The 68,933-nt window shown below is 26.5% G+C and overlaps 6 protein-coding genes across 11 annotated transcripts in view; 1 reads left to right on the top strand and 5 right to left on the bottom strand.

Annotated features, from left to right (window-relative positions):
• LOC126897699 (E3 ubiquitin-protein ligase RNF220-like) overlaps nt 1-6,222 on the bottom strand; it is a 65,986-nt gene extending 59,764 nt beyond the window's left edge. Inside the window, exons 1-2 of one of the 2 annotated variants that reach the window (XM_050671492.1) lie at nt 5,886-6,222; nt 3,557-3,664 (exon numbers count right to left, since the gene is read on the bottom strand). In XM_050671492.1, the coding sequence (XP_050527449.1) occupies nt 3,557-3,664 (108 nt within the window). In that variant the 5' untranslated portion in view covers nt 5,886-6,222. The remainder of the gene's footprint in view (nt 1-3,556; nt 3,665-5,885) is intronic. The other variant, XM_050671491.1, reaches the window with a different exon arrangement.
• A 5,563-nt stretch (nt 6,223-11,785) lies between these two features.
• LOC126897700 (E3 ubiquitin-protein ligase TRIM31-like) lies at nt 11,786-16,006 on the bottom strand. Of its 2 annotated transcripts, none has more exons than XM_050671495.1 (4): nt 15,555-16,006; nt 15,083-15,171; nt 13,850-14,117; nt 11,786-12,091 (listed from the first exon to the last, which is right to left on the bottom strand). In XM_050671495.1, the coding sequence occupies exons 1-3, from the start codon at nt 15,649-15,651 to the stop codon at nt 13,878-13,880; spliced, it is 426 nt and encodes a 141-aa protein (XP_050527452.1). In that variant the 5' UTR covers nt 15,652-16,006; the 3' UTR covers nt 11,786-12,091; nt 13,850-13,877. The 2 variants fall into 2 exon arrangements, with proteins under 2 accessions (XP_050527452.1, XP_050527450.1); XM_050671493.1 differs by having other exon boundaries at nt 13,898-14,117; nt 15,555-15,945.
• A 3,239-nt stretch (nt 16,007-19,245) lies between these two features.
• LOC126898477 (cilia- and flagella-associated protein 61-like) lies at nt 19,246-28,525 on the bottom strand. The gene is made up of 11 exons (XM_050672525.1): nt 28,456-28,525; nt 27,895-28,115; nt 26,224-26,418; nt 23,218-23,370; nt 23,040-23,146; nt 21,705-21,841; nt 21,443-21,644; nt 20,914-21,338; nt 19,940-20,140; nt 19,799-19,861; nt 19,246-19,725 (listed from the first exon to the last, which is right to left on the bottom strand). The coding sequence occupies exons 1-11, from the start codon at nt 28,522-28,524 to the stop codon at nt 19,501-19,503; spliced, it is 1,998 nt and encodes a 665-aa protein (XP_050528482.1). The 5' UTR covers nt 28,525; the 3' UTR covers nt 19,246-19,500.
• A 6,270-nt stretch (nt 28,526-34,795) lies between these two features.
• LOC126898117 (cilia- and flagella-associated protein 61-like) lies at nt 34,796-41,071 on the bottom strand. The gene is made up of 5 exons (XM_050672066.1): nt 41,030-41,071; nt 40,851-40,963; nt 40,433-40,593; nt 38,731-38,857; nt 34,796-34,961 (listed from the first exon to the last, which is right to left on the bottom strand). Exons 1-5 carry the CDS (start codon nt 41,069-41,071, stop codon nt 34,796-34,798), a joined length of 609 nt encoding a protein of 202 aa, XP_050528023.1.
• Nucleotides 41,072-42,662: 1,591 nt separating this feature from the next.
• Nucleotides 42,663-46,164, top strand: LOC126897369 (uncharacterized). The gene is made up of 7 exons (XM_050670907.1): nt 42,663-42,779; nt 43,199-43,951; nt 44,387-44,462; nt 44,535-44,634; nt 45,075-45,188; nt 45,253-45,411; nt 46,012-46,164. Exons 2-7 carry the CDS (start codon nt 43,207-43,209, stop codon nt 46,078-46,080), a joined length of 1,263 nt encoding a protein of 420 aa, XP_050526864.1. The 5' UTR covers nt 42,663-42,779; nt 43,199-43,206; the 3' UTR covers nt 46,081-46,164.
• An 11,853-nt stretch (nt 46,165-58,017) lies between these two features.
• The window catches only part of LOC126897368 (RANBP2-like and GRIP domain-containing protein 5/6), a 29,320-nt gene continuing 18,404 nt past the window's right edge, over nt 58,018-68,933 (bottom strand). The window contains exons 15-23 of one of the 4 annotated variants that reach the window (XM_050670904.1): nt 68,880-68,933; nt 65,978-68,798; nt 63,254-63,408; nt 63,144-63,197; nt 62,922-63,053; nt 62,540-62,846; nt 62,289-62,462; nt 62,094-62,221; nt 58,019-58,572 (exon numbers count right to left, since the gene is read on the bottom strand). The exon at nt 68,880-68,933 is cut by the window's right edge and continues 92 nt beyond it. In XM_050670904.1, the coding sequence (XP_050526861.1) occupies nt 58,345-58,572; nt 62,094-62,221; nt 62,289-62,462; nt 62,540-62,846; nt 62,922-63,053; nt 63,144-63,197; nt 63,254-63,408; nt 65,978-68,798; nt 68,880-68,933 (4,053 nt within the window). In that variant the 3' untranslated portion in view covers nt 58,019-58,344. Of the gene's footprint in view, nt 58,573-62,093; nt 62,222-62,288; nt 62,463-62,539; nt 63,054-63,130; nt 63,198-63,253; nt 63,409-65,977; nt 68,799-68,879 lie in introns of those variants that run through there. The other 3 variants (XM_050670905.1, XM_050670902.1, XM_050670906.1) reach the window with 3 other exon arrangements.

Raw genomic sequence — 68,933 nt, 5'->3', positions numbered from 1 at the left:
AAGTGGTTAAAAAAAAAAAAAAAAAAAAAAACACATCGTAGTAAAACCAATACCTTCTCAGCTTCGAATCGAAGCTAAAATAGGTAACCATTTAATCATCGAAAATGACCTTTAAAATCTACCCTTCGGAATAATTGTTTCTTACAACAAACTTGATATTTACAATGGTTTTAAAAAATAAAAACTTTGAAATTCCTCAATTTTAAAATAGCTCAATATCATTGAGGGTTAAATTTTTTTCAGTATTTTAAACTACTAAATCCTAATTTATGTTTTAAATTTCAAAAGCATATCTTAGAATAAAACAAAGATATGGGGTTAAAAAACCGGGCAAATTATTTTGTGTATAGATACACTAGCAAATCTAATATTTTAGCATTGGCCTGACACACTACCGTGCTCTCTGAATAATAACGATGGTTGCCTTGGATTATATCTTTCAATATTTAATCATAAGGAATTTTACTCGTGTTTTTAAGACTCTACTAGACTGTTGCGCATTGTATTATGCTTTATAAATAAGAGAAAATAAACTACTTATAAAAATGACGCATAAAGATATGGAAGAGAAGTATTTCGCGTAATACCGGGAAGTCATAAGTCATAAAATCCTTAAAATTAGCCACGAAACAAATTATAGTTGAATTTTATGGATAACACATTAAAATTAATTAATATTTGCGAAGTCCAAGACAATTATTTTTTCAATAACACTTTAATAACTTGTTCTCCTCTCATGTTTGATTTGCTTCATTATTGCAGAAGCAAATAATTACAACGTCTACCTTATTTATTATTATTGCCTAGTCTATTTTGATAATTACAATCGATGATTTATAAAAATTGACTAGCTGAATTTTGACGTTTGTATTATTTTTTTTATGCAGCATTTAATTTTGGCTGTACAACACATTTTACAGTATATCTGTCATCTACTAGATAATGATTTCAATGAAATTTTCTAAGAAAGAAAAATATTTAACAGTTTTTAAGTATTTATAATATTTAAACAATAAGTTATCCAATAGAAGATGTAATATTATACTAGTGTTGCACTTACAAGTGGACAAGATTGATTGCCTCAAAAACTTTATGGTACAGTGTAAAACTGCAGAAGCGTACGTAAATGGCAAGATGTAATGATAACAAGTGCAGTTTTCGAGAAAAGATTTACGCCGGATTGTTGAACGCGATAAAAAATGTGACACGACAAATGGCCACACGTACGTGTGGTAACCGAATACTATTTATATGGAAATAAAGCCTAAACGCTTCCATACATGTAAAAACACATGCTGCTAGTGAAATAACTAAGGATATCGAGAATCGTCTCGATTTAAACTGCAAGCGTATAATTTTCTTTCGGCAAAGTCAACTTAATTGAACTCGCATCTACGGAAACCTTGTCATCTACTTCTATACTAATTCTATAATATCATATAAATATATATTATATATGTATTTTGAATATAAGTCGCATAGCAAGGCGCGTTGTGAATAACGACAATGATTTATATAATGTATTAAAATAACAAAAATAGAATGATTTATCTTTAAAACACAAAGCCCAATAAATAACTATATTTATTTTTCTTAAGCAAATCCTGACGTCCTAAATTATAAATTTACTGATGTTTGATTCAATTTTTTGAGTTGTTGAATCTTAATTGTTTAAATGATGAGTTTTGATGTCTTCTAGACGAAAATACTAATATGTTTTTTTTGCAATAATTGGTGAAACAAAAATATGTTTGTAATATTAATATGAGCAATAAAAAAGGCAGTAATTAAAAAATTTGGCTTTGAAATTATGAGCTGTTTGAACTTAGGTTTTACTTTTTTTATAATAACTTTCGCCAAAATATCAAGTATTTGACTTAAATCGGAATTAAACTATTTAAAAAATTAATAAACAGTTAGGAGATGATCAGAAAGTAAATTATATTTTTGATGTCCTGAAAATTAAAAAAAAAAAGTGAGTTAATGTTATTAGTTGCACATAGCTATATGATGTACCACTCTGTCTCTTACCACAAGTGTGATTAAATCGTCCAATTGCAGTAGAACGTACGTTAACAATATAAATTATAACAAAGTAGTTAATAAAGTTAGATTTAAGTTAAACAAAAAAATTACATACAATAGGGTGTATGTAATGTTTTTTTAACTAACTTTCGATTTATGAATTATCACACAATTAATAAAATTCTAGGGTTTTTCAATATTAGGTGTACTTATTTTTTTATTACTACCGTATGAGTAATCCCGCATGAGCTAGTTACATTTTTATCACTGAATAATTCTTTATATTTTTCCGTATCGTAATAAATTATTATTTTTTATTTACCTAATCAAATTTTTTAATCATTTTATTACTCATAATTACTATTAAAAAGACATAATATTTCTAGTATTAATAAACACACTTTATAAAAATTGGAATAAAAAACTTATCATGAAATTATAAGTGAGATTTTATACTTAATTTCGTTTGATACACATGTTGCATTAGCAGTAAGTACCCACTAGAGTACTAAAATAATATGTATCATTCGTACTTGCTCTTTGATAACAAGCGACACCTAAGTAGGAAATCAAACTAGGTCGTGCTTGCTATTCGAAGAAAATACAAAACAATCTAATATCTCTATAAAGTTTTATTCCTCGTTGAGTTTTTTAAATCAAAATAATATTAATTACTTCAAATAAAATGTATACTTATAAAACGTCTAAGAAAACTTGCACGATAGCTTTATATTACCGAATAATTGTTTAGTCATTCTTCAAAAGAGAAAAGTTTTGGATGTTTCAAATTAGATTTATTGGTTTTATAATGTTAAATGAAACCTATTTGTAAAACAATTTTTAAAAATAATTAGTAATCTAAACTTCTTTATCCATATAAAAACGGAGATTTTAATTTAATATTAATTATTCGTAAAATTATATGTATAAAAGATCAATACAATTTTGTTACTTTATCAAACACAAAACTTAATGTTTGAGTTTATTATTGATGATTTGAGAAAGAAAAGTTACAATCAAGTATAATGTCTCATATTAATTTAATTTAGAAATCTATTTCAAAAATTGTTTTCTTGTACATAAATTTCAATGATGTTTAATGATGTTGCATTAATACGTACGATGCTATCCCAGCAATTTATGCTACAGAGATTTTCGCAGTATATTTATATTGAAATATTTATAGCAAGCAGTAAAAACAATAAAATCTCAAACCATTATTCTACTCAACATAATTGTTATCTTTATTATACAACTACAGTATTATTATTACACCTTACAACGTGTCTAAAAGACTTCACAGCAAACTGTTTCTCGCCAACATATCCCAATTTACCCTTTCTCAGAACATCTAATACACATACACGCCATTACAATAATCATACAATTTGAAAGCACAAAACAATACAAACGACACGAAAATACACGATGTTGATACTATTTTGTTTGCTATACGACAAAAACAAAATATATTGACACGGTGGTTGACTGTGGTTATTGAAATAGTATACCATAATGTTACATAATATACCTGGCTGAACGGTCTATGCAATCTGATGTCAGGCAAGTTAGCAGGCGACGGGAAGTTGACCAGGGACGGCGATGGACTCGGACTCTGCGAGTACGGCGAGTGTTCCATCTAAAAACCATATAAACACAAACGTTATAAATGCAAGTGTTAAAAAAAAATATATTTTTATTTTTATTAACTCAACTAAGAGAAAAAATCGACAGATAAATTCATTAGTTTGTTTTAATAACTTAATAAAAATATAATTTCAACCATTGTCAAACAGAAGCGACTTTTTGTATTTAAACAAAAGTAATTCGTGAACAACTTGTAATATTCCTTGTGAATTCTTTTTATCAAAAACTAAAATTAAATACAACACCTGCTATAACATAGTTTCAAGTCCATACAGTGCAAAACGTTTAAGTGATGTTCATTGCTTTAGCATCGACAAATAATGTCAAAAACTACATGGCTCGATATGTTTTCCAAATTAATAATAAGTAGCACTAACAATTAAATTTTGCACAACATATCAATCGTTGTTGACAATTATTCGTGAAAAACAGTATTTCTGTATTTACCATCATTCTAACTAATGATATCAGATTTATCAATGTTTAAGTGGTTATCTCATTGCGAAAAAAACGCGTGTATTATAATCGCACACTGAGGATCGATTCATTTGAGCGAAACCGGCACGGTAGTTTAACACGCGGTTATGATTTCATTTGCTTGCTTGCAAATTACATATGCAAATTTTTTTCTCTTTGCGAGTTCAAAAATATTGTAATTACATTGCAATATGATACGGAAAAAGCTACAATATATGATGTTTGTTTTAGCGATTTGCTGATATCAATATTGATTATGTTTAAAGATGTCTCTAATTCAACTTAATTTTCATTAAAAAATACAAATTTACTAGTAAGATCAATGAATGAAAGATGTACAGTGAAATCTCATTTTAACGAATACGTTTTAGGGCAAAATTTTTTCCGTTAAAAGGAGATTTCCATTAAATAAACGTTAATTTTCATCTATAAAAAAAATCGAGCACCATAGACTTTTTTCGTTTTAAAGAATTAATAAGTCTAATAAGAGTCCTTTGAAAAGAAAATTCACTGAATATCCTTCCCAATACACTAATTACGCCACTGAAAAACTATTTGTTACCACAGCTGAAAAAAATATTAAACATTTTTCCAAATAGAAAAAAAAATTATAGAACTTACTTACGTTCACTTAAATATTATGGGAATATACATGAAATCTGTGTATTGTAAAGTAGTTAAAAAAAGTTAAAGAAATTTAGAAAAAATATTAGAATATTTATTTTTAATTATTAATCTTTAAGTGACGCCTATCCTAGTTTTTCATATGTCAACCTATAAAAAAAAACTAAAAAAAAGTATTTAAAAATTAATCCGTACAAATTCTAGTATTTCTGCAAGTGTATATACTTATAATAAACATAATTAGGTTTTAAAACTTTATCTTAGAGAAGAGAATTAAATATTATTAAGTGTATAAATTATCATCTAAAATACTTCTGTCTAACAATGCTCTAAATCTAAATAAGTCAATAAATACTTTGTACTTAACAAACTTATGTACACAATATTTATTGATTATTCATGTTTAATCAATTATTGGAGTGGTATTGATATCATTTTTTATCTACACACGTTATAACAAAAGGTTTTAAATGTAAATGTACAAGTACTTACGTGTACATAAAATGTAACAACTAAAACTGTCAACAAATGTACATAATAAAGGTGCATCGATTACAATAAAATTTGTTGTATTAAAAATATTATTTATAACTGTAAAGCTGAATTTGTTGTTTGTTTATAAGTTAGTAAGTGATGATAAGAATAGTAAATAAAAATATTTCACATAACAGTTGGCCCCTCAGCATTCCTAAATTAACAGATCTTAGATTATTTGGATACAAATCAGCTTTCAATTTAAATTTGAAAAGTAAATATAATGTATTTTATGTTTTGAAATAACACTAAGAAAGTTTAATTAATAATAATATAATCATTTTTAAATAATTAAACAGGCGGCATTTTATATTATTATAATATTACAACAAATTTATTATAATTACTTAATTAGATGTTATTTAATACCGAATACAGTTTTATTTACACAAAATCGACGTAAAAATCTATAAACTATTCACTTTATTGATAAAATATACTGAATTACGCCTAAGACAAAACATATTTTTTTCTACGACATATTGTTACAGCAATGAGTAATTTTAATAATAATCACATGTGTAATTTTAACTTAGTTAACCAGCATCTAAATAATTTGACCGATTAAATTTAATTACCTTAGTTATCTAAATTTATTCAACAATTTGTATTTTCATCAAATATTTTTCCAGCTTTTTTATTTAATCGATTCGCCAAAATGAAAATTTAACTTGAAGAGATCAAAAACACTGATTTTATTTTCTTATTTTATTTAAAATAGCAATAACAATAACTATAAAATTTGATACATCACACAGTTGGGAGGAAAATAACGATGATATCGATATCACGTGGCCACGTGCGAACGACCCGGGACGTTAAAAGAGTCGCAACCGGGACGTATGGTAACGGAAAGTATACTAAACCTACCAAGAGTAGTCCGACGCAAGACCTAGTCTGCATGTCGCGGGACGATATGACGACAGGCGTTGTACGGCGACGCGGCCTTCGGTTATCGGCGGTTTGCGGAAAAACGCTACGGGGCCGACCATTTCGTCGCCGGACCAGTCCCACCGCTACCAGATCTACCACCGCCCACCGAGAGTTAACGCGCCGACGCCTATCTCTTTCTTACTCCGTGACACTTCGCTAAAAGAATGTCATACCAGTCGGTCTTAAGTCTCAAATACATTTGGTGTATAAACCACAGACGTTTTGAAATAAGCATTAAAATGAACTGTTCAAAATATATAAATTATTTAAATGTTAGAACATGAGTCTCGACGCTTTGAATGGACACTTCAATTTAAAATTACCCAATTATGTTGTAAAAAAATTTCAAAACCAAAAAATAAATTCTAGCTTTATAGTGTTAACGAGAGGTAAAATTCAATTACTAAAATCTGCTTACTTTTCTACCACCGTCCTAAGGCGTAAAAATTGTAAAAATGAGTTTTATATACCAAAATATTTAAAATTTAAAGGTGCATTTTTTAATAAAAAATAGCTTAAATGGAATATATTTTATTAAATTAAATGAATTTTGATGAAATATTTTTAAGCAAAGACTTTTTTTTATGTATCTATTGTTTAAATAATAATGTATACATATAAGCTCTTATTAAATTAGTTAAATTTAGTTGGCTAATTACAAAAGCTTAACTTAGAATCGGTGCCAAATAAACTCCTATTCAGGAAGTGTACATCATATGTATTAACTAACTGTATTAGCTAAGCAACCACTTTTTTAATAATTATTTTTCGTTATTTTAAAGCAAAGAGCAAGGAAAATAACTCATCAAAATAATTTTTGTGCCACCAATTAATGATGTCATTATTATTATATTTTTTTCAGCACCTTCAATTGTTATAATCTCGGAAACAGGAAGATATATGCCAACGGACAGGGAATTGATGGCTACACTTTATACCTAACCCCGAGTCTCTTAAGTGGTTGATAACAATATTTTGTATGAATCTACTCCTTGAGCAGCACCAAATATGAAATACATGAAGATCAAAACATAATGATAATTTGGTCGAAAAGTTAATAAAACTTAAAAAAGAAAAGTTATACCAAAATATTTAAAATTTAAAGTTGCATTTTTCAATCAAAAATAGCTTAAATGCAATATATTTTATTATAAACGTGGTTGAACATACAAGGTAATTGATTAACTATCACTCACGAGATAAATTTAAAAATAGAAAATTTAATACTATTTTATTTTTTTGTTTGTTAATAGTATCCATCCTACATTCTATAAATCCCAGAAAAAATATTTGTTTCTTTACCTCTTATAATTTTTACGAACTTAAGTTTTTTAGATATAAAAAACATATGTTTAACCAGGATTTTCCAATGGTGTCCCATTTTTTTATTATTACCTTTTTCATAGCCCGTTTGCGTCCGTAGTAATTATAACGAGATAGCTCAGATGCAAATCAACAAATGTCATAATACAAGTAACATACGATTTCACAAAATTTTCAAATTGTCATTGAAAGATCAAATAAAAAGCCAAAATAATGGAGAATAATAATTACTAATGGGTATTAATTAAGATTTCATTAATTATAAAAAAATAATATTTTAACATCGAATTGTATTAAAAATAGTTGAAAATTATACATGAAAATCAATAAAAGTGGTAATTTTATTATAGAGAAACATTTAAATTATAATCACGTACGTTTGAGTGAATTTAAATAAAAATTATAGGAGTTGAAGATCGCTTGGGTTTATTTTTATTTTTAGGCATTAATGGACCGCAATACTTCTCCTATCATGTTATTAAAATGCTAATATATTTTAAAATCCTAGACCAGTTTTATTGTTGTTTTCCAATGGCTAATAAAATTATTCCTTATAATGTTAAATACATCTAACCTCTATTTATGATCATTAAATAACTTTTAACAAAAACTTTTTCTATTAGTACTACAACTATTATGTCTGATTATAATATGCTTTTATTATTATAGCTGATGTAATGAACAAAAAAATTATTTCTCACGTAACATAACCTAATTTACGTTTCTTTATTCAATTTGTAGTTATAAAGAAAAATAGGACAACTGTATTTTAAATAGAATATAAACTTTACATGTAATATATTTTATGTATTTAACATTAAATATTTGACTTTATAAATATAGTTTACACAATTTCCACCTCTCTGATCATGTCTTCGTTTATTTTCACTGATTTCCTCATTTCACCTACTTCGTGTTCTCCTTTGTTAAACTCGTACTCTATATACTCAATATTTTTCTTACTTATTATTAATCCATTTCCTCTAAGATTCGATCTACACATCTCTAGTCTTTGGTTAACTTGCATCCTATTTTTTCCTATTAACACTCTATCGTCAACGAACAACATGCATAATGGTACATTTCCTTGTATTTCTTTATTAATATCATCCATCACTATAGAAAATAAGTAAGGGATGAATGGTGAACTTTGTTGCATTCCTACCTTTACCCAAAACCTTCTGTTACTCCATCCGCACTTCTTTTACTCTGATATAAGTGTCATCATATATACTAGGATACAAATGTACTATCATGCATACTTAGATAAAAGTTGAGTGTAGTGGTTTCTCTCAGTGAATTTCGGAACTGAAAACAAGATGCATTTACCGCTGTAAAAACTAATTATAAAAAATTTGTTGATTTCATTAAGGATTTTAGAGTATACAATTTGAAAAATTTTGATATTTTAATATCAGCATGATTTCTTATTATTGCAATACAAGTCTAAGAGTCTTGTATCTCGAAAATTTTCTATTGGAGGTAAACGACTTCAAAGTTTCGACTTACCATAAAAGTTACATTATGTGTTACTTTTAGCATATTCTTGTTATCATGTTGTTTTTAGTATTTATATTAAATTTAAGTCAAAGATTTTATAAGTACCTTGAATATCATATGTTAAATTTAAAATTGTATATTTATCAGCTAATAGTTTTTAATTTATCTAGTTTGTGGTTAATTTTGTCAATTTTTTTGTCCTTAGATATTAGCAGGTTTTTTATGAATATTATTTTTATTGTTTAAATTGGTTTAAAAGTAAATTGTTTTTCCTAAAGTACTTTATTTACTGTAGATCCTATTCACTTAAACATTTCAAAATATCAATAGGCATTGTTTCCTGTTTAAATGACGTTTTTTTATCACATATAATGAAATTGTAGCACGGAAATAAAATATTTAATTAAATATTTTCAGAAAAAAATCCTAAGAAAAAACATTTAAAAATAATAATAAATGAACATGCATAAAACTATGCATGATAATGATAACTAAATGCAAATTTACTGAACGAATGTAACTTCTACCCTATTCAGTTGATATCTAATTAGGTTATAAATCTATTTAACTGGTAATAAACTTTTAAAATTTAAATTTAACAATCATGGAATAAAAAATACTGTGTTTACACAACTTAAAAAGTTCAAAAAATAAGATTATTTTTATAATTAATATATTACAATTAAAAATAAATATATTTATCATAAATAAAATACAATCTTTACTGTCTCTCCTAAAAAAAATAATATAATTATATGAAATATAAACAATAAATTTTATTTTTTCATAAAAATGTTTTAGATGTAAGAAATAGTGAGTAAAACCCGATCTAATAATAGTAAAATCAGGCATAAGACAGGTGACTCTATGTCACATGTTTTATTTAATCTAATATATGAAAAAGTTATAAGAGAAACTAATATCGGACCCCAGGAGGGGGTGTCACTACAAGATTCTTCCATAGCATTATTGGCATATGCAGACGATTTGGTCTTAATGGATACATCACACGAAGGCCTAAGAACACTATTCGGCCTTTGGAGGAAACATCGAAAAAGGTTGGCTTACAAATAAACAAAGGCAAAACCGAATACATAGTGGTAGGGAGAAGAGATAGTACGAAAATACTACTGAGATCAAAAAGTAATGTGAATTTGTATATAAAATCAAAATTCTTTATTTATTCTATCAAACCAATTTCATCCCCTTCAAAGTAATCCCCGCCCGACAAAATGCACTTTTAAAACGCTTTTTCCAGTCTTTGAAACAATTAAAATAGTCCATTTCCGATATTGCCTTCAAGACCTTTGATTCGGTTTTTATCTCATCAATCGTGTCAAAACGGTGTCCCCGCAGCGGCTTTTTTAATTTGTTGAATAGCCAAAAGTCGCACGGAGACAAATCAGACGAATACGGTGGTTGCGGAACGACACGAGTCGAGTTTTTGGCAAAAAAGTCACGAAGAACCAATGCAGTATGAGATGGCGCATTATCGTGATGAAGGAACCAAAATTTGTTCGCCCATTATTCCGGCCGTTTCAAACGAATAGCTTCACGCAAACGACGCATAACACTCAAATAATACACTTTGTTAACAGTTTGGCCCGGCGGTAGGAGTTCATAGTGCACCACACCACGATAATAAAAAAAAAACTGTCAACATGACCTTGATTTACGATCGACTTTGCCGTGGTCTTTTCGGTCTTGCTTCACCTTTTGCACGATATTCGTTGGATTGGTTGTTGGTTTCAGGGTCGTATGCGTAAATCCAAGTTTCGTCTCCAGTAATGAGCACTTTAAGTGGTTCTGATAGTCAGACAATAAAGTTTCACACACATCAACGCGATGCTTTTTTTTTAAAAAATTGAGCGATTTTGACACCCATTGAGACTTGATGCGTTTATGGCTCGAGAACCTGCAACAGATTCTATCAACATATAAAAAATCTTTTTAAAATTTTTTAATCAAAGCTCTAAAATTTTAAGTATTGTAAGATTGAATATTTATTATAAATTAATCATCTATACTATATGGAAAGTTCACTTATAATATATTCTTTATAAATATGAAATTTAAATTCATAATTACTTATTTTGGTAATATTACAATATTTAAGTGATAATTACAAAATGTGAGAGATAACATTTTTTTTTTATTAAATATATTACCAACTATTTTAATTGGAGTCCCTATATAATTAAAAAAAAAAAAGGTTTAATACTTATAGGTATAAGTATTAAACCTTTATTATTGGTATACATTAAGGGCTAAATTTTACACATCAATTTCAAAAATTTTAAATCATGCTATAAACAATTTTTGCAAAAAATAATTGTTCTATTATTAAACTAATGATTCAATTTTAATTTCTATACTCTTTAATTTAAATTTGATTAATACACTATTTAGATAGAATATGTATAGGTTATTTAATAGAAATTATTTTTATTAAAATTTGGTCAAAAACACAGAAAAATTGTTTATTTTATATATTTATACTGTAACAGCTTTTGTAAGATATTAGAATGTTAAAAGGATTTTTTAAATTTTACATTTGAATATAAAATGTCATTTTTACAATTTATAATGCAACTGTAACAATAATTACAAAAAATGTAATATATAATATTATTACTATTGTAATAAATTGAACAATATGACTACTATTGATTTTTAACATACTTATATTATAAGCATGTGTAGTATATTATAACTAATTAACTATAATATATATAATTATTTTATTAATAAATTCATAATTACTTTATTTGTACAAAAAAGTTATAAACATTTAGATATAAAATATAGTTATTCGACAATGTTAAATTGTAAAAAATTATAAATTTGTATGATTCTATAAATATAATAAGAATATATATATATATACAATATAAATCACTGTGGCTATGTTAATTGTAAATATTAAACAGTAAATTTTATTAAAATCTCCAAGGAGGTCTATTTGTAATAAATCTCTGAGATTGTGCTGATTGTGGTCTACGATTCACTGAAGTCAAACTTTGAGTACCTGTAAGTGAAATAATGAAACTATTTATCAATTAGAATAATTGAACAAATCATATAATATAAATGTATTTTTGTATTTATAACATAATTTTTATTATTTTGAGTTATTGACTCTACGAACAGATCAATATGAATCAATATTATGAAATTGCATTTATCAATACAAAAACCATTTATTTATTTATTTATAATAGTTTGTGATATGAACTAATAATTATAGTTCTATTAACACAATTATTAATTTATATAATACCATTATAATAATAACCTCGGTTTTTATATTTTATTTATATTACAATTTTGTTTATTAATATCCCGAAACAGTTAATGATTAGGGCAGATTTTTTTAATTTTTGGTTATTTAAGATGACAAAATTGAAATAGTAAAATATATAAAAATAAACATGTTTACATAGACACAAATTGTGGAGTTTGGAAATGCTTATACCCTCAAACATTAAAATTAACCTCTTCTTAAATAAAATAAAATTTGGATGGTTTAATAAAAATATTTTTTAGAGGGGAAATTTGTTATCTAATATACTTACATAAGTAAAAAGTATTAAACATGCATAAGTATGCAATAAGTACCAAAATATGAAAAATAAAATTACAGATTCATCATTAAATTTTTTTTTAACTGGATTTTTATATTTGTGCAAAAAATACTAGAAATTCACTACTAAAAAAATACTATCAGTCTATACTGTGTAGTTACACTCTGGCCTGGGATAACTTTACAATCTTTTATTCGCTTCACACAATGTATCTTCCACATAAAATAATCAATCAAATATATGAACTATTACTCCCACACATAAGTTATATAACGTTTATCCCTTTTTCTAAAATAATTAATAACTACAGCAAGATTATACAATACTGCGAGTTCAGGAATGTTTCTCCAACCTCATTCTTCCCATTAAAATCAGACCCTCAATGTACTCTTTCATATCCTTCCCTCTCATTGCCAACATGTCCATTCATATGTCTACGTATCATCACACCCTCATTACCAGGTATTTCTTGAATCACCTCATTCATCTCTCTCCAAAACACTTTTTGTTTATTTCATCCTACTTATGGTGTATAGGCACTTATTACATTCAACATTTTTTCCTCAAAAATTAATTTTACGACTGTAATTCTGTCACTTTTCTTAACTACTTTTACTACTTTACTTTTTTTATCATCCCTACACTATTCTTTGTAATAGCCTTGCTTAAGTATATTTTATAACAGTCACTTATTTTTTTTGCTTTCTCTCTATTTTACTGAGTTGCCTGCACACAAAAATGTTAACTTTTTTCTTCAATACTTCTACTAGTTAATGTTTCAATATGATCTCATTAGTCACTTTCTATGACTGGCAGATATATTCTTATTCCCTATCCACCGGGATAATTTTTTGACTGGAATATTTCTGATACATTTCCTTATATTGCATATTTATGATTATTGGTTTTCCTATAGCAACCCCTCATCAAAGAAAGAACAGAAGTAACACAATCTTCACACATTAATTATTGGTGGTGGGTAAAAATGAAAATTTCATGTGCTTAAATAAACACTAATTTTATTGTAAAACATTGATAAATATTATTGGATTGAAATTAGTTGTTGCCTTCATAAAAACTTGTATAATCCATAAAGAATTGATTTCCTTTGGCTATAAATTGATATTTATTTCATGTAACAGTCAAATCGCTTATATTTGGATATAATTACTCTATTAGTAAGGAAATTTACTAAGTAATACCTATAAAGTATTTGTGATGTGATACTTATCAATGACTTATAGAATAACCTGAATTAAATGATGTTGGATTATTTGTGTTTCTCTTCTCATCAGAATTTTGACTTATACTTGATTGCAAAATACTTATTAATTCTTCTAGTCGCTGAGAATAAAATGATGAGTTTAAAACAGATAATTTTCTGCAGATAGGACAATTTAAATGAGAACTAGATATACACTTTTCTATGCAAGTCTTGCAAAATAAATGACCACATTCTAATATAGATGGCTGTAAATATAATTTAAATGATAAAAATTAAAAATATTTAAATTATGATGAAATTAAAGTATATACTATACCTTTTGAACTTTAAAACACTAAAAGTTATTTTTTAACAAACAAAAAATTTCAAATAAGGTTAAATGTGAAGATTTTATATGTAGTAAGCAAAATTAAATTATGTTTTCATTATTATATTTTTAGGAAAAAAAACAAGTTATTTTTAACAGGAAAAGAACCAGACATATAAGGTTCTTACAAATATTTCTTGAAATATTGTTTGTCAAATTAAACTTTATCTTATATCTAGTTAGTATTTAATCATAATTATAATTTTAATATCTATATTAACTAATAACATTTATCTCTATTTAATCATCATTGTTTTTTATTTACTTGGTTATTTACCAGTAAATTACAATTTTCAACAACTTTGATTTTCAGCTAATAAATTAAGATTTTTGTTACCAAAATTTAAATTTTGAAAAAAGCGACTCATTTTTTTTTTGTGTATATCATTTATATATTCATAAAGTTTAAATTATATAGGTCTAATTAAATTTTTTTATTTTAATTTTTAAAAATTTAAAACTCAAAATTATATTCATAAAACAAAAAAGTATGTGTAGTTGAAAATAATGTTTTTGAATCTCCAGCACTAAACATTCATAATTAATTATTTTTATTATTGACATGGTTATTTATTTCTTTACATTTTTTTAATGTTATTCGAAATACTTAAGCTAAAATAAAAGTTTATATTAAAACACTAGAGTAAAAATAGTTATGTAACAAAAAAAAATTTCATACTTAAAGACATATATTTGTATAGATTTTGTCTAGTTTAGAAACTTTACAAAATATAAGTTAATAATTTAGAAATTTATTCAGATCTCTTGGGCTAATATATATTTATATACAATTTTAATTAAAAACAGAAAAATCTAAGTTAAAAAATTAAAACAAAATATTACCTTTTTTAATACTTCTAAGCAAATCGAACAACTTAATTCATCTTCTAAAATTTTCTTAAAAATGTTCTTTTCACTTTTTGTTATAGGAACTATAAAATAACATAGAACCATATATAATCATTTGCGTAATTAAATGAGGATAAAAGAAGAACTTTGCCAACCTTAACTTAAAATTGACTATCCTAAATTTAAAAAAAAAAAATGTTTAAAGGAAGAATAAAATTTAACCTCAACAAGGTATTTTTTTGTTATATCAGACAAATTTTTCCTTCTTTACGTACAAATTAAATGTATCAATGCATTTTGGAAATAATTCTAGTATATATTAATTCTTTTAATAGTCATAAAAAATCAGCAAAATGAATAAAAACAAAATACTATATTTGTCATTTACTTAAATAAAATTTTTTATTCATTCTACTAAGTAAAAAATGGATAATTTAAATTAAATTTATATATTGCATTGACTAACCTTTTAAAGATCTTAAATGTTCCATATGGTAAGATGAAAAATTTTGCCGTCCTATGCGTCTTCCCATTGGTAATGAAATAGTGTAACGATCAGACATTTTCTTTGAATCACAGCACAATGAGCTTATATTCAAACATACGATTTTTGGAATTGGTGAATGTGTAAATATTTTTTTCTATGTATCATCAGATTATTATATTTTTATTTGTACAATTGTTGATTGTAAAATCTTTGTAGGCTCAATACTTAATTAATAGATGGTTGGTATCAGGTTGATGATCACGTATTAACGGATTTCCCAAAATGTAAGAAATCGATTAACGTCTAATGATACTACCGGGTGCAAGGTAAATGATAACGACCAAACGTTATTAAAATTCTATTATTATGCATTATAATAATTTATTATTTTAATAAAATTTATTAAGATAATAGTATCACTATGTAGCTATTTACGTACAAAAACTTCGATAAATCCTTCCACAGAAGGAGAAATACTAGTTCTAACTGGACAAAAGGCAAAAAAAAAAATTATCATCGATAAAAGTGAAAATATTTTGAATATTCATTGATGGGTACTAGGGTGATAATAAATATAGCAACAATAATAAAGTCTAAATCCGTGTCACGGTCATAAGCTTGATTAATAAGATTTGATTATCAGTTTTGTATAGTATTCCATTTATGTTTGTAAATTACAACATATCGCGAGTATTTTAATATTCAAAAAAGAAGTTAAACTTTTATTAAATAGATGAGCTAATGTTTATTTTAGAAGAGATAATTTTAATTTTAGTCTAATAATTTGAGTTGATATACTCGCAAAATTTAGATCTTAAAGAACTGAGTAATTAACCCATAATATCACCTTAAATGAAGTGGCAAATATTTGTAATCTACTCGTTTGTTTTTATTTATACATAAACCTAAATATATACATGTAAATATATGTATATTTTAATTTGATGTAATAAAAATATGCTCCCAAACTTCACTAATTAAATTTGATGTTTTTTAAATAAAATATTAGTTTTAGCAGATCAAATGTAGAAAATTAAACTACCGTTTAAATTGAATATTAATATGAACATTTATACAAAAGTACTAGGTGGTAATCAAAATGATCTATAACAAAAAGTAGTCCAAATATAATTTGAATTAAGCGACATAAAAAACATATTTTAATATTTTTTATTCTTCAATAGTTAACATTTTGATTAATTATAATTTTGGCCAGCTAAAGCCTCCACTGTAAATTTATAAGAGTAATATTTTTAAAATTCATTTTTTAAATAAATACATAAACGGTAATTAGCTTCTAAAATCATAAGTATATCAAGAGTTTTTAACTTGATTTATAAGTTTTAATTCTATGTAGCTTGAGTATAATTTAATGTAAAAAAAATCCAGCAAAGGGGGTCGCGGCACAGTGGTGATGTAGCATAGGTGGATCAAGTATAATGATATCTGACAGTGATTAAAATCACTATCATAAAAAACGCTTCGATGCATATCATTAGATAGTATTTAATTTTAAAAAATTTGTGGATTATTCCAAAAGCTACATGATCTGCTAGTTCCTTATTAATATTCTGATTAAAATAAAGTATTTCGAATGAAAAAGGGATTATTAAAAAATATTGTGTCTCATAAAAAAATTGTGTTGATCCATACACTTTTCAATAAGTTATAGCATTATAAAGTTAAAAACCCAGCACGAGTGGGTGGCGGCATAGTGGTGACGTGGCATAGGTGGATCAAGTATAATGATATCTGACAGTGATTAAAATCACTATCATAAAAAACGCTTCGATGCAAATCTTTAGATAGAGTTTAATATTAAAAAATTGGTGGATTATTCCAAAAGCTACAAGATCTGCTATTTCCTTATTTATATTCTGATTAAGATAAAGTATGTCGAATAATAAATATTATTTCTCATAAAAATTGTTTTGATGTAAAATGTAAAAAATAAAATCGAGTATTTTCATACAAAAATAGCATTCGGTAGTCATTTTCACCATGAAGACAAAATAAAGTCCGAAATTTTTTTTTTCCATAATAAAGTATATTACATTAGCTTTAATTTAAAATATATATAAAAGTGTCAGACTTTCCGGAACTTTCAAAAGTTAAGTTGAAAAAGTAAATTTTTTGTGAAAAAGTTGACATTTTGAATCCCCCCCCTGTAGGCTGGTAAAAAGTCAGATTTATAAAAAAAAAATATATCAAATGAAAGATAATGATATCATGCATCCATATAAAAAAAAATTATATTGATTTGGTTATTTTTAAAAAAGTTATGGCAATTTTTAGTAAAAAAAATTGAAAAAATTTCGAAGATTAGCGATTTTTAAATTTGTAATTTTTTTGGAGATTTCCTTTATTTGCGGGGAACGAGGGAAATTTTTTCAATTTTTAAGGGTAATTTCTTTGACTAGATACGATTTGTGATCTTTTGACGTATCATTGAAAGAAATCGGTTCGATGAAAGCTGAGAAAAAGTGGTAACATACACAAAAAAAAAACACATCATAGTAAAACCAATACCTTCTCAGCTTCGCATCGAAGCTAAAACTGCAAAATAAATTATTCTAAGCAAAGACTTTTTTTTATGTATCTATTGTTTAAATAATAATGTAGACATATAAGCTCTTATTAAATTAGTTAAATTTAGTTGGCTAATTACAAAAGCTTAACTTAGAATCGGTGCCACATAAACTCCTATTCAGGAAGTGTACATCACCTGTATTAACTAACTGTATTAGCTAAGCAACCACTTTTTTAATAATTATTTTTCGTTATTTTAAGGCAAAGAGCAAGGAAAATAACTCATCAAAATAATTTTTGTGCCACCAATAAATGATGACATTATTATTATATTTTTTTCAGCACCTTCAATTGTTATAATCTCGGAAACAGGAAGATATATGCCAACGGACAGGGAATTGATGGCTACACTTTATACCCAACCCCGAGTCTCTTAAGTGGTTGATAACAATATTTTGTATGAATCTACTCCTTGAGCAGCACCAAATATGAAATACATGAAGATTAAAACATAATGATAATTTGGTTGAAAAGTTAGAAAATAATATGTTTTGACAAATATATATACTGTTTATTAATAAATAACAATTTTTACATCTTTTTTTTTTAAATACCGTCAGATTACATCAAATGATTTTTTTCCATTTGAATAATAATTTTATTAAAGAAAAAACAAGATTTTTTTAGATGTAGCGTAAAAGTAATTTAAACTAATATCACCGTATTAAATTTAAAAATGTTTAAGTTCCATAAAGGTAATTTTTGTTACTTTGAAAAAAAGTAATTCTCTAAGAATGATGACGTGGGTACAATATATTTTACTAAATTTCAGTTAATCAGTTGTTATTTATGAAATAACACTATCGAATAATTTCTGCCGGTTTTGAGGAGCCAGAGGTAAGACAGGACACTTGCTCTAGATATCTGGTTTATTTGGAATATTTTATAAAATATTAGTTTAAAGTTAATCTTATACTTAGCAGTACTAATGCATTTTTATTAACTTACTATTAAAGTATAAAAATCTTTTTATTAGAATATTTCTATTTTGTGGATTTTTTAGTACAAATTAATAATGATAGTTGATTAAGCAAAAAGCAAAGAGATAGGCAATTGCCACTCTTTGTTTCCTTGGGGGATATCCACAGAAATGGTTTATATACAATTAAAATTTTCAAAATAATATTTTTAATAAACATTTTTTTTTTTTTTAATTACAAAATTTTAATTATAAGTTATAATGAATTTATTCTCTTGGGCTTTGATTGGGTCAGACCAAACAAAATTTAAGCCTAGTCTGAATCTATACATGTAACCAATATCATTTAATAAATGATAGTCAACTAATATACTTTGATAGATTAGTAATATGTAATTAACATTAGTATTATAGTTATCAATTTGATAAACCAGGTTCACAGTCGTTTTCATACAGAACTTTATTCCAGAAATCGCTCATATTCTCCTTATCAACAAATTTTGAAATAGTCAAAGGGTGAGCATATTCTGGAAGTTCGTCTAAGTGATTCTCAACAAATTTTAATAAGGAATTTTCTATGATTTTCAAAAATTTATCTTTGAACTCATCCTCGAGCTCTGTATATGTTGGTAAAGTAGATACCTAAATTTATTTATGTTAATTAATATAAATCTGATATTACATTATTTTTAAAGAAAATTATAATTCAACATACAGTTTTTGAATTGTGTTTTAGTATAAGTTTATCGATATTTTCATAAAAAATGTTTGCAGTTTTCTGTAAAAATTATTATAACTGAGGATTAATACGTTTAATAGAATACGTTTAATGTACGTATAAAATCAGAAATAAAACCTTGTAGTGTTTATTGATTCTATGGTGAGCAAGGTCATTTAAAAGATCTCCAAATTTATCCAAATAAATACCTCGAGCCCACGGCTCGTCAAAATATTTAAAAAAACATGTAATAGAATTTTTTTCTAAGCGCTCCTTTGAAATATCGAATAGTGAAAGATGTTTTCCACAAAGCTTAATAATATTTAAGTAAGGAAATTCCTAAAAATTAATGGTATAAATTTAATTAATATGTGTTTATAACAAAAATTACTCATTCAAAACTAAAATTAAAAAAAAAAAAGGAAATATTTCATACATAAATATAAAAATAATTTAATACAACTATGGTAAATCGTATTACCATTAAGATAATTTAAACTACAGTCAAGATTCCGTTATTAAAATTTACGAAAACTAATTGTTTCATTTTCTTCACAAGCTCGAGGCCTCCATTTATCAAATTAAGGGTAAGAACTAAGGTCAAAATTTTACTGTTTTTTTTAAAGAAGAACCTAGCCAAAGACAACGACAAAATAATAAGTTTTATACAGGTACTTGAGGCGGCGACTTTACCTCCAAACCTATTCATAATAAGCAACAAATTTATAGTTTATTAGCTTCAAGAAATCTTAATCTGGCTCTATACTTATGTTATAATTTAACATTCTACTAATGATAACATCTGCCTGGCCTAATGGGTAGAAACGTATGTTTCGGCACACGGAATACCGAGTTTGATCCCTAGGGTGCCAATGATATTTTTCTTATGATTTTTTCATTAGTGGTGTCTCGTTTCTTGTTCAAGCCAACCATAATTCCTATCCCGTTTGTTATTGGCCTAGCCAAGAACAATCATTGAATCTCTAACATGTGAATAAGGGTCACCAACCTCTGTAGCATGTCAAGTTCGAGAAATAGAAGGATGTGAAACTGATCATTTACACAAATAATCTCAATAAAATGGCAAATTAAAATTTTTAAACTCAACTTACATTATTAGAATAGCATGAAATCACCCGAACAAAGTCGGCTTGATCCACGACCATTTCAAAATATCCCACATCTTTGTTGCCTGTTTTGATAATTTTAGTATTTATATCCATAAACTTAAATCCTGGAGTCATACAATGTAAGTAGTTATATTTGCCCGGTAGTTGACATTGCACAAATAATGGCTGAACCATGTCAGTATTGTCATAACTATCTTCAAATATACCAAAAAGATTTCCAACCTTATTTGCGACCCTTGTGCCAATTTCGATGCTACTAAAATGTATGTGACTTAAAACATCATCAAAGCGATAAGCTGGATTGAACTTTGCCACTGGCCCCGCAGCAAAAATGTATTCATCATTAGTCTCAAATGAATTGTTCACAACAAGATGACCATCAAATTTCATTGAAGATCGAATCAAAACTAAAATTATTATAATATGAATTTATAAGAAATATTTTATTAAAAAAAAGTTGCTCGAACACCGCAAAATTATAATTTAGATTTTTGTTTACGCTAATACCTACCATTTCCTGTTATGTTACTTATTTTTCTCAGTCCAAACCAAAACAATCCAGAACATTTAAAGCGTATATTTTTATTGTCTTTTTGAAACGTTATTTTAGAAATTCTAGTATTTTTATCCTTTAGTTTCCACTTTACAAAAGTGCATTGAGAGTATACTTTAATATCCAATTGTTTTAGCTTGTCATAAACGGCATCTTTTATCTAGAAATAAATAATTATGTTTAGCTAGGATATTTTTCTAGCTGTCATCAATAAACTGACATATGGACTTTCGATGAATGGAACATTTTCCACTGATTCATTTTCCACAAAATTAATTCTTGAGCCTTTAATATCTGATTCTAACAATGCATTTATGACCGACAACGATCCAATGTACTTACCAAATACTACTATATCTAAATAATACATTTTTACAAATATTTTTTAATATTGTACAATTACCATTACTTTTACTAAAATTATATTTTGTTCAATAAAACTATCAGTTTTCAATATTTTGACATATTTTTGAATATTTAAATTAATTGATTATTTTAAAAGCCAAACCTAACATGTTATAATTAATAATATAAAGATTTAGTTTTAGTTATTATCGAGGTGAACATAATACTCATGAACTCAGACCTGTTGGTCCATTGTGCGCACATCACACCGAATTGTCTTGATTCGGTTTACCCACCTAAGTTTTATCACCAAAGTGTTAATACATTATACCAATCATTGTATAAGGGTGGACCATAAAGTCACCTCTATAGATGACCAAAGAGTCCTGTCTTTCCAGTGAATTAAGTATCTCTCTGGGTTTTAGATTTTAAATATCATCTTTTTCAGGAAAAGGTTTATTCAAATAGTTTTTATCTTAGTGTGGACAAGGATTCACATTCGCCCATCAGATTTGAATTCATCTGATCATTATCGCCAGCTTTCCGGTTGATAACCATTGGCAAGGCATGCCCTAAATATTTTGCAGAGATAGGGGACAATGAACTCTAACCCTTCTTGCAGAAGTGCAGGGAAAATTTTGTCCGTGGGGTTATTTGGCCCGTGATCCTTGTGGATTCCCCTGCGGATTTAATAGTATAAAACTATACATTTTTAATCGAGTTATGGGCTTTAGGCCGACATTTTCTTCTTTTTATTAAAAATAAATGATTTTTTTTAAATCAAAATATTATTTTTTTTTAATGAATATTTCATAACCATAAAGTTATCTGGACTTAAAAAAAATTCTGTGATAATCAAATAGAATAGCGTGCCCAGGATTAAAGTTTAGGACTGATTTTAACTATTATAATTTGGACATATATTACCATGGCTCAATCACTATACAGACGTTTTAATAACTTTTTTTTATCATTTGAGAATTAAACATTTCATATGTAGCCAGTCTAATGCTGGCTCTAACACCAGGATAGGCCCGACATATCCGGCCTACCCGCTAAGAATGTCACATATTATAATTGTGTGGGATACCTAATAAAATGTAATTAAACAAAAAAAATTCTCATTAAAAATAATAATTTCGTACACCTACAAATCACTAATATAATAATGTGACAAAGTTAGTATTAAAAGGTATACCCTAGAAGTTACCTTTTCTACTACTTTTTAATCTTTCCATACACATACTCATGCGTAAAACATCTGTGTCAGAATTTAAGACAAACAAATTTTTTATTAATACTTCTGATTCTGTGTAACTAAAAATAATTCAAAATTTAATAATTTAATTAATATGATAACTAATAAAATTTCAATATAAACATATTACTCAATGTGTCGTGAATCTTGTGACAAGAAACTAGGTCTCCTTATACCCTTTTCTTCGTGTACGTAATCACACACAAATTGCTCACCGCAGAATAGAAATAAATAATCATAATATAAATGATCTGAGTTATTTACAATGATATATTTATCAGTCCTAAAAAAAATAAAATATAAGAACAATTAAATTAGCCATTTGTCTCTGAATCATATTTGTAAGCAGCTTTATTATGACGTAATCGTTCGAGGATCTATACACTTTATCAATCCTAAAATACACATCTTAAGTTCTATAATTCATTTTTAAGTTAAAAATTATTGTTTACAAGGGTAATTAAACGAAATACAGTAAATAAAGTTAGCCCATCTCGGATGTACACGGGGACCTCAGAATGTTGTTAAAAACGGAGAAGGCATAAAGAATAAAGTGTTTGATACCAGCCTGAAAACTTGTGCGGTAGCTGTTTTACCAGTCATGTATGTAACCAGGACATCACCATTTAACTCTAGGCTGGACTCGTGTATGAGGGAGGAAAATAAAGATAGATACAAAGTAAGAATAGGTACTTGAAATGTTGGAACATTAACTGGTAGAAGTAGAGAATTAGTTGTATTAGAAGTATTGAAGAGGAGAAAAGTTAACATTTGTTGTGTGCAGGAAACTAAGTGGAAAGGAGAGAAATCAAGGGAAATAGGTGAGGGGTATAAAATAATATACTCAGGGAAGAATTGTACAAAGAATGGTGTAGGGATAATAATGGATGAGGAAATGAAAAGTAAAGTAGTAAAAGTAGCTAGGAAAAGTGACAGAATTATGGTTGTAAAATTGATATTCGAAGAAAAAGTGTTGAATGTAATAAGTGCCTATGCACCACAAGTGGGATGTGATGAAATAGACAAGAAAGAGGTTTGGTGAGAGATGGATGAGGTGATGCAAGGAGTACCTGGCAATGAGGATGCGGTGATAGATGGAGATATGAATGGACATGTTGGTAATGAGAGAGGAGGATATGAAAGAGTACATTGAGGATCTGATTTTAATGGGAAGAATGAGATTGGAGAAACATTCCTGAACTCGCAGTATTGTATGATCTTGATATGGTTAATAATTATTTTAGAAAGAGGGATAGTCGTTATATAACTTATGTGTGGGAGTAATAGTTCATATATTTGATTGATTATTTTATGTGGAAGATACATTGTGTGAAGCAAATAAAAGATTGTAAAGTTATCCCAGGCCAGAGTGTAACTACACAGCATAGACTGATGGTAATGGAGTTTTGGTGTACTGGGAAAAAAATATACAAAAACTAAAGGAACACGGGAGAAAAATCGCTAACCCGTTATTGGAAATTGAATTGGGAAAATGAAAGAGTTTGTCAAGACGGTAAAAGAGAGGACAGTGTGGAATGTCGAAGGAGACATAAATGATGTGTGAAATAGATTTTCTAGCTGTGTTAGGAATATCGCAAAGAAGATTGTTGATGAGAGTAGGAGTAGAATGCCAGGAAACAAGGAAACATAATGGTGAGAATTGGACGTTCAAAAAATCATAGAAAGTAAGAAAAAGCAATTCAAAGTATGACAAAAGAGCAAAAGGAGAGAAGATTGGTACATAAACGCTTGTGTAAAGGAGCTAAGTGTGCAGTAGGTAAGGCGAAGTTCAAGAGGTATGATGAGTTGTATGATAGATTAGAAACAAAGGATGGCGAGATAGAAATCTATAGACTTGCAAAGATAAGAGAGAAAAGGTCTAAAGATTACCATTATATAAGGTGTATAATTGTTGATAATAAGGCACTCTTGAGTGATGATGATGTGAAAAAAAGGTGGAAAGAATATTTTGAAAAATTATTGAATGAGGAGTACCCAAAAGAGACATTAGAGAATATCTTGTGGAATGAAGGACTGGTGGATTTAATTAGTGAGAAAGAGGTATGGGAGGCTATGGCATCAATGAAAAAGAATAAAGCAGTAGGACCAGATGAAGTGCCAGTAGAAGTATGGAAAATATTAGGTGGTGTTGCCATAAGGTGGTTGAAGGAATTTTATAATAAAATCTTTTTAGAAGGGAAAATTCCAAATGAATGGAAGAATAGTATTGTAGTATCGATAATTAAAGGTAAAGGTGACATACAGGAGTTTGGAAATTATAGAGGCATAAAGCTTATGAGTCATAGTATGAAAATTTGGGAAAAGGTAATAGATAAGAGAATAAAAATGAGACATCAGTATCTAAAAACCAGTTTGGATTTATGCCTGGTAAGTCAACAATGGAGCCAGTATTTTGTGTGAGACAACTAATAGAAAAGTTTAGGGAAAAAAACATAAAGCTGTGTATGGTATTTATAGATTCGGAGAAAGCGTATGACAGAGTACCGAGAGAGGTTTTAAAGTGGGCATTAATGAGAAAAGGAGTCCCGAAAAGGTACATTAATATAATAGAAGACATGTATGATGGCACTTGTACCAGGGTAAAAAGCGTAGGAGGAATATCAGAAGGTTTTCGGGTAAGAGTAAGAGTGCACCAAGGTTCTGCTTTAAGCCCTTACTTATTCTCTATAGTGATGGATGAAATTACTAGAGAAATACAAGGAGAGGTGCCGTGGTGCATTTCGTTTGTTGACGCTATAGTGTCAATAGGAGAAAATTAATCAAGGGCAATTCCAATGAGGCTGAAAGGTAAATTCTGCAAGACTGTAATAAGGCCAGCCATGATGTTCGGTTCAGAGTGTTGGGCGGTTGATAATGAAGAGGTATAGGAAAACCAAAAAAGAGATGAAGATATGTTATTGAATACGATATGAGAACAGGTGATGTGAGCATAGAGGATGTTGGAGATGGTGTCAAGTGGAAGTTTAGGATAAGGGTGGCCGAACCCAAGTAGTTGCGATTAAGGCGAGGAAGAAGAAGAAGAAAGTAATTAAAGTTAGTATAATTATTTGAAAAATAAATGTTAAATAATCTTTAATTTAAAATATTTTTATAAATTTTAGTTTTACAATATTACCTATTTATTGCAGTTGCTTTACCAGTTACAACATTCACCCAATTATTTAATCCCATTGATAACATTAAATCATAACTGTAGTGCGACATGTTCGGTAAAAATAATTTTTGATTATCTCTAAGTTCATATTTGAATCGCATTCCATGATTTGACAGAAGTGTTATGTTTTCAAAAATTAAAAAATAATTCGCTGAACTTTAAAAAAATATATAAAGGTACAAATTAATATCTTCTAAAAAAAATACTGTATAAACTTCTCTGAGTAATATATATAATTTTTTTGTTTTTGTTCTTTCTCGCCTTTATTCCAACTACTTGAGATATGCCACCCTTATCCTAAACTTCCACTTGACACCATCTCACTCTTTATCTACGCGCACATCAGCCGTATTACCCTCAAATCAATAAACCACTTCTTTTTCGGTCTTTTTCTTGATTTTCATCCTTCAAAGATCATTTCCTCTCTACTCATAGTATGACCAAACAACCTAAGACTATTTTTTCTCATTTTATCAGCGATAGATACTACTCCTATGTTTTCTCTAACTTATTCATTTCTTAATCTATCTTTTTTCGTCGCGCTCCCCTCATCTATCTAAGAATTCTCATCCCTGCTACGCTCAATTTCTGCTCTAGTTTCTTGTCAATTACCCAAAACTCTGGTCCATACAGCATAGTTGGTATTAGACTATAATAACACCAAATATGTTATATGGTAAGGTATTTTATAAGGTAATTCCTATAAAAAACATAATCCACCGGAACCTAATCTTATGTATTACATCCTCGTTAATACAACCATTCTTTTGTACAAATGATCCTAAATATTTAAAACGTTTTTAAGACTCCTTTTCTCATTAATGTCCACTTTAAAACCTCCCTCAGCACTCTGTCATACACTTCTGTAAACACCATATAAAGCTTTTTCATTTTCTCTCTGTATTTTTCTATTAGTTGTCTTTCACAAAGCAATTTCCATAGTTGACATTATAGGCAAAAAAACCAAATTGGCTTTGTTTACTCATGTTTCACTTCTTATTCTCTCATCTATTATCTTTTCTTAAATCTTCATACATATATAATATACTGATAAAATTTTCGTAAGCTCTATGGTTCTATAATGTATGTCCTGTATGTCTCCTTTGCCTTTAAATATAGGTACCATGAAACTTTTACTCTACTCTCTACTCTACTCACTTCCATTAAAACTTAATTAAAAAATTCTTTCAGTTTTCTGAATATATTTAGACATTCTAACATTTTTGACACTTTTCATTAACACTTCACGAGTCCAATTGTATTTTCTTTTTTATCATTCTTACAGCCTATCATTTCTATATTTCACAAAATTTCTAATTTCCATCTTTTTTTTACTAATTTATCTCTTTTTTTATTACCTTAAATTGACATTTTTACTCACTATAATCCACTAAACTTTCTCGTTTAACAATCACCTATTTTTTTTCTAAAAAATTTTACTCCTCCTACTCTAACCGACAATCTCTTTTGTGGAATTCTTTAAACAAGCAGCAATCCTGTTCCACATATCATTTATATTTCCCTAAACATTCTACACCATTCTTTATTTCACCTTCTTTATTATTATTTTTATTATTTTGTTGGTGTTAGTAATATAACACAAATCATTTTTAAAAGTACTATATTGATTACTTGAAAATTAGATTTTCTAAAAACGATAAAGCCACATCAGAAGCACCAACCACAACAATTTTAGCGTCTACGGAGACTTTTTCAACCGTACTTAACTGAGAATTCATATGGTATAGAGAAAATATTTCGTTATCTTTTGGAACATTATTTAAACAATGAGATTGTAATCGTGGTTTTATTGGGATAAGTTCGTTAATAATTGGCGTGTATGTTATTTGATGCTGAAATACAAAAATTCAATTAATTAACCATTGAACTAATATGAAGCCATTAAACAAATAAAAAATGTAAGGGAATCTATACACTCCTAATTAAATATATAAATATGTGTCTCCCCTAATTGTAATATTTTATATTATTTAATAAGCAAGTATAATATGTTTTTTCTTATTATTTATATATTTGCTATTATTTATGTAGAGATATTGAAAAACCTACCTAGTCCAGTGCAACAAAATCATTACCGTAATCTTTGCTCTAAGGTAAGACGCGTTACTGAATGGCTAGGTACGTTCCTCAATAATGAACATACTTTATACAATAGGTTTATATTAAGATTACCATTTCCATTAAATTATTATTTGAGTAAATTTTGTAATATAAACTGTTTAAATCTGACATTTCCATCATTTGTCTTAAAAAATGTCTGGTTTTTTTTGTAAAAATTGTTTGCAAACCGATATTTAAGATCAGCGCCATATGATTTCGAGCATGATCAGGATATATATATTTTGCTACGTCATATTTAACTTTTAAATAATTCATTACATCACATATTCTAAAATAGGGATTTTCTTAAATGTATTGAATTATATTTTAAAATACACAATTAAATAATTTTATTCCTAAACTTGGTATTACATAGAATCAAATTATAAATTAAAATAGTCAAAATAATATATGAGTAATTTCATAATGCAAGAAATGTTCCTCTTTCTAATGATTTACACTCGTAAATTTTCTTAAATTTAATTAGCGTTGAAAGAATTATCAATTTAATCAATGAAAAATGTGTAAGAAATTTATTTATTAGTACAAGGGTGCAATTTGACATCAACAGACCCTAAAGTATCAAATAGTCTATTACCGTGCTAATTGCGCTATTGCATTAGAAAAATTAAGTAATAGAAATACCATGTTTAGGAACAACACTCTTTAATGATTATAAGTTTTTCATATATTTTAATTTAATACATACTGAATAATACAATAGCCAATTGCCTCATCATTGCAATAAAATATAAAAGCTTTGAATTCATATTTATCAAAAACGGCTTTGTAGAAGTTATTTAAAATAATCGAATTATTCGGGTGATTATTTATTAAACTTTTAAGTGTGCTTATATGGTCTTCATTAGCAAGTATACATTTAAATTCTCTTCATTTATAAATATATAATTGTTCAAAAATTAGTAAGCATTCTAACGATTTTTTTTGTTATCTTACCCATACATAAAACAACGATGTAATACATAAAAGTCCATGGAAAAATAATTGTTTGGTTTTAATGGAACTTTCTAAAATATATATGTCATTTACATAGTTAGATTTGACAAAGGAGAACACAAGGTAGGTGAAATGAGGAGGTCAGTGACAATAGGCGAAGACGTAATTAGAGAGGTGGACAGTTTTAAGTATTTAGGGTCAGTTGTGCAAAAGAGTGGTGGTTTGATGAGGATGCAAGACACAGGATTAAGTGCGGGTGGTTGAAGTGGAGAGAAGCGTCTGGTATCTTATGCGATAAAATAATTCTAATGGGGCTGAAAGGTAAATTCTATAAGACTGTAATAAGGCCAGCTATGACGTAAGTTCAGAGTGTTGGGCGGTTGATAAGAAAGTAGAGCAGAGAATGAGTGTAGCAGAGATTAGAATGCTTAGATGGATGAGTGGAGTGACTAAAAAGATAGACTAAGGAACGAGCATATAAGATAGGTGTATAGTATAATATAGTATAGGTCAGTGACAATAGGCGAGGACGTGATTGGAGAGTTGGAGAATTTTAAGTGTTTAGGATCAGTTAGATAGAATAAGGAATGAGCATATAAGAGGGAGTATAGGTGCAGCGTCATTCGTGGATAAGATGAGAGAAAATAGACTTAGTTAAGTCATGTTATGAGGAGAGAAGAATCGGAAGCTGTAAGAACAGTTATAAAAATTAATGTTGAAGGAAGAAGAGGTAGAGGAAAACCAAAAAAGAAATGGAGGAATGCTATTGAATGCGATTTGAGGACAGCTAATGTGAGAGTAAGTGATGTGGGAGATCGTATGTGTCAAGTGAAAGTTTAGGATAAGGGTGGCCGAATCCAATTAGTTGGGATTAAGGCGAGGAAGAAGAAGATTTACATAGTTAGAAATCACAAAATATTTGATTAAAACGAAGGCTTATGATCACTAGCAATAAACTTACGACGAAGTATTTTTTTAATCCAGAAGATTTTGCAATTGTTGGGATTGCTATTACACAATATTCATACTGAGAAAAATGATCAAAACACGAAACTAAATAATCTCTTATACACCTATAAAATATAAATATGAATACTTTCTTACACATATGAAGATAATGGTGTAAATACATATTTTCAGTGTCTTCATTTATAAGTATTAGCTCAATGATGAACGAAGTATTTTTGAACGAAGTCTCTTTTGTAAAATTTATTAAAGATGACGATTCTATATGTCTACTAGAAGAATTTTGGTTGATGTTTAATTCTTTATCTTGGTATTTCCAAAAAAAATTAGGAATATCTAATATTAAAATAATATTTTATATGACATCCAATTAAGAAAAACAACTAAACTAAAATATATATTAAAAACTAATTAAGTGATTTTTAACTATTTAATGCATTAAAAAAAATTAACCTTTGTAAGTTTAATATTAGTTAATTAAATAATATCCAAAATTTTACTCTCGAGTCTTTTGTAAAAAATATTTTCACAATCGGAAATATTTTCTTTTTTTGTTGATTTTTTGTTTTTGTAAATTTCACGTTGATTTAAACTGTGGTCTTGGAATTTTTTTGTATATAATGAGAAATCCTTTTGAAATGAAAATTTATTTGATATTTTTGTTTTAAAATCACTATAAAACAATTAAATAACAGTTACTAATTGTGGTATTTTATAATTATTTTTCTCTAAAATAAATAAATTAAAGAAAAAATAATAACTCTTGAGCATTTAACAAAATAATAGCATCAGTTTGATTGCGATAATTTTTGTCATTGTCATAACTAAAATCACCAGATTCATTGACAGTTTCTTCATATTGAATTAAATCAGATCTAATTGGTACTAGAAGACCAGGAAAATTACTTAAATCGAATATATTTTCTATGAGCGCATAGTTCAAATTTGTATTAATAGTTACAAATCCATTGACGTCATGCTGTCAATATAAAAGTAATGAATTATTGACAAAAGTAATTTTTATTTTAGAAAATAACTAGTTTAAGATGCTAGTTTTCATTGTTATAAATATAACAATAATAATTAAGGACCCAGTTTCACAAGAGGTTTGAATTAAATTGGTTTTCTTAATAAAAGTCTTGAGAATTCTTAAAATAAATATTTTTTTAAGCTTGTAATTGCCAATTGGAAAATTATATTTCTTTAGTGGCAAGAGGTATGGTGTATGAAAAGTGTGTCCCTCTATATGAGGCCATGCGCTTTAGAGCGTTATTTGCACAAAACTTTACCATTAATTAAATATAAATTCACCAAAATCAAAAAGGTGATTCAATATTAGAAATAAATTAAATATATTGCAATAATTATTAGTTTAGGCGTATAATCTTTGTATATAAGTTGCAAAAGAACGGGTCTTAATTTTTTTTGTAATTAGGCTTTTCCTGAACGAGTTAGCTTACAACTAGATAGGAAAAAGTCAAATTAAAAAAAAAATTCTTTGTGAAACTTTTGTAACTGGTCTAAATTCTTAAAAGTATCTAAATTCTTTTATATGACCAAAAATATTAATTATTTTAACAAGATCATTGATATGTATAATTTTTGAATATAATATTTTTACTAGTAATGTTATTTAAACATTTTTATTTTAGCTTTGATGCAAAGCTGAGAAGGTATTATTTATACTATGACGTTTTTTTTGTGTCTGTTACCACCTTTTATCAGCTCTCACCAAACCAATTTCTTTCAAATTTTTTTTTAAGTCGGACCATTTATCTTTATACAGGGGGGGTTCAAAACTAACAAACGCATAAAGAAAGTAGAACTTTATCAACTTATTTTTTTTAAATGTTTCGGAAATACTGACACTTATATATATATATTGAAACTTATGTAATATACTTAAATATTAAAAAAAAAAAATTAACAAAAAAACAGACATCAAAGTTAATAAAAAAAATTCTTTTTTATATTTTAAACTATATAATGCTATAACTTTTTGAAAAATGTATGGATCATTATATATTTTTTTAAGATAAGTACTATTTATATTTATAAATTATTAATATTTATATATATTTATTTATTCATATATTACACTTATAAATCAATCATAAAACTTGTAATCAGAATATAAATAATAAAATATGAGTTCATGTAGCTTTTGGAATAATCCATTATTTTTTTAAAAGTAAACGTTATCTACAGATTTGCATCAAAGTGTTTTTTATGATAGTGATTTTAATCACTATCAGATATTATTTATACTGGACCCAACTATGCTACGTCCCTACTGTATAAACTTAATAAATACGACAATTTTTATTTTGTTATGTATAATACACATTGAAGCGTTTTACAACAGTTATTTAAATTAATCAATAATAGACTAATCAAATTTCTCAACTCCATTTAGATGGATCCCCATTGAATTGAACTTTTAGCTTCGATGTGAAGCTGAGAAGGTATTTTACTATGATGTGTTTTTTTTATTTATTTATTTTTTTTTTGTGTCTGTTGCCACTTTTTCTCAGCTCTCACTGGACTGATTTCTTTCAAAAATACGTCAAAAGATCACAAATCGTATCTAGTTGGAGACATTACCCTTAAAAATTAAAAAAAATTCCCTCGTTCCCCGCAAATGGGGGAAATATGCNGAAAAAAATTCCCTCGTTCCCCGCAAATGGGGGAAATATCCAAAAAAATTACAAATTTAAAAATCGCTAATTTTTGAAATTTTTTCACTTTTTTTTCTTAAAACTTCCATAACTTTTTGAAAAATCAACAAATCAACATAATTTTTTTTTATACTAAAACCTTAGATATTTCCCTTTCATTTGATATCATTTTTTTGAAAATCTAACACTTAACCTGCTCATTGGGGGAGATTTAAAATAGCAACTTTTTTACAAAAACTACCTTTTTCAACTTAATTTTTGAAAATGTTCCGGAAATACTGCGTCCTTTAAACATATATCAAATTAAAACTTATTTTGTGTACTATAAAATGGAAAAAAAAATTTGTCCCGACACTTTATCTTCTACATTTAAACTGTTGCCGTAGTTAAAAAACTACTATTTTTTGTTAAAATTTTCGATTTTAAATTTTCAACTTAAAAATGCTATAACTTTTTGAAAAATGTATATATCAGCACAAATTTTTTTTTTCTAAATACATTATAAGTACATCTTTCATTTGACATACTTTTTATTAAAATTGGACAATTTCCTCTTATATAGGGAACGTTCAAAACTTGAAATATTGTAAAAAACATAGATCTTTTTCAACTGAACTTTTGAAAATGTTCCGGAAATATTGCGTCCTTTAAACATATATCAAATTAAAGCTTATTTTATGTACTATAAAATGAAAAAAAAAATTTGTCCCGACGACCTATCTACTATGTGCAAATGGCTGTCGAAATTTAAAAAAAAATGTAATGTTTGCGATAAAAATTACCTTTTATCGGGATGTTTTTTGTACTTAAAACTGCCATAACTTTTTCAAAAATGAACAAATAAAAATAATATTTTTTTGTATTGAAACCTTAGATATTTCCCTTTCATTTGATATAATTTTTTTTGAAAATCTAACACTTATTCTGCTCACTGGGGGGATTTAAAATAGTAACTTTTTTAAAAAAATAACTTTTTCAACTTAATTTTTGAAAATGTTCCGGAAATACTGCGCCCTTTAAACATGTATCAAATTAAAACTTATTTTGTGTACTATAAAATAAAAAAAAAAATTTGTCCCGACGACCTATCTTCTATGCGCAAATGGCTACCATATTCAAAAATATGCTATTTTAACAAATTTTTTTTTTTTTTAATTAAACACTGTCTACAGATTTGCATCGAAGCGTTTTTTATGATAGTGATTTTAATCACTGTCAGATATCATCTATACTGGACCCAACTATGCCACGACCCCACTGTGCTGGGTTTTTTTCATATTTGTAAATATCACCAAAAGAATAATTTTGATAAAAAGTTTAATGCTATGTTCGAAAAAAAAAACTATATTCGTAAATTGCATACTTCATATTATTATGAATTAAATTGTTTAAGTTTGTCCTTTTTTTTACTAGTTGAATAATTATTTGTTAATTAATAAAACAATTTTTAATTTGATAAATGTTTCGTTATTCTAACAAAATTAATGGTCAAATTAACAATAAACTATGATTCATTTAACAAAGTTTTTGGGGGTATTTTGATAATGCATTTGTTGATCTTACCAAGGGATTTTTTTCAGTGTAGATATATTATAACTTTCTAGTTTTGAAATGGCGAGGTAACTAAGTAGAAGAAAAATTTTAGTAGGCTTATTTAATTTTTCCTTTTAATATTCTTCTTCATTTATTAGACCAGGTTTACCTAGTTTTACTAGAATATAATTAAAGAAAAATTCAATAAAAACTAAACCCAATTTTTTTTTTAGCCCAGTCTAAAGCAAAGGTCTAGTTTACTTAGGATTAGTTTTAGTTTAGTACGTTAGTTTTGACATAATTTTTCTTACAATTGGTACTAAGTTGACTCGATTATTTCCTGGGTATCCAAATAATTCTGCTAAACAGTATTCACCATAATATTTATCCATGAAATGTAATTTTTTTCCTAAATTTTGCCTGAGGTCATCATTGTCACTTTCTCTACAGTTAACAAATTGTCTATTTATAATTAATGATATTTATTGTTCTACTTTTTAATATAATATCTACACTGTCGGCGAACATAGAGGCAGGAATCCTGGACCGGACAACCAATGAACTAGCGGGTAGCTGTAGGGAATCAACGCTACTAGCCAGGCAGAGCAGTACATAAAGGTTGCCTCCACTTCCAACTACCCTTAATCAAAAGAATAAAATCAAATGAGAAGAACATGTGTTTTTTCCTTTTTGTTTCTTGTTATTATTATTAAAACATTATATAAAAATAGTTTTAGATGTCCCAAACGCAAGTGTTGGTAAAGAGGCTGTATTCAGATCAATAATTGAAAGCTATAGCCTGTACAAGATTATAAATGATAATAGATAAAGATTTATCAATTTCGTATGTGGAAATAGTCTTGTATTGAAAAGTACAATGTTTCCTCATAAAAATACTTATAAGGAAACATGGATGTCACTAGACGGAAGGCAAATCAACCAAATCGACCACATTCTAGTGAGCACAAGATTCAAAAACTGTATTCAAGACATAAAAACGATGAGAGGAGGCGATGGTGATTCGGATCACTATCTGGTTAAAGAAAAAATGAAAGTCAAAATAAAAAAGGTTACACACAAAAATAGAATAATTGTAGACAAATATGACACAGCTAAACTAAACAATATTAATACTTGTGTAAAATACAAGTATCAGGTGTTGGAAAAAATCAGAAGGATAGTTACAGGTATAAATGACTCAATTGATGCAAAATGAAAGAAAATTAAACATACTATAAAGATAGTGAAAAAGTCAGAAATCGGAAAAGTATAAGCTGTAAGAATCGACGTACGTGAAGATACTTTAAATTGGAGAAAAGAAACTAGAAACCAATAGCTTAATGACCAACATAATAGAGAAAAAAAAATTGCATATAGTGTCAGAAAAGCGCAAGTTAAGTATTCAGAAATGAAAAACAAAAGCTAGTTAATCTTGTAAAGGCAAATATATATGAAACAAAGATTAAAGTGAAGATAGCAAATATGTTGTCACAACCAGTAGAAGTACTGCCAGGCTTAAGACAAAGGGATGCGCTTTCTCCGATACTATTTAACTTAGTGCTGTTGAAGATAGTAAGAGAAATCAATTTTTGTGAAGGGATTGAATTAGTATTAATAATTAATATTTTGACGTGTGTGGATGATATTGCTCTATTGGGAAGGAACAGAGAGATAGTAATAAAAATGGGAAATCACTTATAAGGGCTGCTGAGAAAGTAGGACTTAGGATTAATGAAGAAAAATCAGAGTACATTTTTAGGTGCCCCTATTTTTTTTATTTAGGTCCCACAACATGGCAGGCGTGTGACAAAACCACCTGTCATGTTATGTCTATACATTTTTTGTGATTTTTTTTTTATATAGGTTTTGTATGAAATTATATTGGGTGATGCATATATATCATAAGTACAATGTGGTGACGTAGTGCATTTTATTCCGGGGTGTCCCAACGTCTTGCAAGCTAAGTCTAACTGCCTAAAACCAGTCGCTTACTTGGGGCGTATACCCACCGTGCTTAGTGGTAATGCCTCGATTAATAGCTGGTGGGTACCCGACTACGTTCATCGTATTATCTAATTGTAAAAGTGTAGGTTTAACTAGTATTTTTATTATTATGGTTATGTGACAACTGTCACGAGATTTTGGTGTACATCTACTATCAACGACTCAACGGATATCGACTTCAATTTTTAATATTTTTCTATTTATTTTAAAATTGTTTTTAATGTACAAAATTTATTTTCTTTTTAAAATCCTACTGTGGTCCGACAATACTTTGTCTCGCCCAGTGGGTTGGCGACCTTTTTCTTTTTAATTTTTCAACGCGCCATGAAAGTTACAAATTTTTCTTTACGGCCAATTAATTCGATTTTTTTTATAATATTTGTAACCTTTCAAGCTGAGGAACAAAGAATGGCAGTGTTTCAGAGGAAAGTATTTAGAAAAATTTATGGAGCATACTTTAATGTTCTCACAAATGAATGAAGGAAACTACACAACGATGAACTGTAATTCTTTTTTCAGTGACCTAATATACTGAAAGAAATTAAAAAAAGACAACTGGGTTGGGTAGATCATGCCTAGAGGAAGCATGATTCACTTTTAAGAAAAGTAATAGAGGAAAACCCAGTAGGAAAGAAACCTCTTAGAAGACCGTGTTTAAGATGGGAGGATTGCATTAAAAGGGATACAGAAACAGTGGAGCCAGAAAGTCATTGGTGGGAGTTAGCAGAAAATAGAGATAGATAACAGTATGTTTATATAAAGGTATGGTCTTGAATGGCTGAAACCAAGGAAAAAGTTATTATTATTAAGTTTAAAATAAAGTCACTGTTTGTTTTTATATTAACAAATAAGTAAGTTTTTTTTTATTGTATATAATAAATTTGTTTGTAAAGACATATGTATAAATAACACAATAGTATTGATTGAATGTCATTACGATTAATATTTATAGCAATTCTAAATAAAAGCTATAACTACATGAAGACACCTACTTGAAGCTGTGATAGGCATAATTCACGTAACAAAAAATAAGTGATTAAGTAATGGAGTTAGATTAAGTAAATTATTTAATGAGGACTTAAATTGGGATTTAAATTAATTCAAAACAAGATTGAAGATATTGCTGAAAACAACTAGCAGTTTATCATAAAGTATAATGTCGATGATTAGGTTTTCGAATAATTGTCAGTTATATTTGCACAAATGACCAATTTTACTAAAACTATTTCAACAAATTAATGTCAGAGTTCTAGTTCAAAAACTGCACGCTATAGATAAATAAAATGCCCATTATACCACTGCCAACTTTTAATGGACGTTATGATGAATGGTTAACTTTTAAGGGCATATTTCTCTCAGTGATTCACGGCAATCGGTAATCTACGTGATTTTGATGATAAGTCATCGACAGTAAGTGAGCTTAAAGATTTTCTCTACAAAAGGCGTTTTATTTTTGAATCTGTTGAAGCGGCTGATCATATTAAGTCCAATACGGAACAAAACAAAATAGTCAAAGATAAGACATCAATGGTCAAAGACAATTGTTGTAGCTAACAGTGAAGCACAACCGGCAATCAAGAGTCAACAGTGGTCTTACTGACGACGACAAAACTATCATAGTGTCCGATTTGTAAGGGCAATCTTTGGCGTATAAGTGTAAAATATGTCATTAAGTTAAGTTACCGTTAAGTTCTGTATGACCATAGTACTGCAGGATTTTGGTTCGATGCCCAACTTCATTGAAAACCAATTGACAAACAAACAACAATTCTTCCAAGAAAAAACTAATCACATTATCTTCTGAATTGGTAATTCGTCGAATGGGTCTTAAGTTGCATGTATTGTTAAATTTAGGCTAAAACTTCGACTTAAAGTGTACATCATTTGTACTACTGAAGGATGTGAAAGATTTTATACCAATGACGCATGTGCCATAAGTATCAATTCCAAATCCTTTACAAATTCAACTTGCAAATAAGTAATTGTACTGAGACATAAGTGACCTATACACTTTTTACAAAGGAATATGAGTCGATGTATGGGATACTCGATTAAAGGCACACTACCACTGCCAAACTACGCGTAATTTTTGATGCGTCAGCGAAAAATACAAAAAGAATATCATTTAATGAGTCAGTGAAGGTCGGCCCCGTAATTCAAGAGGATATTTTTAATATTTTAGTCAGGATCCTGACTAAACAAAACTTACTCAGCAAGGCGTAAATGCGTTTTTTTTATAATAAAATCTTTAGAATGGTACAAAATTTCTGGATTCTCAGATTCCAAATTGCTAATTTTTCCACGTAAAGTATGAAATGGCAAACACAATTCTGCACCTTTAAAATAAATTTTATTTACTAATAATTTAATTAATATTGTTTGTATTCATTAAATATCAAACTTAAGTTCATACACTTTAATAAGTTGATAGTTATTTAAAATTTTAAAAAAATCCACTGTTGAAAATTAATAATTAAATTATAAAAAACCTTTTAATTTTAAGGCAAATAGAAATATTATACAAAACTTTTAGAAAAAAACTGATTAAATAAAAAATTTTATGAAAAAAATTTTTTTTTTGTTGTATATCACTTGCATACTTTTTCTAATATCTTTAGGAATAATTTATGTCAAATCGAAATACATATATATTTTTTTGTTTATTTAATAAAATTTATTATTCAATTCAAGTGAATGTAAATTAATATCATAAAATTTTATTGACTCATATTTTGTGTTATAAATTTTTTTTTTTTTTGCAAGGAATTTCTAAACATGTTATACATTAGAAAAATAACGAATGCTTAAACTTATAAAATTAATTGTTACTTTAAAACATTGGTATTTATAATAAATACATCCTTTAAAATCTTAGAGTGTGGGAAGACTTTACAAAGTACATTATTTATATATATTAATAATGTTTTTAGATTAGATAAGAATTTGAAAAAGTGTTCTCAGGAAATAATCAAGAAAGTATTTTGTTCAAGTAGATGAGTTGTATATATTTCGTTGATTTGTCTAATAATTGGTGGTTTTTAAAGACTTAATATAGTATTTATATTTTACATTAGAAAATTTATCTTCTTTGATCTTATCTAACTGCTTATAAAAACGGCAGACAATGGAGTCACGGCTCAAAGAGCACGCGAAATATAGGGACAAGTACTTATGATATCTGACGGTGATTTAAATCACTATCTTAAAAAAACGCTTTAATGAAAATCTGTATATAGTATTTAGTTTTTAGTTTTTAGAATGTGTTATTGAATTATTCCAAAAGTAACTTCACCTTCCTTAATTTTATCCTGATTACAAGTTTTATGAAAATTGAACAAAAAATTTTATGAAGATATCTCTATCAGCAATTTAAAAAGCCCTTTATATTAGATATTTATGAAATATTTCAAAATTAGAGTCGTCGAAAATTAGAAAAATCAAATTTTAAAATTGCAATTATTAAAAAAAAAACCGGATCTTTATGGGATTTTAACAGGATATACTATAGGTAACCTTTTTCTAAGTGCCTATTTATAAAATCCTAAAAAAATTCAGAACAGGTTGGGTTTAAATAAGACGTATCAAACCTTTTTTTTTATTTAAACTTTTTAAATGTTCCTTAACATTTGCATTTTTTAAACTTATATATTTAAATATTCTATTTTAAAAACGTTTTGTCGATTGTTATACTAGAAATAATTTTTTGTTTAATGATAATTTGTATTATTTTCTCTAAAATTATTCAATTTTTATTTTTTTGTTTTTTAATTTACGTACAATCGTGACAAAGTATTTTATGATAGTGATGTTAATCACTGTTAGATATAAATCTATACCAAAGTCTACATCTATGCCGATCCCCACTCTATTAGGTAGTTTTTATTACATAACTAATGCAACATTTTACTTACATAACTCTGTATTTGGTGGCTTTACCAGAAAAATATATGAAATTTCTGGAAGTTGAGAGTATACTGTCTGAAGTAATAAAGAAAAATATGCCATGTACTCAAAATTTTGGAATAGCAAAAGATGGATAAACAATGTGTTATTTTGAGTGACGTTTTTAAAACTATGATTTTAGTAAATTTCTTTTAGTACAATAAAATATAAGTATTACAATATATATAAAATAGTATACTTATAAAGGTGTTGGAGCCACTCGGTCCAGTGTTCTGTAGGAATGCAAGCAATATTTGGTTTATTTGAAAGTGATACAAAACTCGAAATTTCTTTATTATAATTCAGTTGACACAATGACAATACATTAATTTCTCTGAAAAAATATCTCCTAAAATTTATAGATGACTTTTTTTAAAATTTACTTACATCATTAATGTGATATCAAATGGACCAAAGACTTTGCGGGAAACGTTATTAACCATTTCTTCTAATTCTGGTAAATCTGATAGAAGTACTATTCTCCATGAACCAATACTATACTAAATATCCATAAATAATTAAAAAGCTATGAACCTTAAACCCTTTATATAGCAGCTTTGTTTTACTTCAATAGCCTCAGTATCACCATTAGGTTTAATTCCATTCATTTTGAATTATTTTACAATGTCATCAAATTAATTTTTTACTTTTGCAAATTATGATTTTGAAAAAAAATATGTATAATAGGTATGTGTATAAATTGCTATAGTAATAGAAAAAAATATTTTTCACTTAATAGTACAATTCATATCCGACTGACCCTTGTCACATGTCCAATAATACATTAAACCTAGAAGATAAATTTACTAATTGACTCCTCACAAGTTTCCCCCTACCAGTACATAAACCTATAATACCTTTATGGTATAACTTTTTAGTCATTCAAAGGAATCAATTTTACATAATTTTTAAGAAATATTCATTTCATTATGTGTTTTAAACAGTTAAAAGGTAGGTATTATACCTTTAAATTTAAACTTAATACTTGTTATAATTAAGAAAAAGTAAATTATACAGAATAAGTAAAGTAAATAGAAACTATTTAGAACAAAATAGCCATATAAGATAAATTTTATTGAAACAAATTGATCAGTTAAAAATATTCACTTTACCTTGGATTTGGGTAAAGTGAATCATTTAAATTATTTTTAATAGTTTCTTTAACTTATTATAAATAAATACAAATTTTTAGTTTGGGCTTCTTTTGGGTACACCTGGTATTTGTGTCTTGCACTTCGTCTGCACCTCATACCTAGGTGTTACCCTTATTCCCTTCCTATAACAACAGCCTTTCGACACCCACAGCTAACCCGAAGTGTCAGCCGAGCACGGTGACTGCTGTACGACCACACGCACGTGAATACCTCGACAGCAGGCACCACATCCTCATATTCATCTTCGTACACATCACAATTACTTTTTACACTTGTTTCATTTCATTTTATTGTGTTACGACAGTGCTTTTCTGAGAAAATCTCATAAGATATCATTAACATTTTATTAACCTTTGAATTATTCGCCTTGACAATATTTTAATATTCTTATTTCATTATTCAATTTGAACATATACATTCATGATATATCCAAAATACTTCCCTATATTATGAGATAAATTTAAAACAGTGTGTTAAACACATAAAAAAAACTTTAAAAAAAGGTTAACTTAAAAATGAAAAAGTAATTTTTCAATTGCATTGAAGATAAACATTATTTTGGTAACACTCTTATTTAACCAAACGAATTTTTTTAATAAACTAATATTAATTTTTTTTGGTATTGTAAAAATGTATTATTTGTTTTAAACCAAAATATACAATTATTTATATATATTTTTATTTGTATGTGGTTATCAAATATTTCAATATAAAATATACTTATAATTTATTCATAAATTTTTTAAAATAAAAAAAATATTGTTCTATGAAAGAAAATTGAAAAAATATGAACTTATTAATAATAAACCACCTTCTTGTAGGTTTGAAATACAAAAAACATTTCACGTATGTTTTAATAAATAGAATACCCTCCAATTCTTATTTTATATACAAACAAAAAGTTTCACTATATTACACTTATTTACATTAGCGGGTTTTCTAAAAAAATATAAAACAAATAAACTACTTAACTTGGAGCTCCAGACAGATTAAATATTAACTTAAAAATATAGGTGAAATTTTAACAATACTAAAGGATTTGTAAAGTCATTACTTCAGTTACTCGTTAAACAGTCAAATATATTTAACAAAATATAATTTTAATCAATCTATAAAGTTAAAATAATTATTGTTTTAAATAATAATTAAAATATTATTAGAGGTATAGAAGTGTTATTTTATTATTCTTGATCGAATGACTGTCCGATTGATCATAAACTGTTAATGAGACTTTTTTAAGTGTAAAACTATAAATTAATTTTAATTTATAAATTAATTATTAGAAATTATTGTTTCTACTAAATTTATTTTGACTAGTGAATATATAAAGTTTATAGTCAAAAAAACAAAAGTTGATAAGAAATTTGTACATTTTTTTTTTATGATTTCTATGTTTGGCTTTTATAGAAATTAATAATTACAGTCCTTAATATTAGACATTTTTTATTTATAATAATATTTTAATAATGTATCAGTAATGTAATAGCACTGAAATTATATCATTTAAACTTAATATTATAAGTTAGATAAAATATGTAGTTATAATTTTAATTAATTTAATTTATAACATAAATTTTACAGGTAAAATCATGCCAAATGACCAATTAATAATGGAAAATCCTTACAATTTACATCAAGGAAGAAAAGTTATAATAAATATGGAACTATTTAGACTCTACGGATTTTATCAGTTATTGAATCCGAGAACTAAAAGGGTTTTTGGATTTAAGATTTACCTATTAGCACATATGACATTTATCATTCTGAACGCAATAATTGTACTCTACAGTTTAACAGGCATAATTTATGCAGTTTTTTACGGAAAACTAATTACATATGATCAACTTTTTGAATTGTTATTCTATTACTGTAATTATCCGTTTTGTCTCTACAAATTATATACACTGATAAATAATTCCAACTTCATATGGAAGTTTTATGATATCGCTTGTGTGAATTTTTTGCCTAATTCATATGTGCAACGGGCCAAAAAAATAATGAATAATTATATTGGTTTAAGTAAAACATTTACTTGGCTCTGTCTTGTGTTTTTCATTCTAATCATTTGTGTTTGGAGTATTTTTCCATTAGTTTTTGGTCGAAATCTGAATGAATCAAGTATTCTTAATTTAATGTATCCAGTTTCCTCTAAAACTTTTGAAAAATATTTTTATATATTTTACTTATTGGAATTCAGTCTGTTGACTTTCATTATGTATGCGATTCTGATGTTTGATATTTTTATAGCATCATTTTGTTTTGCTATAACTGCACAGTATGAAACTATTATGAAAAGTGTTAAAAAATTGGGTACTACATACGATCTCACTAGTGGTAAGTATATAAATATAATAATATATAAACAAATTATTAAAGAGGCTGATTGGAAAAATGTATAAATAAGAAAAATCTTTGTGGCTAGAGTTTTATGTAGTTATTTTTACTCATTCAGTAACTCAATGTAATCACAACCTCAAAATAGTAACTATCGATCCAAATATGTACTCGGCAATGAGTTCGAAAGTACGCTAATTACATATTATGTAGTTATTGCACCTCTAAAAATAATCCTAATAATATATCAACCCAAAAAACATTTTATAAAATGAAGGAAAATGATAAGTTTCTGTGAAGTAAGATTTTTAAATATAATGCTGAAATCCGAACTCTCCATAGAATAAAATTTTTTTTCTTCATACATAATAAGCTTTAAATCAATAAATTAAACTTTTATACAAATGTAAAACATTCTTTTATTTTTATTTTCAGCAAACAAAGAAGATAGTCAAATAAAATATTGCGAAGATTTAAAAAATATTATAATTAACTACCAAAAAGTTAATACGTAATAAAATATCTGACAAAAATGTATTTGCAAACTTCAAATAATTATTTATAATTATTTTATATACAATAGGAAATTGATGGATTTTTTCGGGGTTATACGTCGAGTTATTTTAATTCAAATAGCTGATTTTTCCATTGGACTTGTGAGCTTAGCATACTTACTTGTACTGGTAGATTCAAATTTTATTCTTTAAATAAAATATAATTTAGTTAATGTTACCAAAAAATGTATGAACAATAGCTTGAATAGGTTTTTTTTTAAGGATAAGTATACAAAACACATTTTTCTCGATACTACTTTTGTACAAAATTATATCTTAACTCACACTTAATATCTACTTGCCAAAAAAATATTTGATGAGCCCCCTCTATTTCTATACCGACTAAAATATGTCCATTTATAAAAACTAAATAAAACAATTATTTTTATTTATTATTAACTTAAAATTGTAAATAGGCAAGAATTACATAAGTCAGTAATAAGATATAATACAATTTTTAGTTTTTTAAATTAATAATATTTTTAATTTTACTTATTCAGTAATAAGACTTAATTAATAATACGTTATTCAAAAAAAAATATTTCAATAATAAAAATTAAATTTTACAGCGATTATCTAATAACAATACAAAAATAGTTGATCTCAAATTGGTTATCTCATTTATAGCTATAGCAATTGAATTTTTTATGGAATGTTATTTATTGGAACTTGTAACAGAAAAGGTAAATTTTATCAGTAAATTAGTTAGTTTTTTAGTTATAAAGTTTAATATAATCTGTTTTCAAGAAAGAAGAATTCAACTTAAATTTGTTTAAATGCAATTGGACAAATATGAACTTAAATTTTAAAAAATGGATGTTATTAACTCAAAAACAAAACAACGCTAATCAGATTAACTTAAAACTTTCACCTAAAAAAATAATTAGCGTTCAGCTATTTTTAAGCGTAAGTTATTAATTATAAAGTGAATACCAAATACTCTATTTTATTAAATAAATTAACGTAAAACAAATAAACCTAAATAAAGGCGAATTTATCGGAATCGTAAGCCTTAGCTTAAGTTAAATAAAAAAGCTAAATTTTCAACTCCTTCTTTATATTAGTGACTATTCACTATTTTTATGAAAAATGAGCAAAAAAAGTATTAGCATACATTTAGAGACCCTTTTTTTTGTGGGGACCAATGTTTAATTTACCCCCTCGCAAATCTGGCCCTATGGTTATATAAAAACATTAAAAATAAAATGCAAAATTAACCATTATTTTTTTTTAAGTTGTCTTCCTCATTTTATAAACAAATCACCTATACTTAATAATATCACTACTTTACAAAGCTATATTTTTAATTTATTATAATTAAATGTCGTGCTGTATTACTTTTTGGTGAAGACTAATAAAAAAGAAAAATAATTCTTCAACAAATTACTAAAAGTTGTATAATAAATAATTATAATGTATAAGTGACATTTTTTTAATTGGTATATGCCAACAAAATTATCAAAAATAAAATAATAATTTATTTTTGTAATAATGATGTTTTTTTAGGTAATAAATACTTCCTACACAGTTGTATCTGTAATACTTAACACTATATCAAGCCCAGATAAAAAATAATAATAAATGCGGTAATTTGTTTAGTATGAGCATAAATATTGTAAACAAAAATATATGTATAGTTTATCTTAAAATTTAGACAACTAGGTGTAAGAAACTTTAAGTTTTAAGAATTGATTGTTACACATGAATACTTTTATTTATAATAAAATTTCTACTTAGTTAATAATTTTACTTTTATTTCTTTGTTAAAATTAAATATTGAACTTTTTTATATCATATTAAAGATGGGCCAGATCTTTGGATGTATGAGGGTGGAACATACTCCCGCAATAAATATTTGAATTAATATAATCAGCGATTTTATTAATTTTAATCCCAGTCAAAAATTTACATAAGAGTTATAGCTATAGGTATAATTCGTAACGTTTTGACCTTTTTTCCCTCTATACATGTTTACAATGATCAATAAGTTAGCAAATTATCGTACAACACTTCCCATCTAAAAAAATAAAGTATCACCCCTAGCCATAATTGTATAAATAATTTGTTATTATAAATTTTTAGTTTTATGCATTTTATGATAGTGATGTTAATTACTGATCAATGTATACTAAAGTTCACTATACTGATTTTAACTGTATTTTTTTTTAAGGTAGTTTTTCTACTAGCCACTTCTTTATAGACCAAGAGTACAAATACTTATTTTTGAATTAGTATACAAAAATTTAGTCGTGCTAGGAATAATGTAAAAATTTAACTTTAATTTTCTTAAATGGGAATCTCTATATTTGTTTTGATTTTATAATAACAAAAAAATTTACATAATTTTTTTATCCGATAATTATTTGCATTTTAAAAATGTATATCGCCAAAAAAATAAAACCTGAAAAATATCATAGGTTTCAGTATAAAGAAATTCTGCAAAATTCTATACCATTTCTTGAATCAACAAGCCAGTATTACTTTATTAATGTTCATTTTTTTTTATGGACACAATATTGACGTAAACGGTTATTTAAAAAATGACTGCAAACTTTATTGCCTTTTAGATGATATACTTAATAGAAAATATAATCTGAAAGATATAAAATTTCTATTATCAGAACAGATATACATTTTTTTAACTACTGTAAGGCCACGGTTATGTTGCTAATACGACTTTAAAAGATAATCTAACGTGAGGTTTTTTAAAATAATTTTGAAAATGTTCAAGATTAAAAATTTTATTATCCGAAAAAAGCTTATATTATAATTGAGTCATTTAGTTGTGGAAAAAAAACATATGTTAAAAATTATTATTTATTTTGTGTCAATTACTAATTTTAAGTTTAATAATAAGGTAAGTAAAAAAAATTGAATACAGATACTTTTGTAAATGAACGACTCAAAGTAAACTTGCCATATTTCTAAATTTTATTGGTTTGCAAATATCGATGACAATACTTAGAAAAAATCTGTCTGTCAGAGCAATGCTGTGCTAACTGTCATTAGTGCTATAAAGCAATCATAATAAATTTGACGTTTCTATTTTATACATTTTTAAACAAAATACTTTTTATGTAAAAGAAATGTATTCATACGTTTTGGTACTCTAGAGGGTTTGCTCCCGTTACCTTTTACTTCTTTACATGACTCTGAGTGAAAGCAAGTACTCATATTTTATAAACAATAATTTGATATATAATAAAAATTACTCAATTTCAGATAAAACAACAATTATTTCATCATGCTACTTTATTTTTTTTTACAAACAAAGTAATAATCAATTTAAAACATTGATATTCATTTTAATTAATAAAAAACCCAGCACAGGGGGGTCACGGCACAGTGGTGACGTGGCATAGATAGATCAAGTATAATGATATTAAAATCACTATCAAAAAAAAAAACGCTTCGATGCAAATCTTTAGATAGTGTTTAATTTTAAAAAATTGGTGGATTATTCCAAAAGCTACATGCTTTGCTATTTTCTTATTAATATCCTGAATAAAAAAGGTATTATTAAAAAATATTATTTCTCATAAAAAAATTGTGTTGAACCATACACTTTTCAATATGTCATAGCATTATAAAGTTAAAAATGTAAAAAATAAAATCGAGAATTTTCACACAATAATAGCATTTGGTAGCCATTTTCATCACGAAGACAAGTCCAGAGGTCAAATTTTTTTTTTTTTCATAATAAAATATATTACATTATCTTTAATTTATGATATATATATAAAAGTGTCAGTCTTTCCGGAACATTTTCAAAATTTAAGTTGAAAAAGTTAATTTTTTATAAAAAAGTTGTCATTTTGAAACCCTTCCTGTGAGCTGTTAAAGGGTCAAATGTTCACAAATATATATAAAATGATAGGTAAATATCTAAGGTATCTATAAAAAAAAAATTATATTGAATCGGTCATTTTTAAAAAAGTTATGACAATTTTAAGTAAAATAAAATTGAAGAAATTTCGAAAATTAGTGATTTTTAAATTTGTAATTTTTTTGGAGGTTTCACCCATTTACGGGGAACGAGTAAAATTTTTTCAATTTTTGAGGGTAATGTGTTCGACTAGATATGATTTGTGATCTTTTGCCGTATCGTTGAAAGAAATCTGTTCGGTGAGAGCTGAGAAAAAGTGGTAACAGACACAAAAAAAAATAAATAAATAAAAAAAACACATCATAGTAAAATTAATACCTTCTCAGCATCGCATCGAAGCTAAAAATTCGAAATATACATTTACTTCTTAATGAAAATAGATACCGTATTCAAAAATGTACTATTTTTGTGTTAAAATTCTAGGTTTTGTATTTTATTTTATTTTAAAATATCTTACAAGGCGAATACACTGACTTTCATGAATATTATACAATTTAATTGACATAGAATAAAGTTCATAAGACATAAGAAATAAAAATTATTAAAAATTTTTTACTTTTTTAAAGTCGAAAAAGTAATTTTTAAATTTGAATCAGCTTAAATAATTAATTTTATCATGCAATGAAAACAACGAATAGTTGCCAAATCGGTAAAACTTGTGTCTTTCACGCTAAGGGTACAAGATTTGAATCTACCTGTGTCAATAATATTTTGCATTTTTTTAAATTAGAAAAAATTTTTGAAATTATTTGATTTTTATCACATTTAGATTCAATAATTTCAATAAATATCAAGGATCCCATCACTATAGTCTCCTCTCGTGAGAAGAAATTTCTTATTCATGTTAATATGAATCTACCTGTTGGGTTGGGTTTAATTTGGAAATTTTTTGAAAAANAAATACATAAGAGGAACTCCTACCATCGTGACTAAAGATAACCGTTTTAATGCCCGTGCTGGAAATTTTTTATAATTAATATTTTCTACCAAAATGTCCGTGGTCTTTTAACAAAGATCCCTTTTTTACGCAACGCATTGTTGAATGTTAATTATAATATAATATGTTTAACTGAAACTTGGCTTAATGAAAATGTTTTTGATTCTGAACTTGGTTTCACTAATTATAATTTATATCGTAATGATCGTAATAATTTGTCCTATGGTAAAAAACGAGGTGGTGGTGTACTAATTGCAGTAAATAAAAAAATTAGTTGTGACGTATTAAATGTCTCTAGTGTTATGGGTATTGAACAAATTTTTTTGAAAATTAGTTTAAATAATGTTAATATAATTTTAGGTTGTATTTATATTCCACCAGGCAGTTCTTGTGATGTATATTCTAAGCACTGTGAGGTCATAGAGTCTATTTATTTAATGTACCCCAATTATAATTATGTTATAACTGGTGATTTTAATTTAAATCAGTTTGACTGGTCTATCGATCCAATCACTCAAGATCATATTACAGGTTCTCTAATTTTTAACTGTTATATAAATTTCTTAAATTTGAAACAAGTAAACCATATAATTAACTGTAGTGGTCGAACTCTTGATTGTATATTGATTAGTGCTGATATTGAACATACAAATAGTTTACATTCGTCAGAATCTCTTGTTCCAATAATTGATAATTATCATCCACCATTAGATTTTATAATACAATTTAATAATTCATTGGGTAATGAACATTTTGAATCTCCATTAGTTTATAACTTTAAAAACTGTAACTTTGATGATATTTCTCATTTTCTTCAGAGTATTGATTTTGATCTTAATCTGAATTATAATTTATCTTTTGAATTGCTTATTGAAAAATTTTATGAAATTATTTATCACTCTTTTGGTTTATTTGTGCCCAAAACAAAAATATATAATAAATATACACTTATATGGGCAAATTCTGAACTCAGAGATTGTATAATTAAAAAAAAATGTGCCCATAAAAAATTTAAATTATTCCCTTCTGATATTAATTATTATGATTTCTCTATTTTAAGAAAAAAATGTAAACATCTTATTAATATATGCCATGCTCAATATATTTCCAATATTGAAAACAGTATTCAAACAAATATCAAACCTTTTTGGAATTTCATTAACTCTCTAAAGAAGTCTAATAATTCTGATCCGGACTGTGTAAGTTACCATAACTCATCTTCTAATAATATTTTAGAAACAACTCAATTATTTGCAAACTATTTTTCAAGTGTCTATACCAAAGATCTTCCGCTCTTTAATGGACTTGATCCTCTCCCTTCTGGTGGATCTGATAATTATTTGAACTTACACTCCTGGACTATCTATCTGAATGAAATTGTTGATTATTTAAATTCTTTAAATGCTCATGCTGGTACTGGACCTGATGGTATTCCACCTATATTTTTAAAAAATTGTAGCTCGGTTCTTGCTCGTCCGCTTCATATGATTTTTAATAAATCATTAAGTTTGGGTTATTTCCCTAACATTTGGAAAAGGTCATTTGTAACACCAGTATATAAATCTGGAGATAAACATAATGTTACAAGTTATAGGCCGATTTCCAAAATGTCCATCATTCCGAAAATGTTTGAAGCACTAATTACAAAAAAATTGTCTTTAATTATGACTCCACTCATTTCTAATAACCAACATGGTTTCAGACCCAAAATGTCAGTTTCTACAAATATTCTACTTTTTCAGGAGAAAATTCTTTCGGCTTTAAATCAACGTGTTCAATTGGACACTATTTATACAGACTTTCAGAAAGCGTTTGATAAAGTAAACCACAATAGTCTATTACATAAATAGTCTTGTGTTGGTATTCATGGTACATTTTTTAATTGGTTAAAATCTTACTTATGTTCTCGTACCCAGGTGGTTAAAATTAATAGTTTTATTTCTAATGAATTTTTGGTTACTTCTGGTGTACCACAAGGGTCGCACTTAGGTCCCCTCTTATTCATACTATTTATAAATGATTTACCATCTATTTTTGATAGCTCAGTTAATATTCTATTATTTGCTGATGATGTCAAATTATTTTCAGTTATTAAATCACCAAAAGATGCAATAAAATTGCAGTCAAATTTAGATAAATTTGTTGAATGGAGTCGTGTTAATCGCCTTCCATTAAATATAAATAAGTGTAGTGTGATTACGTTTTCCCGAATAAATAATATAATCACCTATAATTATTTGATTGATAGTAATATAGTTACAAGAGTTGCCTCTATCAGAGACTTAGGGATAATCTTAAATTTTAATTTGGATTTTTCCACCCATATTAACACCTTTATTAAAAAAGCTTTTAAGATGCTTGGTTTTATTAATAGAAGCACGATAAATTTTAAAAATACTAATGCCTTAAAAACTTTATATTTTTCCTTGGTTAGATCTCATCTTGAGTATGGATCAATTGTTTGGTCACCACACTATATATCATGTACCAGTCGAATTGAAAATGTTCAGTATAAGTTTTTAAAATTATTATGTTTTAAATTAAATATACCCATCTCAAGAGAATCATACAAGTTGCAGATTTTCCAATTGGGGATCGTGTCTTGTGATTTGAGGAGAAATGTTGCGCATATAATGTTCCTATATGATTTATTAAATGGTCTTATTTATTCTCCGGAATTATTATCTCACATTGGTTTTAATGTACATACTCACGTATTAAGAAAATCTAATTTTTTTTTTATTTCTCTTCCTAAAAATATTTATACTTCCTCCTCGTTTTTCCCAAGAGCTCTATCTTTGGCTAACAGTATTATGGATCATATCGATTTTTTTTCTATGTCGCGTTTTGTATTCAGACAGAATGTTTATTTGGCTTTAAATTTAAATTCAAATTCTCTTGTATAATTTATTATTTTTATATTTTATTATATTTTTTATTCACTACAAACATGTCATTATTATTTCTTTTTTTGTAACTGTTTATGTTATTAATGATTTTTGCTGTACTTATAAATATTCTAATTGTTAAAGGGTTAAAACCCGTATATTATACATAAATAAATAAATAAATATTATTTTACTATGTGGTTTTTTTTGTAGCTACGATTTATTTTGCCAACCCTCAATTGACCTACTTTTTTCAACGATACGTCAAATAATTAAAATTCGTATTTAGTTGAAGATATTACCCTTAAAAATTGAAAAAAATATTCCTTATTCAAATAAAAAGTAGCTTAACCATCTTTTTCCATAGAAACAATTAAAATAATTTATTTCTAATATTTTTAAAGTATTTATTGACGAATTAGATTTGATATGATAAAAGTATTTAACAACAAAAGTAAATAATGTGACTATGTAATTTATTAATTTTTTAACTCTATTTGTGTGTGCTACTACCTATCTATAATATTCCAAATTTTTTTGTAACATGTGGCTATATAAATCATTAATTTAAAAAAAAAATGATTTTTAGTTTCACCTGAATTTAACAATGGAGTTTTACAATTATAATCAAAATTACGCTCAATTGAGTAAATTTTTTTAACAACTTTTTTTTTATTAGTTCTTTTAGTTAAAGTAAATCATTAAAATTAATTCAATTCTGTATATTTCAATTGGAGAATCTTTTTCAACACCAAAAGTTAATTAGAAATGATTACTATGATTTTAAGTGATCTAGTACGATAAAAATGTAAAAAAAAATCGAACTTTTCTGATAAATTTACTATAATTAGTAATTATAAAATTTCCTGACTGCATATTAATTTTTACAATTTAATTTTTTCTATTTAATAATGTCAATTTCAAATTTGCAAGTTGAGCTAAAAGTTATGGTAATAAATTAATTTTTTTTTTTTTTATTATAAATTTTGACTTTAAAAAACGAAATATAGAAGGTTAAAAATTATTACTTTTAACATATTAACAATCAAATCAATATCAATAATAACTTGAAAACAATTCAATATAACAATTATATAATATATAATTTTATATTATATTTTTGAATCAAAGAATTACTAATTTGAATATAATTAAGGAAATAGTTTATGTTGCTTTTGTAATTATCCACCAATTTCTTAGAATTAAACATTATCTACAGATTTGCATCAAAGCGTTTTTTATGATAGTGATTTTAATCACTATTAATCAAAAATAACTATTAACTAAATTATTTTATTATGTATAATGAAACAAGAAAATCATTGTATATTATTACTTAATTTTGAAACACAGTCATCAAAAATATCTTTAAAATTATTGGCCCAGTCATCACTTTCAAAACTTACTGCCAATATTTCTTTTTGTGCTACTTTATTATTATTATCAGAAGTATTTATACAACTCCAGCAAAATACTTTATTAGGTATCATCACAGGAATCAACATCATGTCTGATGTTATCAAATGGTTACAAACAGCTTCAGATACCTGTCGATATAAAAGATACATTGATATTTCATGAATGAAATTTTATTGAGTATATAAAATACAATAAAATTATTATCTAAAGAAGATTCAATATAAAAATCTTCATTAATAAGTGTAAAAAATTATAGGTGTATTAAATGATTTTTTAACTTGAAAAAACTGTATATATTTTATAAATTGATATTTAATACAAGATATTTGGATTTAGCATACTGAATGTTTAACAACTAGTACTTATATGTTAAATTAAGCTTTGCCTAGCTGGGGTTTACTGTGATTTTAATCACTGTCAGGTTAAATCTATAATGGACCCAACTATCCCATGATCCTACTGTGCCGCGGCTCCACTGTGCTTAAATTCACTTATTAAAAAAACAAACACCCAGACAGTGTTTTGTTTAAAATTATATTAATATATATATATTATATATGATTGCCCCAGAGCGCTAATGACTATTAGCACAGCAATTTATACAACTAGTGTATATTTTTATAAGTTACGATTAGATTTGGGTTACAGTTTAAGGGCTCTCGGGATACAATTTGTATAAAAAATTTAGTTTAACCTAACCCCGCGATATAAATAGTATGTCTCGGGATCGAATAACCTCAATTTTCATTAAGAATTATTATTTTCATCAATATTAGCCGTATGTAAAAATGATTTTTTAGATAAAGAAGTAGTAATTATTTAGTTTTTATATTTTAAATAGCATTTATTAAAATTGAAAATTTTCTAGGGGATTGTTTTCAGTTTCGCTTATACGTCATAACAAAATCAACATTTTTTAGGAAAAAATGACAATAATTTAGGTTATTACCTCAAGCAACATCGGCGTAGCCAGGATTTCTTAATAGAAATTGTAGCGACCAAAACATACGCAACGAATATTCTCGAATGTTCTCGTTATCAAAAACCTTCGAGAAACTTCGATAACGCCATAAGATAACCTACGCGGGTATAGAATATTCTAGAATTAGCGAGAGCCTTATCGGAGCTATATATATATCGGAAGAATCAGTCAGTTCAGTTAGTTCAGTTCAGACTGTCTAGTCCGCGATACGCTACACGACCGCTACACTCCGCCGCTGTTGTCATCGTGTATTATGTTTACTTCGATTATTTTATTTTTCCTTACTGTATATACATATATTTTCTTTTAGTGTTTATACGTCTATTTTAGTGTTATAATTTTGTTTAATAAAAGTCTACCGCCATTTAAATAATTGTGTGTTGTAAGATATAACCCACAAAATGGACAGTCAAAAATTATCATACGAAACCATATCGAGGCTTTTTTTGTCTCGTTTTGAAGATATAAAAATTGCAGCCAATTAGCGGAGCATGGCCCTCTGACTTCCCCGACAAAGAAAACGCGAAGTGTTAAAATGAGGTACGACTACTTTTTTACTTAAGGATGATAAAGAATATTTTTTACTAAAATGCAGTTATGACCAAAAAAAAATAAAAAGATGTAGAAACATATTTTGTAAATATCGGTTTTTAATAATATTAAAAGCACTTCATAGATCCAGGAGGAAAGCGATCGATCTTATCGCCTCCCTTAAATAGGCCCCTGTTTACTGAGTATAGATTTATTTAAATATAAATTAAGTTAACTATTCTATTTTCATTTTAACAAAAATACATTTTAATATGTATTTCGGATACTATGGGACTTGAAACAAAATTTAAACTGAACATGCTAAAGTTGTTATTACCTAACCTAAGAGGTAAACAATATACCTACTTATTTCCGCAATATAAGGGTTAAAACAAACTTCCTAAACATATCCTCGTGTATGCTACTTTAAATTTGAGAGAACCAAGTTAAATAAAACTATAAATGTTTTTCAGCTGTCATTTTGATCATTTTATTTCATATTTAATATGATATTTAAATATTTAATTATTTTTTAACAATACTTTAAAGGTAAGTAATAACTATTATTATTTATAACTCTTACAACTTTTGATGTAATAATTTCGTTGTAATTTTATTTTTAATTTGAAATATTAAAACAAAATATTTTTTTTTAACTCAATAAGTACTTATCCTAATTTGTTATCGACCCATCAACATTTTTTGTAAGAAAAGCTCTAAAAATAATGCTATTTTGAAATTAAAAAAAAAACAATTTTTGTTTAAATATTTAAAATTAAAATTAAAACCATGATTTTTTTAACGTATTCAAAGAAAACAAAAATTGTTAAAAATAAAAATACAACGAAACTATTATATCCACAGTTATAAGAGTTGTTAATTAGATCTGTTCCGCCTGTTTACATATAAATAATTTCTATAAATCAAATTCTACTATTAACAAAAAAATAATATATAATAACATAAAAGACATATATATGTTACCATAGACATTTTTTCCAGAGGATTAAAATAAATCCATTGCGGCTGAGATATCAAACTATATAATTAATTGGCAGACCTTTTACAATTATATGGGCGTTCTCTAAATTTTGGTAGGATTTTATATAATTAACTGTTCAAAATAATTTTATACAAAAAAATAATTGTGACACGATCCGCCTGTTAGCCACCTGTCTCGTCTTTGACTCCGCTTGCTGATGACCACCGCAATATAATAATACACTGAATTTAACTATAAGAGAGGGTTGAAAATAATCCAAATTAATGTTAAAAACTGAATTAGACTTACTAATTGCACATTATTTCTCAATAGCATAAATCACAGCTGCAATTTAACACATTATTAGACAGTCGAATGTTTCATCTTTTCGATGACCGATATTCTAAATAAAGAGTCAAAAAGCAAAGCAAACCAATAATGGGCTACTCCACATAGGCTGTACGTATAGCTAATAGTCGCAAAAAATAATAATATCGAATCCGACGCGCAATAACATAGTCTTAACAACTACATAGTTTTTCAATCGGTCCTGGAAAAGGCTGGCAACGGTATTGTTGATAAGAAACGGACATTAGCTGCCGCGTAATACATTGTCCAGCATGAACGGTCGTCAGTGTAAATATTAGTTTGCGTTCACCCTGATAGATTTTATTTGTAATATTGTTAAATACCACTCATAGTCGACGATTACAATTAATTAAACACAAATATAACACACGAAATTAATTAACAAGTATGCGTATATTTACACCAAAACTACCGTCCAACAACCTCATGCAGGGAGCGTCGCCAAACAACTGATATAATATAATTTTTATAATAACTCATATAAACTGATCTGACAAAATAAACAACATTATCACATAGGTTTAACAATATTATATAGAATTAATTTAGAAACAATAAAAATAGCTTTGCCCCATAACTAAAATAAGCAAATACTATGATATAACAGGAGTGGCCTCCCATAAAACTCCCCCTGAATTAGAACCTGATAGGGCAAAAATCATTAAACAATTTAAAAATTATTAACACTATAGTCAACATATATAATTTAATATTAGATAAATAATATTTTAGTAGATACACAACAATTATGTTTTTATAATGTATTAAATGAGTGATCTCTTTTTCCATCAATAAATACCTTTCAGTTTTTTGCAAAATAAAAATGAATTTTATTCAATCAGTATAATATTATGGTAAACAAGAACAGCATCAAATTACAATGATTTTATTTTACAAAATTTTTAATTATTCCATCATGGCTGGTTACTAAAACTAAACTACATTGTAGTCCATGATGTTTTGAAAAATTTAACAACTTTTGAAGTACTGGTCTAAAAGTTGTTGTCGATTAGTTTTTTCCTAATTAAATCAATTTTTATTTTATAGACTATTTTTAAACATATGTTTCCATTTAAAAAATTATGTTGACACCCTTAAAACGTATAAGGGATTAATTAAAAAAATATTTAACAATTCATAAATCCAAAAATATATGAAACTAAATAATACCAAAGAGAATATTCTTAACATAATTGTTATTTTAAAAGAAATCAAGTAACTAACGTTAAAATAACCATTCTGTATAACTTAAATTAAAAATGTTAAATTCAAAGATTCACAGAGATTACTCTTAATGTTGATGTATTAATTGCAATTATAATATAGAATATTATATAAAATATATAATACAGAATACTAATTTGGTTGTGCATAGCATTTCCAATCCCCAAATTAAACAAACGTGTACTTGTTCCCCAGACAAGCACATGTCCTTACCACTAAATACGACACTATCCATCAAAATGAAAAGATAATATTTAACAATACAAAAACTTTATCAGTGCGTTCAAATAAATTTTATTATACATTTTTTATAATAGTCAATGTAATTAACAAATAATAGATATAAAACATACATAATAGAAAAGATTTAGATAAAAAATTTCTCTGTAAGATTTAAATAAAAATGTGTTTCAAGAAAATATAATGATCATTAACAAATTTTTCAAAAGATAATTGAAAAAAATATACAAATTTTAAATTGCAGTGATGACTTTTCACCAATTTAATATAATTTATGTAACAACTCGTTCTAAAAATTCATTTTACTTTAGAAGATAAAATCTAATTTTTTAAAATAACTATTAACTAAATTATTTTATTATGTATAATGAAACAAGAAAATCATTGTATATTATTACTTAATTTTGAAACACAGTCATCAAAAATATCTTTAAATTTATTGGCCCAGTCATCACTTTCAAAACTTACTGCCAATATTTCTTTTTGTGCTACTTTATTATTATTATCAGAAGTATTTATACAACTCCAGCAAAATACTTTATTAGGTATCATCACAGGAATCAACATCATGTCTGATGTTATCAAATGGTTACAAACAGCTTCAGATACCTGTCGATATAAAAGATACATTGATATTTCATGAATGAAATTTTATTGAGTATATAAAATACAATAAAATTATTATCTAAAGAAGATTCAATATAAAAATCTTCAATAATAAGTGTAAAAAATTATAGGTGTATTAAATAATTTTTTAACTTGAAAAAACTGTATATATTTTATTAATTGATATTTAATACAAGATATTTGGATTTAGCATACTGAGTGTTTAACAACTAGTACTTATATGTTAAATTAAGCTTTGCCTAGTTGGGGTTTACTGTAATTTGACATTACATACATACTATTACAACATACTAAACAGTACTGTCCTAATAATGTATGTACAAACTTATTTATATACTTAAAACCGTATTGCAATTTATATATATCGAAACACATTTTTTTTTGAAAATCAGAGTACACTAAGTAATTTTCCCAGAAAAACGTTTTTTTCTTGTTTTATTATATAATAAGTGTTATGCACAGTAATAAAACTCAATTAAGGTTTTGTTTGTGTACTATACAAAAAAGAAAGATATTCTGAAAACTTGCCTTCTATGATAATCGTTTTTGGTAATTATAATAATTTTTTTCTTTTTTAACTAAACTGCATTTAAATATGAATGAATCAAAACAAAAATTATGTTATATTTAAAACAAGTATCTTACTTTCAACATAGTTATATTTTTTATCCTATCATTTACCAAATTACTGAAGAAGAACATAATCATCATATCAATTTTTTTTCTTTTCATTTTTTTCTTTAAATATTACAAAAAAATTGATTTCTTTAATTATACATCAGATTAAAGCTAATACTAGTATATATTAAGATGAAAAAAGAATAACTATCAGAAATATCGATTTCTAGGAGTTTTTAGGCTTAATCAAATTGTTATCATAAAATGTTTGGTAAAAATGGCAAATTTTGTAGTTTTTGAATAGTAATAGATTAGCATTCTAAATCTTATTATATAATAAAACATTGAAAAATCAGCCAATGCTGGAAACATTACTTAATAATGTCCGATTTTCAAAACAATTTTTTAATAAGAGCTTTACAATTTTATTATTCCAATTTTATGTTCTCTATTAGTAATTTGTTTTTTTAAAACAAAAACAAACTTAATAAATACGACAATTTTTATTTTGTTATGTATAATACACATTGAAGCGTTTTACAACAGTTATTTAAATTAATCAATAATAGACTAATCAAATTTCTCAACTCCATTTAGAAGGATCCCCACTGAATTGAACTTTTAGCTTCGATGTGAAGCTGAGAAGGTATTGGTTTCACTAAGATGTGTTTATTTATTTATTTTTTTTTTGTGTCTATTACCACTTTTTCTCAGCTCTCACCGAACCGATTTCTTTCAATGATAAGTCAAAAGATCACAAATCGTATCTAGTCGAAGACATTACCCTCAAAAATTGAAAAAAAATCCCTCGTACCCCGTAAATATGGGAAACCTCCAAAAAAATTACAAAATTAAAAAACGCTAATTTTCGAAATTTTTTCAACTTTTTTTACTTAAAATTGTCATAACTTTTTTAAAAATGACCGATTCAATATAATTTTTTTTTTTATAGATGCACGATGTCTTTACCTATCATTTGGTATATTTTTTTTATAAATCTGACCCTTTACCTACCTACAGGGGGGAATCAAAATGACAACTTATTCACAAAAAATTTACTTTTTCAACTTATATTTTGAAAGTGTTCCGGAAAGTCTGACACTTTTATATATATCTTAAATTAAAGCTAATGTAATTTACTTTATTATGCAAAAAAAAAATTTCGGACTTTATTTTATCTTCATGGTGAAAACAGACATTAAACTTAATAAAAAAAATACGATTTTTGTAAAAAAATTCTTTTTTATATTTTTAACTTTATAATGCTATAACTTCTCGAAAGATGTATGGATCAATATAATTCTTTTTTTTGTAGATGCATGATGTCTTTACCTATCATTTGGTATATTTTTTTTATAAATCTGACTTTTTACCTGCCTACAGGGGGGGATTCAAAATGACAACTTTTTCACAAAAAATTGACTTTTTCAACTTAAATTTTGAAAGTGTTCCGGAAAGTCTGACACTTTTATATATATCTTAAATTAAAGCTAATGTAATATACTTTATCATGGAAAAAAAAAATTTCGGACTTTATTTTATCTTCAAGGTGAAAATGGCTACCAAATGCTATTATTGTGTGAAAATTCTCAATTTTATTTTTTACATTTTTAACATTATAATGCTATAACTTATTGAAAAGTGTATTGATCAATATAATTTTTTTATGGGAAATACTATTTTCTAATAATCTCTTTTTTATTCTACATACTTTGTCTTAATCAGGATATTAATAAGGAACTAGCAGTTTATGAAGCTTTTGGAATAATCCACCAATTTTTTAAAATTAAACACTATCTAAAGATTTGCATCGAAGCGTTTTTTTTTGATAGTGATTTTAATCACTGTCAGATATCATTATACTTGATCCATCTATGCCACGTCACCACTGTGCCGCGACCCCCCTGTGCGGGGTTTTTTTTATCTTAATTTTAAAATTATTTTACATAATTTATAAAATTGATTTTAATCATTTCATTTTAAATTATAAATATAAAAACGTTTTTAATAAGCATATCATCTAAATATCAAACTCACTTTTAACATAAATTATTGGAACTCATTTGAGGAGATATACAGTGTTATTTATTAAACCCAACCTAACGACGCCCCCACTTTCGTTAAATTATGATTTTTCCATATAAATATACAAATTAAAATTTTAATTTATTTTTATAAATTATAGTAAATATCAAGTTAATTGTAAAAAAAATAATTTCTAAGGACAGACTTTTTAGAGATAACTTTCAAAAGTTAAATGAAAACCTATTATTATATTTTTAATATTAAATTAAGTATCGCCTTAATAAAATTTTGTTGTTTATAACCAGTTTTGTATTATTACTCTTTGAGTTAATGTAATGTTTAGTTGTAGGGGTGCACAATATTGAAGAATTCTTCAAAAATAGAATGCCAATAAACACTACCCTGGTTCCTTACCTTTTTCTAAATTTGAAAATGATACCTCAGTTAATTCAAAAAATTGTATAGATCATCAACCGGTTAATAAGAGTATTTTAAGTACCCAAAAAGATTAATGTATACCTATTTCTTCTTGTTTAAAATATGTTGATAATAATTTATATAAACACATCAAGTTTACTATAATATATTGTTTGTAAAAAATGTGATACTTTAAAATAAAAAAAAAAACTCATTTCTACTTGTTCATCTGAGTTATAATCATAATAAAAAAGAAGATCTAACAACCCCCAACATTTTTTTAAATTTGTAATATTAAATTTAGTATTTTTAAATATTTATCTCAAAGTTAATTTAAAAATTAATATCTTGTTTTGAGTTGAATTTAAAATCTAAAAATTTACTATTAATCTGGAATCCCTAAAATAAAATTAAGAAAATATAAATAATTTTTAAATTTTTACTTTTTCTCTTTCAAAAAGAAGGCGATAAATTTTATGATCTTGATGATGGAGAATTTTAATATGACCAGTGCCTTTCTCTTTATATTCAACATTCTCTTTTTGAAAAAGTTGGGACCATCCACAAAATACTATTTAAAAAAATATTATATAGTTACTATGCTTAAAATATTATAGTACTTAAAATACTTGACATACATAATGCTTTGCTTTTATCTGAAGTAAAAGTTACATGAATCTTTGGTTTAAAGTAAAAATTATTGTTATCTATTAAATCTTGCTGTTTTTTCTCACCATTATCTTTTATTCCATCACCGTTTTCATCATAAGTAGAAACATTTTTGAAATTTGATTTACCGTTATAAAAATTAACTAATAATATATTAAATTTTTTAATTTGAATACAAAATTGGATAGAATGAAAAACAAAAAAATTTATAAAACTGTACTTTTGGATAAACATTTGTCTGATTTTTTCTCTTCCAATAAATTTTGTCCAAATATAGGTTTGAAGTCATTTAATATTTGTTGAAATGTTATCGAGTTATCAATTTTTGGACCAAATGACAATACATTTTCAGATGTTATATTGTCAGTCTTACAAAAAAAAAAACTTGCACTTTTTAATATTGGAGGTAAATTACTTTGAATAATAGATGTAGGATATTCAAACAATACATTAGTTGATTCTTTTTTATCAGTTTTAGATATATTTACATCGTCACATTTTGACAAATCTGTTTTCGTACTCATAATCTTTGTTTTTGATTCAAAAACAGGTTTATTAGATGAAGTTTTTCCTAAAAACAAACTATTAGATGGAAAAGATACCTCCGCAAGACATTCATTGTCAAATAATGAAGATTCCAAAGGAAAAATCTGTGACAAATCATCAGTTGATGTTTTGTTTATGTCAGTGATATCTATTAAAGTTTCTTCATTGACATTAGTATTTTCTTTATCCTAAATTAGAAATTCATTAATTTTTAATTTCTGTTTAATGAAACAAGTTAGATTTAAAATATTAAATCCAAATTCACCTATAAATTTTACCTTGTCATAATTAACTTTGGACATTATTTTGTTAATAACCAAATCTTCATCATTCTATAACAAAAATCATAATTAAAATAAAAATCTAAAATCAAAAGATATATATTTACATCTTTATAACAACCAATACATCCTTTGCAATCAGGTTTTAATTTATATAAAAAAAAAGACAATGGAAGTTTCATGTTTTCAGCTACAATTTGATCTTCATAAGGTATAATACCTTTTAAATCTATAACTTCAATGAACTGGATATCATCATTTTCTTTAAAAATATGCATTTATTTAATCACATAATAAGAATTAATCACTTGAGGCTAATATTATTTAGAATTAAAAATATAATTATAATATTAATTTAATACTAAAAATATTAAATATATTTAACTAAAATAAAAAATTTAACTCAAGAAATGACCAAACATATACTATACAATATAAGTTTAGCTCTGATGATGATAACATTGTTACAACATTGTACATGTCATTCTTTTTATTATTTTAGTGGTTTTTCGAGTTAAATTTTTTAAATATTTAGTCATAATAACAAATTCAAGTAAAAGGATCATAAAATTATTTTTTAATCTTCTATTTTTCCTCGCCTTAATCCCAACTACTTAGAGTCGGCCACCCTTAACCTAAACTTCCATTTGATATGATCTCCTATATCATCAGCCGTTCTCATATTGCATTCAATTACATCCCTGAACCTTTTTTTTTTGGTTTTCCTTTACCTTTTCTTCCTTCAACATCAATTTCTATAACTGTTCTTACAGCTTCCAATTTCTCTCTTCTCATAACATGAACAAACCATCTATTTTCTCTTATCTTATCTACAATTAATGCTACACCCATACTCCCTGTTATATATTCCTTATCCTATCTTATCTAGTCACTCCATTTATCCATCTAAGCATTCTCATCCCTGCTCAAAATTGTATTCTATATACTCTGTATTACTCCTACTTATTTCTAAACCATTTTCTTCAAGAGTTAATCTTCACACCTCTTACATTCGATTAATTTCCTTCATATTTTCTTCTATTAACACTATATTGTCAGCGAACAACATGCACCACGGCACCTCTTCTTGTATTTCTCTAGTAATTTCATCCATTACTCACTTCATTTATAGTGGAATAAGATAGGCAATAAAAGCCGTTGGCAGTTTCAAAGCTGCAGGCTGTGTCAAATTTTCCCTGCACTTCTGCAAGAAGTGTCAGAGCTAATCGTCCCTCATCTCTGCAGTAGGTATATTCCTGGACATCGAAGGGGCTTTTGACAATACTCCCATTGATGCTATGTGTGAATTTGCAAAACAGCATGGAATAGAACTACTTATTACTACATTTATTAATAGAAACCATGCTTAAGGAATGCTCCATTTTAAGACAGCTCAATGAAATCAATGTAATCAAGAGTGTTAAACAGGGATGCCCTCAAGGCGGGGTTGGGTTAGGTTTTTAATTAAGCATAACATTTATTTCTCGGAAACTTTTGAAAAGGAAAAAATGTTTGATTTAAAAAACTCTACAATAATATGTAGTTAAATAATTTTTTTTTACATTTGAATCTTGAAAACTAAAATTTAATTTTTTTTAAACACCTATTTTTAATTAGATATGATAAAAAAAATGCCTAACAATTCTTTCTGACTGTTTTTCCGCTTCAATGCAAAGGTGAAAAGGTATAAATTTTACTATTTCATTTTTTTTTGTCTGTCGCCATTTTATCAATGATACGTCTAAAGATCACAAATCATATATAGTCGAAGACATTACCCTTAAAAATTGAAAAAATTCCCACATTCCCTGTAAATGGAGCAAATCCCCCAAAAAATTACGATTTTTAAAATCGATAAATTTAAAAATTTTTATTTTAAGTTTTCAAAAATTAATATACCAAAATAATTTTTTTTAAATAGTAACCTTAAGTATTACTGCCCTTTTATTTGGTATACATTTTTTTGAAAATCTGACAATTTATCTATCCACAGGGGCGATTTTTACCTTCCTATGATCCTAGCCTATTATACAACTCATCATAACTTTAAACTTTGCCTTACTTACTGCACACTTGGCTTCTTTGCACAAAAGCTTATACTCGAATCTTCTCGCTTTTTACTATTTTGCTATATATTGAAAAACTTTTTCTTACTCTTTATCATTCTTGAACGTCCTTATCTCACCACCAGGTTTTCTGGCATTCTATTCCTACTCTCATCAACAATCTCCTTTGCAATATTCTTTATATAACTAGCAAATCTATTCCACACATCTTCTATGTCTCCCGCTACATTCCACACTGTCCTTTTTTTTCTCCTCTTTCAATTTCCACTACTAGATCCCTAATTCTCTTTCTATGTTCTTTCTGTTTTTGTATACTCTCTTCCTATTATATCATAATTCCATTATCATCAATCTATGTTATGAAGTTACACTCTCACCTGGGATAACTTTAAAATCTTTTACTCACCTTACGCTCCCTCTCTTCTATATAAAATAATTAATCTGTGATCTATTACTTCTACTTTTATAAGTTATATAATGTTCTTCCCTCTTTCTAAAATAAGTATTAACCAAAGCAATATCATACCTCACCGCACTCTTTTATGTACTCACACATCACCACATCCTCATTATAGGTATTCTTGCATCACCTCATCTATCTATCTCTAAAACACTTCCTTGTCTATTTCAACTTCTAATTTTATGTAAAAAAATATTTACCTTTTTATTATTATCAGATTTCATCATGGATAATTTAATTTCTTCCAAAATATAATATAAATTAGGTATTATATTATGATATCAATGTCAAATTAAGTTTATTACCATTAGAAGGTGTTAACTGAAATTTATCAGATTCCGCCTTAAATTCTTGTGCATTATGCTTAACATCATCTGATTCATCATGACTGTTCTTTTTGTTTTTATCAGAACTACATTTGATCTGTGATTTCCCCTTTATTTCTTCTTCAATTTGTTTTGGTTGTTTAATTAAGTCAACAGTAGTTTTATTCATTTGTTCAAACTTGGTTTGAAATGGTAGACCAATATTTTCTGAATTTTTTTGGGAAACACTTAGCTTTGATGGCGATGTAAAAATTGATAGTTCATAAGAAAAACTATTAGATGGATTACAATCAGATTTTGAGTTTAAAGTAGAACCACTTTTTTTTGTTTTACATGCCGGACAAGATATAATACTTGTCTCGTGATATAAATAGCATTCTTCACAAATCCATGAACCGGGTTTTAATTTAAATTGGTTTAAATTATTCAATTTAGGTAGCTCTTGAATACAATTTTGAGTATTTAATTTGTTATTAATTTCAGTAGATTTATCTGACTTTGTTTCATTATTATATGATATAAACATAGAATTTTTACTTTTTTCTTTTTTAACTTCATCAAATATTTTTTTGAATTTGTTTAATTGATTTATTGTTTTAAATTTAATGGCAAATAACTCTTTTTTGCTTTCACCATCAGAAAAGTCTTGACCTATCCATGACATTGCTTTGTCACAAGACTTAATAGGTTTAAGATTTAAATCTGCGGTCAATCTTTGATTGCAACATATTTTAAATATATTTTCTCTCCTCATTAATATTTGATAATAATCATGCTCCGAATTATACAAAATTTTTATTTGGCCAACACCTCTTTCTTTCCATTCTTTTGAAGAAGGATCAAATCGTAACAATTTTGCCCGATCATCAAAAAATACATCAAGTCTTTCTTCACCAGTGACAACATCAATTTTTTTTGGCAATGATATTACTGGTATGAATTTAACAGTTGGGAGTAAATCTTCTTTTTCTTTGTCAATTGTGAGAACATTATCATCAACCAAAGTAGATGATTTTAACAAAATATTTGAAGAATTTTTGCTGTTATCAAGAACTTGACTAATATCTCCCGAGGAATTACTGAAATCAGATGAATTACAATCAGAAGTTAGCAAATTTGTGTTACACGATCTGAAATCAGAAATTTCAATAATCTTATCAGAGTTAGGTGTGAAATTTAAATTAAATTTATAGGTTTTTTTTTTTTTATTTAAAGTATTTTCGTCAGTTATTTCTTCATTCAAAGAATCAATAGGAATGTTTGTCTTTTCAGTTACTATTACTTCACTTTCTTCATAAGAATGTTGAGATTTTTCTAACACAGACTCCTGTACAAGTGTCTTACCTAATGGACTACCTAAAAGTGCTAAGTGATGTATCTTAGTTGAATTAGGTTCACTAGATTTTTTATTTAAATTTTCTATTTCAAAACTTTTAACTTTGGGTAATGAAACACATGATTTTTTGGAAAAATCAATTTTTAAGTCATCAGACAATTCAGTTACTGGCAAATTAAATATTGATGCACCTGAATTATTCAATGATGGTTTAAAGAATTTAAAATTTGAAAAATGTCCATTCATCCATTTATCTATGTTTACTTTAATCTCAGGTTTATATATTATAGTAGAAGCAGGTGGAAAACTAAATGTATGTTCATCTGATACAAGTTCTATTGAATTGTTTTTTTCGCACAAATCAGAGCTTTTAATTGATGAAGTATTTAAGTCTAATAATTGTTTACTGTCATTAAAAGTCTTAATAAATTCTTTACAATCATCAACTGTTTTGAATCTAGCACATAAATATTCAAGCTGTGTTTGAACAGAATCTGAAAAATCATTGGCTATCCACAATACTGCTTTGTCATTTTTAACTTTCAATTTCATATCTTGATATAAATAATGGTTAGCACAAACTTTCAGAACTTGATCTCTTCTCATAACCAATCTAACTTTATTACTATTATTATTTCTCGAAATTTTTAATATTCCTATACCTTTTTCTTTCCATTTTTTATCAGTATATTTATATAATTTTGCTCTGCATTGAAATAAAATAGTATCATTTTCTTCACCAGTACATTCTTTTGTTTTGTCAGGTAATTGTATGGCTGGCTTAAATTCTGTAATTGGATTATTTTCTTTATATTTTATATTATATAAAAGTTCTGATTTATTTAAGGAAGGTTCCAATGAAAATTTAAACATATTTAAATTCTTCAGATTAGAATCTAAAGTTGATTCACTATCCAAATTTTCTTCAGATTTACTCGGCAAATATTGAAAACTAGATGACCTAATTGTACCACTATCAGAAGACATTATGATAGGATTTGAAAGTTTTTCATTTGATTGGTTCAACACCACATCATTTTTAATAAGTGTATTAACACAAGGTGATACAAGAGAATTTGCATTTAAAGTGTTTTGCTTTAATCCCTCTATAATTGAATGTATACACAAATCATCTATATGATGAACATGAATAGTTTTATTTAAAATGTTTATTTTATCAAATAAATTAACTTCAAATTCATTAAATTTTTCAATGAATTTTTCTATAATAGAATACTTAGAAAAATGTATAGATAAATCATTAATTTTATTAGAAATGGAATCTATAGACTTAGTTAATTGTTCAAATGATCTATCAACTTTATCAGAAATGGAATTTGTTTTCTCCATTAAATTGTTGTATTGTTGACAAACTGTTTGATTTTGAATATTCTGTGATTGTGTAAATGCTGTAAGTTCATTTAATACTTTTAAAATAGAATCTTCAACTAGAAATCTCTGACTCTAAATTATAAAATTTAATTGAGTAAATGTTCATTCATATGTTAATAATATTATTATTATTAAGTGATTAAAAATATTTACAATTTTTGAATTATCCATAAATTTTTGCGATGTGCTATTAGGAGTGCTGGTATT

The sequence above is a fragment of the Daktulosphaira vitifoliae genome, unplaced genomic scaffold, assembly GCF_025091365.1.
Source record: "Daktulosphaira vitifoliae isolate Bord-2020 unplaced genomic scaffold, ASM2509136v1 Scaffold_2, whole genome shotgun sequence".
Taxonomy (NCBI): domain Eukaryota; kingdom Metazoa; phylum Arthropoda; class Insecta; order Hemiptera; family Phylloxeridae; genus Daktulosphaira; species Daktulosphaira vitifoliae.
The sequence above is the reverse complement of the archived record's forward strand: the minus strand, read 5'-3'. Positions and strand labels throughout refer to the sequence as shown.

Bases quoted from the DNA above. Each gene is read 5' to 3' on its own strand.
- LOC126897700 (XM_050671493.1), bottom strand. From the start codon at position 15,651: ATGTCTGATCGTTACACTATTTCATTACCAATGGGAAGACGCATAGGA. The intron at 14,118-15,082 runs GTAATATTTTGT...TTATATTTACAG, and splicing joins GCTTAGAAGTATTAAAAAAG to CCATCTATATTAGAATGTGG. The intron at 12,092-13,897 runs GTTATTCTATAA...TTTCACTTACAG, and splicing joins TCCAACATCATTTAATTCAG to GTACTCAAAGTTTGACTTCA.
- LOC126898477 (XM_050672525.1), bottom strand. From the start codon at position 28,524: ATGATGGAAATGTCAGATTTAAACAGTTTATATTACAAAATTTACTCA. The intron at 28,116-28,455 runs GTAATCTTAATA...TTTGTATTTCAG, and splicing joins ATAATAATTTAATGGAAATG to CATCAAATAACATACACGCC. The intron at 23,371-26,223 runs GTAATATTGTAA...TATTTTTTTTAG, and splicing joins AAAGCAACTGCAATAAATAG to GACTGATAAATATATCATTG.
- LOC126898117 (XM_050672066.1), bottom strand. From the start codon at position 41,071: ATGAATGGAATTAAACCTAATGGTGATACTGAGGCTATTGAA. The intron at 40,964-41,029 runs GTAAAACAAAGC...ATGGATATTTAG, and splicing joins GTGATACTGAGGCTATTGAA to TATAGTATTGGTTCATGGAG. The intron at 40,594-40,850 runs GTAAGTAAATTT...CTAAAATCATAG, and splicing joins TTTGATATCACATTAATGAT to TTTTAAAAACGTCACTCAAA.
- LOC126897369 (XM_050670907.1), top strand. From the start codon at position 43,207: ATGCCAAATGACCAATTAATAATGGAAAATCCTTACAATTTACATCAA. The intron at 44,463-44,534 runs GTAATAAAATAT...TATATACAATAG, and splicing joins AACTACCAAAAAGTTAATAC to GAAATTGATGGATTTTTTCG. The intron at 45,189-45,252 runs GTAAATTTTATC...TCTGTTTTCAAG, and splicing joins TGGAACTTGTAACAGAAAAG to AAAGAAGAATTCAACTTAAA.